Source organism: Oncorhynchus nerka, linkage group LG11, assembly GCF_034236695.1.
Source record: "Oncorhynchus nerka isolate Pitt River linkage group LG11, Oner_Uvic_2.0, whole genome shotgun sequence".
NCBI lineage: Eukaryota > Metazoa > Chordata > Actinopteri > Salmoniformes > Salmonidae > Oncorhynchus > Oncorhynchus nerka.
The window spans coordinates 46,382,215-46,443,162 of NC_088406.1; the positions used below are offsets into that span (position 1 = coordinate 46,382,215).

Genomic DNA, 60,948 nt, shown 5'->3' on the forward strand with positions numbered 1-60,948 from the left:
ATATTCATCTGAAAAATGGTGCCGGAGAAGAAGGCAGACGTTTTACGTTTCCCCAACCGATTGTGTTTTTTGTTTTGTTTATTTGCGTTGTTTGTAACTTATTTTTTTACTTATTTCGTACATAATGTTGCCACTACCGTCTCTTATGACCGAAAATAACTTCTGGACATCAGGACTGCGATTACTCACCACGGACTGTCAGATTCCATTTTTTCCCTTTAATGAGTCTGACGAGCCCGACGCAAACGATATACTGCTTTCTCTGGAACAGGCCCAGATCCCTGTGATTTGTGTGAAGAGTTGGCGAAAAAGGGGCCAGAGGGCGGGCTGCCTTTTGATAATTCGAAGGAGAACGAATAAACCTCCACTTCCTTCCATTCTACTAGCAAACGTGCAATCTTTGGAGAAGAAAATGATTGACCTACGCACAAGATTAAACTACCAACAGGACATTCAAAACTGTAATATTTTATGCTTCGCGGAGTCGTGGCTGAACGACGACACTATCAATATACAGCTGGCTGGTTATACACTGTACCGGCAGGATAGAACAGCGGCGTCTGGTAAGACAAGGGGTGGCGGACTATGTATTTTGGTGAATAACAGCTGGTGCACGATATCTAAGGAAGTCTTGAGCTATTGCACGCCTGAGGTAAAGTATCTCATGATAAGCTGTAGACCACACTATCTACCTAGAGAGGAATACAGCTCATCCGTATTTTTCGTACAGCTTTCATCTGTATTTTTCGTAAATATTTACATACCACCACAGTCAGAGCTGGCACTAAGACAGCATAGAATGAGCTGTATTCCGCCATAAGCAAACGGCGGCGCTCCTAGTTGCCGGGGTCTTTAACGCAGGGAAACTTAAATTAGTTTTATCAAATTTCTATCAGCATGTTAAATGTACAACCAGAGGGGGGGGAAAAACTCTGGACCACCTTTACGCCACACACAGAGAAGCATACAAAGCTCTCCCTCGCCCTCCATTGGCAAATCTGACCATAATTATATCCTCCTGATTCCTGCTTACAAACAAAAAAAGCACCAGTGACTAGATCAATAAAAAAGTGGTCAGATGAAGCAGATGCTAAGCTACAGGACTGTTTTGCTAGCACAGACTGGAATATGTTCCTGGATTCCTCTGATGGCATTGAGGAGTACACCACATCAGTCATTGGCTTCATCAATAAGTGCATCGATGACGTCGTTCCCACAGTGACCGTACGTACATACCCAAACCAGAAGCCATAGATAACAGGCAACATCCACACTGAGCTACAGGGTAGAGCTGTCACTTTCAAGGAGCAGGACTCTGACCCGGAAGCTTATAAGAAATCCCACTATGCCCTCCAAAGAACCAACAAACAGGCAAAGCATCAATACAGGACTAAGATCGAATCGTACTACACTGGCTCAGATGCTCGTCGGATGTGGCAGGGCTTGCAAACCATTACAGACTACAAAGTGAAGCACAGCCGGTAGCTGCCCAGTGACACAAGCCTACCAGAAGAGCTAAACTACTGCTCGCTTTGAGGCAAATAACACTGAAACATGCATGAGAGAACCAACTGTTTCGGATGACTGTGTGATCACGCTCTCCGCAGCCGATGTTAATAAGACCTTTAAACAGGTCAACATTCACAAGGACGCTGGACCAGATGGATTACCAGGACGTGTACTCCGAGCATGCGCTGACCAACTGGCAACTGTCTTCACTGACATTTTCAACCTCTCCCTGTCCGAGTCTGTAATACCTGATTATACCCTGATGAAGACAGCTTGGCTGTCGAAACGTTGTTAATTACATTTTTGCATCTGAGCTCCTAGAGTGTGCGGCTCTCTTTTATTTTCGAGTCTGTAATACCAACATGTTTTAAGCAGACCACCTGCCTAAATGACTCTTGACCTGTAGCACTCACATCTGTAGCCATGAAGTGCTTTGAAAAGCTGGTCATGGCACACATCAATACCATTATCTCAGAAACTCTAGACCCACTCCAATTTGCGTACCACACCAACAGATCCACGGATGATGCAATCTCTATTGCACTCCACACTGCCCTTTCCCAGCTGGACAAAAGGATAAACTATGTGAGAATGCTATTCATTGACTACAGCTCAGCGTTCAACCCCATAGTTCCCTCAAAGCTCATCAATAAGCTAAGGACCCTGGGACTATATACCTCCCTCTGCAACTGGATCCTGGACTTCCTGATGGCCCACCCCCAGGTGGTAAGGGTAGGTAACAACATATCTGCCATGCTGATCCTCAACACAGGGGCCCCTCAGGGGTGCGTGCTCAGTCCCCTCCCGTACTCCCTGTTCACCCATGACTGCATGGCCAGGCACGACTCCAACACCATCATTAAGTTTGCCGATGACACAACAGTGGTAGGCCATACCACCGACAACGACGAGACAGCCTATAGGGAGGAGGTCAGAGACCTGGCCGTGTGGTTCCAGGACAACAACCTCTCCCTCAACGTGATCAAGACAAAGGAGATGATTGTGGACTACAGGAAAAAGAGAACCGAGCACGCCCCCGTTCTCATCAACGGGGCTGCAGTGGAGCAGGTCGAGAGATTAAAGTTCCTTGGTGTCCACATCGCCAACAAACTATCATGGTCCAAACACACCAAGACAGTCGTGAAGAGGGCACGACAAAACCTATTCCCCCTCAGTAGACTGAAAAGATTTGGCATGGGTCCTTAGATCGTCAAAGGGTTCTACAGCTGGCTGCAATATCGAGAGCATCCTGACTGGTTGCATCACCGCCTGGTATGGCAACTGCTCGGCCTCTGACCGCAAGGCACTACAGAGGGTAGTATGAACGGCCCAGTGCATCCCTTTGGCCAAGCTTCCTGCCATCCAGGACCTCTACACTAGGCGGTGTCAGAGGAAGGACCTAAAAATTGTCAAATACTCCAGCCACTGTAGTCACCGCACGGCAAGCGGTACCAGAGCGCCATGTCTAGGTCCAAATAGCTTCTACCCCCAAGCCATAAGACTACTGAATACCTAATCAAATAGCTACCCAGACTATTTGCATTGCCCCCTCCCCCTGTCTTACACCTCTGCTACTCTTTGTTGTTATCATCTATGCATAGTCACTTTAATAACTCCACCTACTTATTACCTCAACTAACCGGTGCCCCCGCACATTGACTCTGTACCCGTACCCCCCTAATAAAGTCTAGCTATTGTTATTTTACTGCTGCTCTTTAATTACTTGTTACTTTTATTTCTTATTCTTATCCGTATTTTTTTTTAACTGCATTGTTGGTTAGGGGCTTGTAAGTAAGTATTTCACTGTAAGGTCTACCTGTTCTATTCGGCACAAGTGACTAATACAGTTTGATTTTAAAATTTGATTTGATTTGATCATCAGCAACAAGGACTCTAAAAGGAAAAGGATATCAAAAGGTCAATGATCAGACCCCGACTTGGGACACAGCCAAGAAAATATTGAGAACACGGGATACAAGTAATCTGCCGAGACTGGTGACGAGGAGCCCACAATACCAGTCAGACTGACTGATTACATTTGCCTTAATCAGAGGTTAACATTAATTACAGGATGAGATCAGAACATGAGGGAGCCTTGGGCTTTAAATCCCTTGGCTGTACACACACACACACACACACACACACACACACAAGCACGCGCACACAACCGTACGCACTACGCATGTGCACACACACACACTCACAAACACACACACTCACACACAGACACAGGAGATGAAGCTTAAAGAGGTAACCCACAGGGTGGTGTTTGCTGCATGATTATGCACTGTGCCTGCTGGCTCTCCTATGTCTCTGGGTTTCAGCACCATCTTCACCCTCTATCTCTTGTGTGCTAGATCTGCAGTTAATATAAAATGATTCGACACAATTTTCAATTATACATGAAGCCCACCCGCTTGCTCCCTAAGTGTACGGAACCCACAATTTTTCTGCCGCATTAAAGCTACAAGATATTTTGAAGTAAATCTGCCTGGTATCATGGACATAACCGAACATATCCAGGTACTTTGAAGAAATACTTAGGCCTACTCTGTATGCCTTGCATGCAAGATAGACGGTCTTCATCACTATCTAACCTGGCTATACCATGGTAGACAGACATGTGTAACGTTTCAATCTGCTACAAATCCACAGCCTCAAGTATAGAACAGTGCTATGGAGGCTGGGAATGCACACAGTACCCAGGGGCCCCTTTGCGGTTTGTCTAATGTATAGGAGAACTAGTCACTGTCGGCACGATCAGGGCCAGCTCTAGCCTTTTGGGGCCCCCACCCACAATTTTATAACACATTTTATGCAATTCTACTCATTTTGCCATGGGGCAGAGAGACATTTTTGCCGTTTTAAAGCCAATTTCCTGCATTATATCCATTTTGCCATTGGGTGGTGAAAATTATTTTGCCGTTTTAAAGCAAATTTTAAAAGTGAGAGTGACTAACAAAATCAATGGGGGCCCTGGAGGTCAGGGCCCCTGGGCACGTGCCCTGCATGCCTGGTTGTTATACAGCCATTATTACTACAAGTTTAGATAACTGACGAGACTAACTTACCAATTTAAAAATTGTTAGCTGACATGACTAATGGAGTGATTGTTAGTGACTGACACAAGAGAAAAACTGCTACTGCACGACCACATTTCTAACTTACATTTTGCTCATTCTACTATTCAGCATGAAGTTGAAACCCCGACTGAGTTCCTAAAAAAAGACAGTGTTCGCTTTGGGCCTGGGAACCTTATTCCTGGAGCCGCCCCCGGGCAGGTTCAGTTAATCAGGCTAAAGTTAAGGTTGTGTAGTATTTTAGCACTTACACTATCACTTTGGCAGAGAAACACCACCGGGCCAGGTTAAAAGGATAGTTCCCTTCAGGAAAGTCGAAAAAGCTGAAACTTCAAAACAGCAAACCATCCCTTTAATATTGTGCCCCAGATCTACAGGTTGGACTAATGGAGGAGACGGGATACAGCAGCAGCTCAGAAACGTCTGGTGAAAAGTGCCAAGCAGCCAAGAAACCAACCAACCACACTGGGTCCAGGCTTCACCCAGGCTCTGTCCAGCGGAACAGGGGGCCTCTTGTTCCTGTGCCATGGTGGCAGGAAACGTGATGTATTCAGATGATAATGAGCCATGCAGCAGTACAATCGAAAACCCCAGTGTCCTGGCACCAGCTAGCCCTCTCTCAAAGACCCATCGCCAAGGAGACCAGTTGGAACGGGACCCTGACAGTGCCAAGGGACAGCGAGGGTATTAAGGATTTCACAAAGCTCTAACGAACTGAGGCTTTCCAGAGGACTGTCTTTCAGCAAAGAAAAACACACAGCTACCCTTGGTATATTTTCTACTGTAAAAGGCTGTATTGGAATGCTGTTTTGAATATCATCTGTGGCATGTGTGATTTTCTCCAAACACGTCACGGCTGTTCGTTTCTATTTTTATACGCACAGTCCACCTGAGTCCTCGGTACTGTAGGCAGGGTGGATACAAAGAAGCCTTTTCATTATTTACCACAGCTCCCCAGGCCCCCAAAAATAATCAAGCATTTGGATTGGAACCCTCTGCCCAAAATTACAGAGGCGGCTGACAGCATGCAAACGAGAGGTAATGGTCTTAGAGCAGAGGATTTAACACATGGTGGTATGCTCCAGATGTTTACTTAGAGTTGTTTTTCCAATACCACGGCAGACCTGGGTTCAAACACCATTTGAAATCATTCAAATACGTTTCGAGTTTGCTTTAGCCTGCCCGGAGTACCAGAAGCTATTATATTGGTTCCTTTGCAAAAAAAAAGGCAAGCTCAATGACACCCAGCTAAAGTATTTGAAGTTATTTCAGGTAGTATTTCAACCCAAGTCTGATACCACAAAGGAGGAAAGTAGAGTGGGTAGAGGAAGCTCAAGCAAAGTGTTGTAGTTCCTTCCTTTGTAATCCTGCTGCACTGTGCCAGTACACTGACTGACTGACTCTCCTCAAGATAGAGGCAGAGAGGCAGTATAGCCCTTACCATGCTGTGCAGTCGTGTGTGAAATGTGCTTCGGTGGGTGAGTCGACCATGTATGCATTTCTAAAAGATTCACTTTGACCTCTATCTACAATCAACTGGTCTCTCCTGAGGAGTGTCTGTCAGACAACAAAAAAGGGAAGTATGCAGTTTATTCCTGAGCTAAAACCAACTCCCCTTTAACGGTTTATTAACTATGACTATAACACAGTATCACACGAGCTCATCTGCATACCAATGTGTAATGCATTTGTCATCCGACTGTTAAACAAGGATTCATTAAAATTGCAGTAATTTCGCCACGCATAGCCATATAATCAGTTATAGCTGGGTTGAACGAGCGTATACCCTTTTATCCTGGCGCCATTTTTAACAATTGAAAATAGCATCTCTTGTGGCTGTGGGAGTAAAATGACGGTTGGCTCAATGGGGTTCTCTGCCGTTTTCAACTCAACTCAATTTTCTATTATGTTCCCTCTAATAGCGAAGCCATAGCTTTCTGCACCCACCACCCACCACTCTCCTAAGGCTTTAGTCACAGCTAAAAGTCAATAGGCAATTGCAATAGGACAGCTGAAGCAAACTTCCAATGTATTGAAAACCCTGCTCAGAAAAACCTCAGACTCAACAATGTTGTTTTTTCTACATCAGGAGAGTGTAATGAAATACCCATGTTATTTTTAAAGGGAAAAGGTCAGCCTTGTACACACATGGGAGGTTGATTGATCACTTGTTATTCACTCACTGATTATGGGCCACAAACCTGAACAGGTCCTAAATGAGGATGTTGGTTGTGTTCCAATAATCTGTCCTTTCTTGTGCACTTAAAGGGACCTTTCAAAATGGTTCAACTTCATATTCAACATCTCCAGCACTACCCCAACATCTACATATGTGAAAATGGTGCGTTTCTATGTTTTGTGGTAAATAAAAGATAGAGGAAGATACATGTCCAATGACATCATCAACCAATTAGTAGACAATTAGTAGGCAATTCCAACTCATAATTGGTTAACGTCACACAATGCACACCGATGATGTCATTGGAAACAATTGTCTTTTTTTCCTACAAAACAAAACATTTTCACATTGGGGTGGTGCTGGAGATGATGAATATGGAGTAGAATAATTGCTAAATTCCCTTTGTAGATTTGAAAGGAAATGACAGGTCTATGAACACTCCTTCCAACACCAATCCAATGCTTTTACGTTTGTGAGCAGTAGTGAATGAGTGCACGCTTTAGGAAGGAGGAGAGATTACTGGGGCACACCTCTTTTAAAAAGAGGGGACATCTCAGTTGTGATGCATGATGGGATACACACACTCCCTCCGATATCTAGCGGAATTACTCTCCGTGTTGACATTGAAAGATGGGACAACAATGTCATTATATGGTTATTGTTGGTTTGGGATAATTACAGTTGTGATAACATGCAGGGATCGTCTTAATTACGCATGGCTAATTACCCAAATTGACTAGATTGATGTTAATTGCATTGTTCACACTGTGTATTGCATGTTGGACAACTGAAAAAAATAACCCCAGAGGACCTATGCAGACAGCACGCAGGACCAGGGATTCAAACCAAAGACCTTTTCAACTCTAGTCATTAGCTCATTCCCACAGCCATAACATTGTGATGCATTTTTTGCTCTGGATCCACAGAAGAGGAGTGAAGTGTGGCTCAGAGGGAAGAGGGGAGGAGCAGGGAAGGGTGACAATAGAGGGAGGAAAAAGGAAAGGATGGCGGTGGGATGAGGGCAGAGCAGACCGAGGGATGATACGAGGCTGGATAGAAAAGATGAGAGATGGAGGGAAAGAGGAGAACAAGGAGGGAGGTAGAGAGAGGTGGTAATTAGTTCACGTGAGGTAGGGCCAAAGAGGCTTGCTGTCCACTGAGTCTCGTGAATACATAAACCCAAAGCTATCTATAATCTATAAATCACTGCATGGGGAACTGAGGGTTGTAATCTGCCGAAAAGCCTGTCTTAGCGAACGATTTGGGGCAAATAAACAGAGGAGCACTTTAATATTTTACACATTGTCTTGCGCCCATGTGTTAGTTGCGCACCACGGCTGTTCCATTACGCCCCATGTTAGCTTAAAGCCCCTCAAATAGCCTGAATATAAATCCTTTCTGCTGTGGGATAACACACGCTAATAGGTAACACACCGCTGGACCCGGGATTTGTGACACAACTAATATTACAGTTGATAGGCACACTACATGGACAAAAGTATGTGGACACCTCATACCAAACTCATGGGTGTTAATATGGAGGGTGTCCCCCATTTGCTGCTATAACAGCCTACACTCTGGGAAGGCTTGCCACTAGATGTTGGAACATTGCTGCGGGGAATTGCTTCCATTCAGCCACAAGAGCATTAGCGAGGTCGAGCACGGATGTTGGGTGATTAGGCCTGCCTCGCAGTCGGTGTTACAATTCATGTCAAAGGTGCTTGATGAGTGTCATGGAAAATTGCAAGATTATGATAAAATGCTTGTAAGATTGTTATAATGCTTGTATTACATTATAATAGTTGTTAACTTCGACAGAATAGAGTATTGTGTGTGTGTTCCACTGAGGATGGGCCTCTATGAGATAGCACTGACAGAGGAGATTTACGAAGTCTTTGGGTAATAAAGCCTAAAGAGCATTCCAGATAACATGAGTTAATGGTTGTGTTCTATGCCTTATCAGGGAGAGGCGGTTCCCTTTTGGAGTGGGGGCCCAGACACTGGTCTTTACAGTGAGAACTGTTGACACAGCAGTAACTGTCTGCTATGTTTCATAGATATCTTTCATACAAATCTTAACCTTTGTGAACTGTTCTTAAGATCTGTGATCCGTCATGTAAGTTGAGAGGGGTGTATCTTGGCTATAAAATATCTTTGTACTTTTCTGTTGGTACTTTTCAATGGTTCATTAGAGATAGCGCATCATTGAAACTCAAAAAGGCTATTGCAAAGCTCTTATTAAAATATATGTAGTTTAAGTATAACTCTGACTGGTGTGTGAAGTTTGTAACTCTCTCCTCATTTGGTAAAGCAGAAATATGCCACCACATGAGGTTGAGGTCAGGGCTCTGTGCAGGTCAGTCAAATTCTTCCACACCGATCTCGACAAACTATTTCTGTATGGATCTTGCCTTGTGCACGGGGGCATTGTCATGCTGAAACAGGAAAGGTACTTTCCCAAACTGTTGCCAGAAAGTTGGAAGGACAGAATCGTCTAGAATGTCATTGTATGCTGTAGCGTTAAGATTTCCCTTCAAAGGAACTAAGCAGCCTAGCCAGAACCATGAAAAACAGCCTCAGAACATTATTCCTCCTCCACCAAACTTTACAGTTGGCACTATACATTGGGGCAGGTGGCGTTCTCCTGGCAACAGCCAAACCCAGATTCGTCCATCGAACTGCCAGATGGTGAAGAGTGATTCGTCATTCCAGAGAACGTTACACCACTCCAACCGACGCTTGGCATTGCGTATTGTGATCTTAGGCTTGTGTGCGGCTGCTCGGACATGGAAACCCATTTCATGAAGCTCCCAATGAACAGTTCTTGTGCTGACGTTGCTTCCTGAGGCAGTTTGGAACTCGGTAATGAGTGTAGCAACTGAGGACAGATTATTTTGTACACACTACGTGCTTCAGCACTCTGCGGTCCTGTTCTGTGAGCTTTTGTGGCCTACCACTTCACAATAACAGCACTTACAGTTGACCGGGGCAGCTGTAGCAGGGCAGAAATTTGACGAACAAGCATCACTCCTCTGTTCTAACACGTATCAGACCTAACGTGCTCATTCCTCCTCTAGTAATGTTGCTCAGCCTAGGAAAGCCATTTTGGCTCATGTTTAAGTGGTGAGGAAAGGGAACTTGTGAAAACTTTGTGTAGACAACACACCATTAGCGATCAATTCAGACACTCGGCACACATTAACCTGGCTGTCCTCTGGTGGAGAAGTAAAATATCATGTAATAAACTTCTACCACATGCTAAATATACCGTTGCTAGTCGCTGTCTAGCTACAACCAAATTCATGTTTAGCTTGAATTTGAAGAACTAGACCGAACCTGTGCTGTATACATATTCTGAGATCTTTTGAAGATATATTCTTCAGTTCTAGGTTCGGAAACATACATCTTCTTAGGTGGAAGCCTGCGAATCGATGGCTTTATGAGGCACTACATCAAAGCTACACCATGTATTTTGACAAATGCAATGATTCATAAGGCTTATCATAAGATATGGGGCCAAGCAGAGAGAGAGAGAGAGAGAGAGAGGCATAACACCCAGTCAGGTTATGAATTACCTATGGCTGTGAAAAGCTGGTGGCATGTTTAATGCAGTAGAGTGTCTCTATATTCTGCTGCTTCTCTGAAGATCTCTCTGGATGATTCCTTTACAGATTTCCTTCAAACTAAGCATCAGAAAATCACAGCACACATAAAACAAAAATTGTGTTATGTTTAATCTAATCTAATACGAATTTGAACAGTATAAATATATATTAATTGTATTTAATATCAGAGGAACATCATGAAATTGCAATACAACGATCGGTTCCAGGGGTTTAAAAGTGATATTTATCTTGACAAACAAGGCATTTTGTAGTGCAGTGGCACTTGACTGACGTTGACCTACAGTGTCCCGGGTTGGGTTTTCTGGAGCAAAAAGAAAACATACACTAGCTGCTGGCTGCGTCACATACAGCCAAACAGCCATCAGTGAGAGCACACCACCTCCATTAACATTTAAAAGCTTCTAACATTGAAATGCCAATAAAAAGAAAAACCTTCTTTTTGCACACCTCACGCTGGCACACTGAATATATTAAAGTGCCAGGCACATGAAAGCTATTGACGGAGGTCCGTAACCGTACCTCGAGGGATGAAACGCGGACGTCACCAATACAGAGCGCTAGACGACACGCTGGGTGCAACTATGTGCAATTTTTCTAAATTACATTCCGAAGAATATGAATTATCCTCCATGTATTGAGAATGGCAATTATCTGGTCAAGACACTTTCCTGGTCTTCCTGTTTTCACTCGAGCCGTGTAATATTGAGTGGTTTCATCACAGACATAATAGTCTTCAACCACACAAAATCACTCGCGGAATTGGAATCCATTACTATGGTCAGGGGCAAAACCACCGATCGTCAGCTCTACCAGGTTCAAGAGGTCATGTCTCATGGTAGCAATGTGTACTCGAATAAACTCACATGTTTGAGTTTGAATGAATCCCTGTACCTGAGAAAAAAGCTCACATGCAGAGACACTATGCATTTAGAAAGTGATGCTGGTTGGTGTGTGAGGTGAGGTGGATTACAGCAGCTATGTGGTCATACCAGGGCAGGAGAGCATTAAACCTCTGGGATGCTCACTCACTGCCATGCCAAAGGGAATTAGAGCACACTACACACTACTCTACCTTCTGACCCATTGATTCCCCTGACTCCTCGGTCTCTAAACAAACAATCCTTGCTAATGCCCTGATACATAACAATCCTCTATCAGACACTATCGGAGGATTATGTTAGGCTAACGCACAAGGAGGCAAGGTGTTTTATGGGTGCTGTAGGTTTAAATGTTCTGAATAAGAAATGCACCTGGGAAGTTTCATGATAGCCTTTAAATGCTTACCATGTAAGCTTTAGATTTTACGTTGGTGTTAAAAATGATGAACCAAGGCACAGCACTAAAATAGCAATCTACACAAAGCACGGCGCAAGACTGTCTCTGTACTACAGATGGATAGAAACGGGACATTTCTCAAACACTCAACCTGCAATGCCATCCAATTTCAAGCCAATGAAGCTGAAAATCTAAAACGGCAAGTTGAGGGCATTCTCTGGATGCTACTACAGGACGACAGCATCCGCCTAAAAGATGTATAACCCCTGGGAGCAACGCACGGGGACAGGGAATCCACATTAAAAGACAGGTTAGTGTGTGAACCACAAACGTGTCCCTCACCTCACTCCCAAAACAGTGTCCAAACAGGAAGTTGTGGACGGACGCTCATACCGTACGCGTGCAGCCTAGTGGTTAGAGTCGCAACCTTCAGAACACACATGCCGTCTGGGGCAAGGGTTCGAATCCACTGCCTTTCTGACTCAAACTATCTCCTATCTATATCTGGCCAATACAAGTGTGTGTATTCTTAATCCCAGCTCGGTTTGATGACATTAATGAGATTTTCATTTTGGTTATTTAGCAGACGCTCTTATCCAGAAGAGCGTCAGGAGCATTTCGAGATACAGGAGCAATTTGAGTTAAGTGCCTTGCTCAAGGGCACATCGGTAGATTTTTCACCTTGTCAGCTTGGGGATTCAAACCAGCGACCTATCGGTTACTTGCCCAATGCTCTTAACAGCTAGGCTACCAAACCACCGAATCCCAAACAGCCATGACCACACATTGGACCGAGGTGTTTGGGCATGAACTCAGCTCAACCGCCGCAAGCTTCTCTTTTGGGTACTGTTAGTAAAGTCCTAAACAGGCAACTGTCGGCCAGTGCTTTCTCTCTCTCTCAAATATCTCCATCATTAATTCATACATTTCCCCAGAACCAGCTATCACAGCATTCTTTTGAAGGCTCGTCCTCCTAGCTCGTCTCTGTCACTCATGCACATGAACTTTTCAAGCAGTCCCAAAGGTCTTTTCAATTTTTTGAGAAGCTATTTTTAGCTTTAAAATAATCGAGGTGGAAACTTCCATCTGTCCTACACACATTCCAGCTGCTCCTTTTTAGTGGGAAAAAAGGGAAAACAAATGATTTGAGCACACATTTTCAAGTATAAATCGTACTTGATTATTGAAATCACATATTCAATATAATTTAGAAGGGAGACTCATCATGAAGGATCACAGATGATTACAGAGACAGTTTGTTTTGCATCACTGAGCACTGCTTTCCCAGCTCTCTCCCCTGAGTGCTTTTCTTTTCAGGGATACCTCTGCCGTGTAAGTCGTATTTCTCTGCTCAGGTCTGTTCTATTTGTTTACCTTGATTCTGGCAGGTAAGTTGATTGAACTTATTCTAAATGACCACAATGACTTGGGTAAGAGTCACAGTGTAGAGGAAACTGGCCATGGCAGCGTAGGGAATTCAGCCAAGACACCCGGTTAACACCCCTACTTTTGCTTGGGCTATGGTATTTTAGAAAGCCTGTTGATATCACGAGGGTTAAAGCATACAGTACCTGCAGAGAAACTCTTTTTGACAAGAAATCTGGGTTAAATTGATGCAAATGAAGTACTTTACTGCTATTATGATTTTTTTTCATTGCATGTTTCGCCAAGGCCGACTCCTCATCTTCCCAACACAGCATTTAACTCATGGGGTGCGGAGAACTTCAAACGAGAAGCCACTACATTGGGGCACTGGTGGAACCAGGCAATTTAAAAGGCATTATATTCAACAACAACTAGTTGAAAAGTTCAGGGACACAACTTCAGATACATTTAATTTGCAGAGTTGATCAGCATGCCGGATTGGTTCTCCAGCCCTCCAGCTATCTGGTGAAATCTTTAGAGCCGGCCACGGAGAGACACACTGTGGGTACTGCCCTGGGCATCATTTCACAAGCAGAACCAATCCGCCATTTATTCTGTCCTTTTAAAAGTCCCTTGAACCAGCTCTTGGGAAAGTATTTTTTAACATCAAACTTGTTCTGCATCACTTTATGCTTTGCATGTATCTGAATGTCTGTACTTGGTCTGCCTGGCCTTAGCTAATTGACAGGAATGCAACATTATGTATGAAGGCTTTGCTTGAAGACCGGCTTTTTTTTCCCCAACTAAGGCTGACAGTTTGAAGGGACCTTCAGTGAACTCGACACTGTAAAGGGGACTGTCCGGCATCACTTGTGTGGAGAGAGTTCCCTTGTGACACGCTTTCTTCCAGACACCGGGGAGTTCTAGCGAAAACTAAAACGGCCACAGTCAGCTAAAGAGAGACCCCAGCACAGCACAGGGAGACGACCCACTGGACACAGACGTCAATTCAATGTCTATTCCACATTGGTTCAACACTGAAATGACATGGAAACAATATTGATTCAACCAGTTTGTGCCCAATGGAAATTGACGCTGAAGTAACACGGGCCAATAGAGTGCACTGTATCGCTCCTCTTCACCCGAACACTTTACCAGTAGTACCATATCAACAGACCTAGCTTTACCATACTAGAGATGTAACTCAGGAAGTTGATCGGATCAATTCACATCCATGAGTGATGATTCTTGAGATGCACATTGCACCCAGGGAAGGTCAATATCAATATACAGCAGAAACAAGAAGACGTCAGGGAAGAAATCTATTGCCAGTTTACAGTATTTATAGAGACAAACACCTAGATAGATGGAGAACATATTTCAAAAGAAAATCGACAATTTATGTTCAGTTATGCGTCTTCTTTGGATACATTGTACAGTATGAACCACTGGCAGACAACTCTTTGGAGTACAAGGGAGAACTGCGGCACCTCATCCTTTGAACTCTTGCATTTTCCACTGGATCACAGAGCAGATAAAGTGAGACACTGGTTACACGAGTAGACTTAGAAGGGATGGGGAGAAGGATGCTCTGTCTCAGTCCACTATTGAATAAGGATGACAGCAGACATCACACACAACATCACACAGACATCAAAGTACAGTAGTTATGTTCAATAACTAGCACTCAATTGGATCAAACAAGAATTCACAGTGACACTTCTCTGTGATACACAAACATGTGAGACAGAATCCAGAGGGTGCAGGTTCATGTTGGGAATATATTCCACAAACATTGGCCATTTCAACTTGCTCTGTACATACTTTGTTGTAATATAAAGTTGACTTAAATTTGAATCATTAGCTTTGTATATTATTCTCGTCTACCCTCACCTAGTTCCCATCTATATTCTGAAAACTTCTTATGAGGTTGTACTTGAACAGCTACAACGAGAAGGCGGCCAAGGTGCGTCGTCACAGGGAATCGAGTGCTCTTCTTAATCGCGCGGATTATCGGCTGCACCCCTTTGCCGTCTGGATGGACCTTCGTTTCTATCTCAGACCAACACTGAATGTTCCACTACATGTTTCAGTCCGTATCCACTGCATTGACTATAAAAGAGAATACAGATTTGGGCTCCCTGTCCGATGTTCCAAAAACGCCAATCGTGTGCATATGAAAGCAATCAAAAGTGATTTTCATGCGATATGGGAATACATATTTAAACAAAGTGATTCTAAATCATTGCTTTAGATTGTGCTGGAATGGAGGGGGTTTACAGAGAGATTCAAATATTAAGGGAAGGATCAAGCATGGCATGCGCTCTTGGCGAGGTTGCTTCCATGGCACAATTGTAATTCCAAATTCTCCTATATTACAATCATAGATTACACAAATGAAATATTGTATCCCAATCATTTCCTCATGATCACAATGATGTAATAAAACAGCTCATGTAGACATGGTTGGGTAGGCCAATCTTATTTGTTTAAAAATTCAATTATGGTCAATTATTTTTTTCCATAATATTTTTTCTTCTTCATGGTGTTACGATGGGAAGGACAGTTTAATGTCACACAAGTAGCTAGTTCTACAAACTTTTTAAAGTAATGAATCTCTTACCTTCCATGCAAAATAAAACCAGCCAAGCAATCCATAGGTCCGAATTATGGAATTTAATCATGGTTCGTAAGTACTTGGCAAGTCGTTTTGTGTGGCTTCTTGACTGAATAAATCGTTATTTCACAGTTTATTTGATGGAAAGTAACGGTCTCTCGAAACAACATACATGAATACAGTCCCAGTGGTTTACGCGATAATCAGATGCGTTTTATGTAGCAAGACAAAATGTTACATTTTCTAACAGTAGAAAGAGCAACAAAAGGTTGCATCTCATCATATAGTCTAACACCACACTAAACCGTTGCTTCTTCTTGGACGTCCTTTCTTTTCGTTTCAATGTTGTTGTTTTTGTTGGTCGCACACTCGCACTATGTTGTCAGCTGACAGCACTTGGTATTTTCCATTTAATCAATTACGCACGTTCGGAAAATTGTCGGCAGACTTGCTGTAGTAGATACAAATTCACAGAAGACATGAAACATTATCATTTCTTAGAGGGTAATTGTTTCTTCTTGTACAAGGCAGGCCCATGGTTCTCAATGCTAAACATGCACTCCTTTTCTGTACAGCATTCTATTTGGAACCTTCATCGAGAACTCGCCCGTACTGTTGCCAGGAGACCAGTGACGCCAGTCTAGACTAGAGGTAGTAATGCCCCCCTCTGGTGACAAAAAAAGCCACTGTATGTGCTTGGTAGGCAACTGCATCCCGCAATGCACGGTTGAAGCCAGCTCCAATGTATACGGATGTACTGCATTATGCATGTAATGCACGTGCTGAGTAAAAGCTGATATCAAGTAGATAAAGACTATGGGCAGATGACCATTTATCCGGTTTATTGAACGTTTTGGTTGATTGATTGCTCCAGCTTTCATGCACATCTTAATTCGGCAGAAGTGACAAGCTTTTCAGAAAGTACAAGCCCAATTCAATTTCAAAACATGTGTTATCTTCATGCCTGTAACAGCAAACCAACACAGTTTAGTTTTTCAAGCTGACAGTTTTCTGTCACCACCGCCCATATTAGAAAGCCAGCAACACACAACAGCAGCTCTCAAAAGGGAAGCGACTGTCAATGTGTTCTCTTGAACAAAATGTGATCTTACCACAGCTCAGCACAAAATACTCCCTGTGTTTCACTAAAAACACTGCAGGCATAAAGCCTGAACACTCCTGGGCCAAATCTAGATATAAAAACAGCTTTTTTTTTTTTATCTGTCAAGGTTTTGTAGACAAACATTTGATGAAAACTTTTTCCCTTATTCAACTTTTCTGACTGTTGAGTAATTAAAAATGTATGAGAGGAGATGAGAAAGCGTGACAAGGGCCAGCGCTTCAACAAGCTCTTCCGTACTGCCTGGGGTTGTTGGCAGGGGTTTCCAAAGAATATGTCTGTCACTCCTGACTTGAGCAACGTAAGGAATACCTACTTTTACCGGAGGCCATTCAGATTGTTTGATTTCTGACATACTGGCGCCATTTTATAGAACCCCGGTGTATGTTATCAGATATTATGAATACTGGATCTTAAAGCACCACTGGTCACTACCTTCTGGTTTGAGAAAGCAGTAACACTCAAGTTATTCTTAAATACAAGTGTGACAATGTATACAGTAGCCGACACCGTACATATGAGTGTACCACTTTTTGTTTTTACTAGAAGCTACTGTCCTGTTCATTTCATAAACCATGAATGCATACATGAAAAGTGACCCAACAGTTCTGCTGACAAGTTCACTAGAAAGATATACAGCCCATCTGTTCATCTCCCCTCCTATGCATCCCAACAGGGATACAGCCAAGTGTGATCGAGGAGTTACCGTACAGAAATGGCAGCATCCAAAGACACTGATTTATTATTGATACATTTTGCAATCACTCCATTTTTCTTTCCGCCCGATATAAAAGATTAAGAATGTGAGCAAGATATGTACGTTAAATGTTTTAATTCTTCTTTCCTGACAACCCCTGTTAAGAGTTCACGTCCACTTGAATATTGATGCCATGTTAAGGAAACACGGCCTGGCTTTTGCTGCGTCATGCATTTTGTGCAGCTTTGCTTTTCCTAGTTTGTTCTTGTGGAATTAATTTATTCCAGGCCAGTGCACCTGCTCACTAGGTCAATTCAGGTTAGGAGTCCATTCCTTGTTTAATCTTCACACTGCATAGTCGGAGTACAATATGTTCGTACTGAACATGCACTGTACCTATGTCCCACTTTGAACACTATCCCCTGTTGAGAAAACCTTTGGGTGGGTGGGTGTATATATATGATTTTTTTCACCTTTATGTAACCAGGTAGGCTAGTTGAGAACAAGTTCAACTGCAACCTGGCCAAGATAAATCAAAGCAGTGCAACACAAACACAGTGACAGACAGAATAAACAAAAATGGTCAATAATACAATAGAAAAAGTCTATATACAGTGTGTGGAAATGAGGTAGGATAAGAACGTAAGGTAATAAATAGGCTATAGTGTTGAAATAATTACAATATAGCAATTAAACACCGGAGTGATAGATTTCCAGAAGATGAGTGTGCAAGTTGAGATACTGGGGTGCAAAGGAGCAAAATAAATCAAATAAATAACAGTATGGGGGATGAGGTAGTTGGGTGGGCTATTTACAGATCGGCTATGTACAGGTGCAGTGATCTGTGAGCTGCTCTGACAGCTGGTGCTTAAAGTTAGTGAGGGAGATAGGAGTCTCCAGCTTCAGTGATTTTCGCAATTCATGCCAATCATTGGCAGCAGAGAACTGGAAGGAAAAGCATCCAAAGGAGGAATTGGCTTTGGGAGTGACCAGGGAGATAAACCTGCTGGAGCGCATGCTACGGGTGGGTGCTGCTATGGTGAGCTGAGATTGGGCAGGGCTTTACCTAGCAAAGACTTATAGATGACTTGGAGCCAGTGGATTTGGCAACGAATATGTAGCGAGGGTCGGCCAACAAGAGAGTACATGTTGCAGTGGTGGATAGTGTATGGGGCTTTGGTGGAAAAATGGATGGCACTGTGACAGACTGCATCCAATTTGCTGAGTAGAGTGTTGGGGGCTATTTTGTAAATGACATCGCCGAAGTCAAGGATCGGTAGGATAGTCAGTTTTACGAGGGGATGCTTTGTTTGCGAAATAGGAAACCGATTCTAGATTTAATTTTGGATTGGAGATGCTTAATGTGAGTGTGGAAGGAGAGTTTACAGTCTAACCAGACACCTAGGCATTTGTAGTTGTCCTCCCTTATGCTTTCCATTTCAAACTAAGAACATTGAGTGTTCCCATAAATTGTGCTAAAATAAACAAAAGAATGAAGTTCCATCTTTTGAACTGGAGAATTTATCAAAAAACCTGAACATAATGTTTGCCAATCAATTGTATTCAATCTGTTAAACAAATATTCAATGAAAAACACCTCCCTCTTCTGGTGGACATTAGACTTTTCACTGGGGAGGAAAGATGGAGAAAAGTCTGACAGTCACCATATATCCTGGTTGTTGTGTTATTTAATGTTCGGTTGTAAAACACACTACTTTACAGTCTGGCACATCAAAATATAAATTAGGAACAACAAGGAAACAGTAAATATCATGCATCAACACTGCAGTAGAAAACATTGAGATCAGAGTTAACTGGCGGTAGCACCTCCTCACAGCACCAGAATCAGTGATGAGTCTTCTTGCCTTCATCCTAAAATGACAAGAGACATACATTTAATAGAAGATAAGCCATAAAACCCTGGCGATTATGACAATATCAAGGTGCCAGTATGAGCCATTACATGTACTAATAATAACACTTGTTTTGGGGCGAACTATGCAGTCAGGCCCTGATATGTGGCTGTAGGGCAGGTAACACCTTTTTATTGCTCTCCTATATCTGATCTGTTTTCACAGACACACCCAGTAACTCAGAGCACTCATGTCCATTTCCTCTTTGACGTCAGCCTAGTTTGCATAAGAAGTAAGACATGGCCCAGGTTATAAAAGGTTGTGATGAGCCTTACTGTCTTGTCCATGTACCCATCAACAGACAGCTATGCAGCCGGGAATAAAGACTGCAAAAGGGGATTACTGCTTCTAAAGTTGTGTTTTACTAGCTGATAAAGTGCATGGAACCGCATTTGATGGTAAAAGGTCAGAGTCTCAAGTGTTGTAAATGACAACACCAACCACTCGTACATAACTAGGGCATTTAGCCTGATAAAATTGCCACACATAAAATGTCCTGCACAGCCTCTATGGCCTAACCCATGTTTATAGTAAGGAACCCTTGAACTAATGGTGTGGTTGTCAACACGGCTTGTTGGACCACATTCTATAGCAGCCATACATGAACATTCTTTGGAAGAATAACAAAATGTTATGAAAAAAAATGTTTTTTTTTAAAACACTCAACAAATCAAGGCTAAATGTACACTACCTCATCGCTGCTGGACGAGGAAGAGGAAGAAGAAGAGGACCCATGCCCATCGTCTTTGTCCTTATGCTCTTTGGGCTTCTTGTCTTTCTTCTTCTTATGACCTTTGTCCTTCTTGTCACCATGTTTCTTGTCCTTATGTTCGTTAGACTTGTCTTTGTCCACCCTATGGTCCTTCGATTTGTCACTGTCCTTGCGGTCCTTTGATTTGTCTTTGTCCTTGGATGCACTCTGAAAGTTGGTAGACAGTCAGGATACTTTGTATGCCGTGTGTGTATCAGCATTAATTGCACACAAATTGCCATTGATGGATGAAATACAATTGACAATCTTATCAAGCAACTGGTTTAGGTAATGGTAACAGTATGTTTCTTACCTTGTCCTTATCCCCATCTTTGTCCTTCTTCTTCCCCCATCCAAAGAGGGCGTTCTGTTCCTGGCCAGAGGCATCATCCTTTTTCACCTGATCATCTTTACCTACAGCTGTGGGAAATAAGAGACATGACATGTTAGATTGCTCATCAGTATGTCCTTTTGATGCACATTTGCCTTCTGCTATTAATAACATAAATATATTGTCTCAACTAAGGCAGTCTTTGGAATAATTCAAATCAACGTTTGACAGGTGTGAAATGCACATTCAAATGAGCTCAAATAATAGGAAAAGATCTGGCTTGCATCCGACTAATAACCATCAAATCAATAGAGAAATGGTTACACCGTAGTTACTGTAGTTCAGACAATATTTTAGAGTTGAATGCAATTATGATTCATGAAATCAAGAATTACCTGAAGCCAAATCGAAATCCATGTTGTCTTGGGAGCACACAATAGCAGTGACAACCTGCAGGAACAACTTTGCCCTTTAAACGGAAAACTCACGCTACGCACCTACCTGTTGACCCCACCCCGCAACCACGTGACCAAAACACGTTCGTGTTGTTCAGAAGGCACAAAACTGCACAGGGGTTTTAAAATGGATGCAGGACTATCTGATTTTGTCCAATAAGAATGTTAATGTTTCTTCCCCGTTTTTTACGGGTTTGAAAGTGCCCCTGGTTGGGCCAGTGTGAAATAGACCTTGTGGAGTCTTAGTCCTTTAGCCTGACGGTTCAAACCAAATGATTCCGCTGGGGGTCGTTTATCTGGCCCGCGTTACACCGGGTGAAAAGTGATTGCATTCGTTTTTGGAACGGGCCTGCCTCTCGGGCATGAACCAGCTTTTTTATGGAAAAGAGATGTTGTATGTTTGTGGACGATGGACCCTGCTGCCATATTGGCAGCATGACCGAGTGGCGCAGATCATTGTTTGATGAGAAGGGCGCTCTTCCCTTCCGGCTTTTGCCCAACGATGTGACGTCAGTGGGCCAAGGTAGGGTAGCGTTTGGCTGCAACATGCAGAAGAGGAAAAAAATTGCCCACGCTGAAGATGTCTATATTGGTCTGCTAAAACAAGACCCGTAAAGATCCGGTGCACTACTTTGGTGAAAACATTTCAACTAAATGTATTTGAGTGTTTACCAGCATTTGTAACTTGAGTCTGATAATTCTGTACAAAAGTTAATCTGATAATACTTGTGGAATAAAAAAATACTTTATATGTTTTCCAGTTTCTTGAAATACTTAGCAAACGCAACTTATTTCTGTGTGTAAACTGAAATGGTCTATTTACTCCTTTTACATTTTAGTAGATGTTCTTATCCAGAGCGACTTACAGTAGTGAGTGCATACATTTTACGTACTGGTCCCCCATGGGAATCAAACCCACAACCCTAGTGTTGCATGCGCCATGCTGTACCAACTGAGCCACATCATCACAAACCACTTGATGTCTCAATTACTGTATTGTGCATTGTATTTCTTCATAGTGATGGAAAGTATACAGGCACCAAACCTAGATGACCAGCCTATGTACAATACAGTACTGCACATTATTCCGGTGTCCTATGTGAATTGAATTCCCTCTCTCTCTCTCTCTGAGGACCTGAGCCCTAGGACCATGCCTCAGGACTACCTGGCCTGATGACTCCTTGCTGTCCCCCAGTCCACCTGGTCGTGCTGCTGCTCCAGCTTCAACGGTTCTGCCTGTGGCTATGAAACCCTGACCTGTTCACCGGACGTGCTACCTTGTCCCGGACCTGCTGTTTTCGACTCTCCCTCTCTACCGCACCTGCTGTCTCTAACTCTAAATGATTGGCTATGAAAAGCCAACTGACATTTACTCCTGAGGTGCTGACCTTTTGCACCCTCTACAATCACTGTGATTATTATTATTTGACCCTGCTGGTCATCTATGAACGTTTGAACATCTTGGCCATGTACTGTTATAATGTCCACCCGGCACAGCCAGAAGAGGACTGGCCACCCCTCAGAGCTTAGTTCCTCTCTAGATTTCTTCCTAGGTTTTGGCCTTTCTGGGGAGTTTTTCCTAGCCACCGTGCTTCTACATCTGCATTGCTTGCTGTTTGTGGTTTTAGGCTGGGTTTCTGTACATCACTTTGTGACATTGACTGATGTAAAAAAAAAGGGCTTTATAAATACATTTAATTGATTGATTGAAATTTGATTGAAATTAAGTGGTTTGTAAGGATAGTCAATTAATACTGCACAAAAAGTTGTTATCCATGTTATTTGATCAAGAAAAGTATTTAATTTGATGTGGATGTTTTGTGTCTTTGCCTTTAACTTTTCAACTTTCAATGTAAATGTTCAAGGACAGGGTTTTGTTCTTTCTGGATCCTATTAGAATGACAATAGCAGAGAAAGGGACAGGGACAACAACTCTTACAATTCCAATTATTGAATCCTGCAAAGTACTGTTCTTAATTATACAGCTACCTTTTTTCCCCCACACAACAGATGTCCAGATTGTCCAGCTAATACTAATAAAGCCACATTGCTGTGGCAATTTACCGGACAGGTCGGCCTATGAATTAAAAATTTATGTTGGTGTAGCTCTTATTATAAAATGAACATCAGTTGTTTTGATAGTTTTTTCTTTAACTGGTATTTTTGGAATTATCCACTACTTTTGCTGCAGGTAGAAAATCATAGGAAATTTTACTTAATTGACACAAGCAGTCTCCAATCAAATCACATTTTATTTGTCACATGCATCGAATACAATTGGTGTAGACTTTACCGTGAAATGCTTACTTACTAACTCTTTGGCAACAATGCAGTGTTAAAAAGTGAGAAAAAATAAACAATTTGCAAAGTTAAAAAAAGGAAAATAGTAACATAATAAAATAACAATAACGAAGAAGTCTGTTTATACAAGGAGCACCAGTACTGAGTCAATGTGCAGGGGTACGAGATAGTTGAGGTAACGGAGGTAATATGTACAGGTAGGGGTAAAAGTGACTAGGCAATCAGGATAGATAATGAACAGAGTAGCAGCAGCGAGTGTGTCTGTGTGTGAGTGTATGTGTGTGTGTTTTGTGTCTGTGAGCGTATGTAGTGTGTGTTGGGAATGTCAGCATAGTATGTGTGAATGTGTGGGTAGATTCTAATGTGTGTGCATAGAGCCAGTGCAAGAGAGTCAGTGCAAAAAACCCACCCAAAAAGTGGGTCAATGTAAATAGTCCGGGTAGCCATTTGATTAACTGTTTAGCAGTCTTATGGCTTTCAGGAGCCTTTTGGTCCCAGACTAGGCACTCTGGTACTGCTTGCTGTGCGGTAGCAGAGAACAGTCTATGACTTGGGAGGCTGGAGTCTGACAATTTGAAGGTCTTCCTCTGACACCACCTGGTATAGAGTTCCTGAGTGACAGGGAGTTAGGCCCCAGTGATGTACTGAGCTGCAAGCACTTCCCTCTGTAGCGCCTTAGAGCAGTTGCCATACCAAGCGGTGATGTAGCCAGTCAAGATGCTCTTAATGTTGCAGCTGTAAAAACCTTTTGAGGATCTGAGGGCCCAAAGTCCTGACAATAAATGTTGGTGGGGAGATTGCCTAAGCCAGGGGAAGCATAGCTCTATGAATCTTAATTGCACAAAGCCTATTATTTGGCAGGGAATACTTTTCGTAGATCAGTGATTCTACACATCCCTTTGCTCAAGCTGATCCTCTCTAACCGACATGGAAGGAGGGCGCGCAATTCAAATAATCATAAATATTATGGATTTTAAACATTTATATACATTTAAGTCTTATATCAGATGAAAGCTTAAATTCTTGTTAATCCAACTGCACTGTCTGATTTACAGTAGCTATTATAGCGAAAACATGCCATGCGATTGTTTGAGGACGACACCCCACATCGAAATATTTTTCCACCGGCACAGGTTTCATACATTTACAAATAACGATTAAATAATCACTTACTTTAAAAAACTCTTCCCCTGAGTTGTCATCCAAAGGGTCCCAGCTATGAAATGTAGTGTCGTTCTGTTAGATAAAATAGTTCTTTGTATCCCCAAAAAATCTGTTTAGTTGGCGCCATCGATTTGAGTAATCCACTCATTCAACATGCAGAGAAAGGAATCCGAAAATCTAACCCTAAACTTTGTTTCAACAAGTCAAAAGACGTTTCTATTTACTCCTCAGATACCCTGAAATGTAATCAAACTATAATATTTCTTACGGAAAGAAGTATGTTCAATAGGAAACCGATTTTAACAGGTGCGTAATGTCTTCATCCGCGCACACAAATTTCCAAGACTGTCCTTCTGCTAAAACTGATATTTCTTATTTGTTAAGGTTTCAAGCCTGAAACCTTGGAAAAAAAGACTGCTGACACCCTGTGGAAGCCATAAGAATTGCATCCAGGGAGCTCATTTTCAATATGACCTTTCTCTTGCCTTTCTAAGAGGATGGTCTCTCAACAACAAAATAATCTGGTTGGTTTTTCTTTGGAATTTTTCCTACCATATCTATTATGTTATATTCTCCTACAGTATTTGAACATTTCTACAAACTTCAAAGTGTTTTCTTTCCAATGGTACCAATTAAATGCATATCCTGGCTTCAGGGCCTGAGCTACAGGCAGTTTACTTTGGGCACGTTATTCAGACAGGAAGTGGAGAAAAATGGTGCCTAGCCCTAAGAGGTGGAGTCAGTAAAACCAATCATGGAAGTATTTTGTAGCGAACCTAGATATAACATTTGCTTCCAACTCACACCCTCAAACACGTAGATCCCCTGAACACAGCTCACTTTCCAGTCCACTTTCCAACTCACAATCTCAAACACCTAGATCCCCTGAATGCAGCTCACTCTCCAGATGCCAATCACCTGAATTCGAATCACCTGTTCACACACCTGTAGGTCATTATCACACACTATTTAGTTTAGTTCTTTGCACCCCATCACTATGAGGTATTGTTTGTTTTGTGACACTTCTTTTGGAGCAATTTTTAAATGTATTTTTTTTTGCCTGTGATTTACTCCTCCCGTGTATGATAGTTTTTGCCTGCCTCATTAACGACGCCTTTAGCCTATTCCCTGCCTTTACTTTAACCTATTGTGTTTCCTGTTACCTACCTATTGCCTGATCTCCCGGACTACGTTACTAGCCTTTTCCCTGCCTGTACTATTGCCCTTCTGGACCCCCTGTGTATGACCTTCTGCCTGCCCCTGGACCCAGCTACCTGCCTCCTCCTGTGTATGACCTTCTGCCTGCCCCTGGACCCAGCTACCTGCCTCCTCCTGTGTATGACCTTCTGCCTGCCCCTGGACCCAGCTACCTGCCTCCTCCTGTGTATGACCTGCTGCCTTCCCCTGGACCCAGCTACCTGCCTCCTCCTGTGGTCCTCTGCAATAAACACTTGCTGCGCTTGAAACCAGCTCTCGATCTCCCTTCGTGTTCATTACAATAGATCAATAAGAAAGCATTTCAAACCTCTTTGCCAATAACAGCTAATTTTCGGTTTTCCCCTCCCCACTCAGACCAACCACTCCCAGACGGTCATAGCACAATTCTTGCTAGGAGAAATTGCTCTTTGCTGAAAAATATATTTTTGTTTGTTTTCTGACCATTCTAATTGAAAATAATCACAGTAAGGTGCTTCATTTGTTACCAAGAAATGATTTGATATTGAGATAAAAATGGCTGCACTGGACCTTAAATGACAGGGTTGGTTAAAAAACTATTTGACCAGAGTGGTATACAATGAAACATCAATTAGCTTCACATCACAGCTCAGACTTTATCCATACTACGATGGTGGATATTGCTCGTCCGCCTGCCGCTAATTCTAGCAGGCGTGTTCCTGCAGGGTTGCCAAGTCAGCGACTTGGTCGCTACATTTAGCGAGTATTCAGACACCTCTAGCGACAAACTCGTGGGCCCAGTCCCAGGGCACTCACAGACGGCCCAGTCCTCACGCAGCACTGCCTCCCAGCTGCAGTCAGAGCAGGAGATGTTCACCCCTCTGTGTCCAGACTGCAAATGCATTGCGCATGTGGAAAGCCGCTGCTTGCTGATCCCGCCCTGGCTTACATTCAGGGCGGGATGTAAATGTAAAATGTTTTTTGTCTAAAATAAATCACTGCATTTGACTCACACAGCCTCAGTCACTTACTCACCTTGTCCACTGTGTGTGTGACTCTCTGTGACATAAGCAAAACATCTAGCTGGCTAACTCATGTCTCAGTCTAAACTGTACACTCAAAAATACAGAAAGGAGTGGGAATCAAACCCTGAATTCAAAGTCTGGTTGAAGCCGTGTATTGGAGATGATACATGGGCATTCTGCATGTATTGTAAGGCTGATTTCTACGCCAAACTTAGTGATGTAAACAAACACATGACATCTCAGAAACATACTCAAAAGGCAAAGCCTTATAACAGTTCCACCCAAAACAAGCTGCCATTTCTGGTTAAAAAAATTGACTGCAAAAAAGGCTGAGGCACCATGGCATTAGCTATCACTGAACACTGTTCCATGCTGGCATGTGATCATATTGGAGAACCATGTAGAGCTGCTTTCTCAGACTCCACTGCTGTTACCCACTTCAACATGTACAGGACAAAGTGCACAGAAATGAATAATGGTGTTCTAGCACCATACTTTCTGAAAAAGTTGGTCGCAGATGTGGGTGACCAGCGTTTCAGCCTCCTCGATGAGTCCACGGATGTACGTGTTTCTAAGTACCTGGGGGTTGTGATAAGGTACTTTAGTGACACCAAGCAGACAACTGTATCAACATTTCTGGGGCTTGTTGAGTTGGAGGGAGAAGATGCCAAATCTATAGCCCGTGCTGTTGTGGCTTTCCTCGATAAGTGTTGTCTTAAAAAAGAGAAACTCCTGGGGATGGGTAGGGACTGACAATGCCTCTGTTATGACGGGGATTAACAATGGGGTTCATAAAGTGCTGAAGGAGGAGTATGGCCTCAAATATCTGGTTCTTATTCGCTATGTGTGCCACTCTCTGCAGCTTGCTCATTTGTAGTTCTAAACATATTTAGGGTGTTTTTTACTCACTTTTTGTCTCTCCTACAGCGTCCATAACAATTACATGCACATGGTCAATTATGCAAATTAGGTGATGATGCTATTTAGCTACTTTTAGGACAGCCAATAGCTACTTTCCTTACTGTGAGGAGTTGGCAACACCGTGTTCATGTCGCATGTGGCTAGTCGAAAGCCGAACTCTTAATTGAGACAATACTGAAACATCAATCCACGTGCCACATTTTCATTTGTGGCAAAATCAAAATGAAAGAAAGGTTATCTTGCAATTTCAGCAGGTTATGGTGTGAAATAGGCTTGTTGAAGTGTCATCTTTATTTTATTACTCATCGTTAATGCCGCCTTTGGTGCCGCCTGTGGTGTGCATATCAATGCACAGCACCTTTTTTCCCACTCTTAAAAAATAAAACAATTGTATTGTCATACAAATGTTTTACCGTGCGTGAAGTATCAAATGCATTTGCCATTACTAAATGTGGAATTTTTTAACACACAAAAACACATTTGATTCATATTTAAGCAGTTTTCTTCCTCAAATGAATTGGATGATGATATTATATAATATTTGCGAGAGGGAGATAATCTGATTTCATTGGTCCTCAACTCACACATCAGACACTTCATTCAATATAATTGTAGTTAGCCCTGGGTTAGCCTGCGCCCTGAAGCAGATTTACCAAATTGGCTTAAAGGTGAGCCACTTTCATGGTACCGGTTATCCCAAACTGAACTCAGAGTTGACCAAAGTTACCTCACTAACTCCTCAAACTACATTCATAGTATAGTGCATCTGATCAGCTAAGCCTGCATGAATACTGTTGGAAATCCCTGAATGTGTACACAGACACATACATGTAAATGATGTTCAAACTTCCCACTTTACTTTAGATAAACAAATTGCATGTCACTCACGTGTGAGGTTCCCAAAGAGACAAAAGTGTATTATTTGCAAAAGTTGACCAGCTTCAGTTGGAAAAGAGATTCACAAAAATGTACCTATTGAAATGATTTATTTATTTCTGACAGAATTCCTTTTTGATCATGTTTCAGCCTGATTGTAATGAGCATGAATCATCTTGGCCTATCTTTTCCAATCTCCATGTTAATTAAGGCTGATAAGGCTTAGGACCCCTGAGCAGATCACTGGATTTGAGCAGTGTGGTTCTGCTGCTGGCTGGTCCTCTCCCGGTCATTGGGTCACGGTCGCTGGTCCAGGTTGGGTTCCGCATCAGGGCCTCCAAGGGACTGAGTGGCGGGCGGGAGGGGCTGCTCTCCCTGGGACTGAGAGAGTGTGAGGAGCTATAAAGGGACTCATAGCGAGTGTTGGGTCTGGCGTCTGCCGACGGCCCCCAAGACTCCAACTTCAGGGTGGGTTTCGGGCGAATAGCTGATCCCTCGTCAGATGGTTTGCTATCCATGCACCCTCCTCCCATCACCAAGCCACCTACATATTTCCCCTCCTTTTTCATCTCTCCACACTTTTCATTCTCAGGTCCATCCTAAAAGGGAATAAATGAGATATTATTAGAATGGAACTGATATATTTAAATTAAACTATTCTCGCAGACACGTACCTATGAGTGGCTTTTACTTCAAAACTGTCCTACATACCTGCGTTAGTGTTGAGACATTGAGAGGATTGGACTACCTCAGGGAAAACCTTGAGGGTTTGGCTTTCTCTTTGCATACAATTCCAATATTCACTACCTTGTACCTACCTCTTTCTTGTTGCCATCTTTCTTTGTTTTTTTCTTAGATGCTCCCTCAACATCGGAACAGGAGTCCTGTGACCCCAAAAAATACCAATGTAAATTTAAGGAGAATGAGTCAATAAGCTATTTTGGTATCACATGTTTGTGTACATAACAAAACTCTACCAGGAATTTGTCTCCCTTATTTGTATCTTCTTCTTGTCTTTCTCACTTCCGGAGGAAAGACAGTGTTCCAAACAGTATCAAATGCATCTCCAAATAACATTTACCTTCTTGTCTTTCTCACTTCCGGAGGAAAGACAGTGTTCCAAACAGTATCATATGCATCTCCAAATAACATTTACCTTCTTGTCTTTCTCACTTCCGGAGGAAAGACAGTGTTCCAAACAGTATCATATGCATCTCCAAATAACATTTACCTTCTTGTCTTTCTTCTTTTTCTTCTCATCATCATCACTTCCAGAAGAGGAACCCTACAGGGCAAACAGAGGACGTGGTCCATCAGATTCCAGTGTTCACCTCACTGGTGTGCATCTCCAAATAACATTTACCTTTATGGAGACTTACCTTTTCTTTCTTCTTCTCCTTCTTCTTCTTCTTCTTTTTTCTTCTTCTTCTTATCATCATCACTTCCAGATGAGGAGTCATCCTAGACACACATAAATACAGTAAATGGGGATGAAATACTATCCTATTTCATTAGCCTCCACTATGCGCATTGGGCTCATAACTCATAGAGGGGCTCATGAATAACTCCCAAATAGATTTGTGTTACTTACCTTTTTCTTCTTCTTGTCTTTCTTCTTCTTCTTCTTATCCTTCTTCTTGCCTTTCTTCTTCTTATCTTCCTCGCTGTCAGAACCAGAATCCTGGGTACACAGGAGAAGCGATCCACAGTCACATTCTGATTGTTACTGTCGTTAGTTTGAGGATCACTCTCTAAGACAGTCAATTAAAAAAGGTACCTTCTTCTTTTTCTTCTTCTTTTTCTTCTTGTCTTCCTCGCTGTCGGAGTCCTGGACACAAATAGAAATATGCTGGTCATTCAGATATGACTAGATATCTCAAATGAACTGTTCTTTAAAACATGGACCCTCCCCAATACAGGACAGTTGAGACACACCTTATCCTTCTTCTTCTTTTTCTTCTTGTCCTTCTTCTTCTTTTTCTTGTCTTCCTCGCAGTCAGAGTCCTGGACTCACAAGATACATATTCTGGTCACTCAGGAGACATTAGATATCTCAAATGAACTGTTCTTTAAAAAAATGGACCCTCCCCAATCCAGGACAATTGAAAACGTACCTTATCCTTCTTTTTCTTCTTGTCCTTCTTCTTCTTTTTCTTCTTGTCTTCCTCGCTGTCAGAATCGTCCTGGACACACAATAAAAGTTTAATTTGACATCTCCAATATGTTTCAAAATTGAAAAGACAAACAATAGAACAACATACCTTCTTATCCTTCTTCTTCTTCTTCTTCTTCTTCTTCTTCTTATCGTCTTCGCTGTCTGATGAGCAGGAACCCTGTCAAAGAAAAATGAAGAGAGTGGAATTCATTCACTTACCAGTGGGCTTCTAACCATAACCCTGCCCACTGGGTTTCTCAAAATAACATCTGTATGCATCGGCACTCACCTTCGTCTTCTTTTTCTTCTTCTTCTTCTTCTTCTTCTTCTTATCGTCTTCGCTGTCTGATGAGCAGGTACCCTGTCAAAGAAAAATTAAGAGAGTGGAATTCATTCACTTACCAGTGGGCTTCTAACCATAACCCTGCCCACTGGGTTTATCAAAATAACATCTGTATGCATTGGCACTCACCTTCGTCTTCTTCTTCTTCCTCTTCTTCTTCTTCTTCTTCTTCCTGTCTTTCTCGCTATCTGAATCATCAGAGTTGGAATCCTGAAACAGACTTTAATCAGACATCTATCCTGTATTTTCCCAAAGAAGAAGATGCTTTGTGACATGTCTGCCTTGGCTTCCATGCTGTAATGCTGAGGAGATGGAGCCAAAGGGGATGCAATAGCCAATGGAGTAACTCGAGCAATATGGACATGCAACATTTCATTGCTAAATTGTTACACTTACCTTTTTCTTCTTCATCTTCTTCTTCTTTTTCTTTTTGTCATCATCGCTGTCAGAGGAGGAGGAGCTGTCAGAGGATGAAGAACTAGAATCCTGAGGGACAACAACCAAAAAAAGGTCACTATGAAGTATTTAACAACTTTCCAGGGTCTGTCATTGGGCTGTAGATAGCCATAGGTTTAGTACGGTTTTACACAGTTTTAATGTGATACAGAAATGACCAGGGTCAACAGTGAGTCAACAAAAACAATGTGCTTCTTTTTATGTTAAATCACATAACACGTCGCTTTCTCACCTTTTTATGTTAAATCACACAACACGTCGCTTTCTCACCTTTTTTTATGTTAAATCACACAACACATCACTTTCTCACCTTCTTTTTATGTTAAATCACACAACACATCGCTTTCTCACCTTCTTTTTATGTTAAATCACACAACACATCGCTTTCTCGCCTTCTTTTTATGTTAAATCACACAACACGTCGCTTTATCACCTTTTTATGTTAAATCACACAACACGTCGCTTTCTCACCTTCTTTTTATGTTAAATCACACAACACATCGCTTTCTCACCTTCTTTTTATGTTAAATCACACAACACATCGCTTTCTCACCTTCTTTTTATGTTAAATCACACAACACATCGCTTTCTCACCTTCTATGTTAAATCACACAACACGGCGCTTTCTCACTTTCTGTTTATGTTAAATCACACAACACGTCGCTTTCTCACTTTCTGTTTATGTTAAATCACACAACACGTCGCTTTCTCACTTTCTGTTTATGTTAAATCACACAACACGTCGCTTTCTCACTTTCTGTTTATGTTAAATCACACAACACGTCGCTTTCTCACCTTTTTATGTTAAATCACACAACACGTCGCTTTCTCACCTTTTTATGTTACAGTTTTTCTCAGTCGCTTTGGTGCATTTCTTAGATCAAAAGTACAATTCTTGAAACTAATTGTACAAATTCCAAATCATCTAGTCACTTGTGCACATCATTAAAGCAATTTCTTATTCCTTTTGAACAAATTGCAATTGATAATGTACAAGTGTCAGCTTTTTTCCACATTATCAATTGCTCATGTCATGTTGATCAAAATATAGTAGATGGTTCTCTGTTGAATAGTCTTACCCCTCAAAACATCTAGGCATTAGTTCCTTGCATAAGCCATTACATGCAAAATTGTTGAACTATTTGTCATAAACTGTCAAGCATAGTTTTACACATTTCTATTAGACCTTTTGTACAAAAACGTGAATTGATGAATCGTGCAGGTGAAATTGACCCTCACTCGTGAAGGAATGTAAAGTGTTAGTTCAACCAACAATCAACCAGTTGTCTAAATTGCTCAAATGTGCATCTCATGAAGAATCAATTGGCAAGCATATCTAGACAGACCACAACACAGAGTTGCAATTTTCCAATAATGGATGGACCAGGAAACGAACAGGGTCAACAGCCAAGAGGAGGAAGAAGAGGAGCAAGGATGCGTGGTGGAAGGCAAAACAGAGGAAGAGGCAGAAGAGGACATAGGCGCATATCTGATGACATGTTGTCAATCATGGTCTTACAATGGCTGAGGCGGGTCGAAGGGTGCAGCCGAATATTGGGAGATAGTTCAAACGTTTCGAAGAGAGAACAGGTATGTCCACCAATGTACAGTGCACTGTTACTGTATATAAGCAGTATACTGTATACTTCCTACAATGCTTCATATTACAGTAGTCCACTTGTATTTCACAGCATACAGAAATATACTCTATACAGATACATACTGCACCTTACATGCACCCACCTGTATGTTTTACAGTAAAATGTGTGTTTGCATAGTTTTTGTCTATGTGAAAGTGTGCCATGCATCACTGCATTTTTCCCCACATAGGACTGAAAGATTAGGAGGAGGCTATTTGCACCATGGACCGAGCAAACAATGCCATGAGACTCAGGGAAATACAAAGGACCATTATAGAAGACAACGATGTCTTTGAAAACATCCATACGGTTAGCATCTCAACCATCGACAGGGTGCTGCATAGAAACCAGATGAGTATGAAACAGCTGTACCGTGTACCATTCCAAAGGAATGAGGACAGAGTTAAGGTGCTACGGTACCAGTATGTACAGGTAAAACATATATCTATGTAACTACTTTACAGCAACGTTTTATAGTGATACATAGTACAGTAAGCATAAACTGCACACATTTCCATTGCTGTGGAAGGAACATGCAATATATGTACATTTTATGTCACTCTTCCTTACCAAAACAAATTCAACTGTGTGTTCTGGGATATAGCGTATAATGGAGTTGGAATCAAGTGAACCATCTCACAACTTTGTATACGTGGATGAGGCTGGCTTCAAACCTGACCAAATGCATAAGGCGGGGTCGGAATATCATCGGTCACAGAGCTACTGTGGATTTGCCAGGCCAACGGGGAGGAAATATCACCAAGTGTGCTGCTATTTCGGAGCATGGTGTCCTAACCCATACCCCCCTTATAGGGCCATACAACACCCAGCATCTACTCAACTTTTGAGAGACTCTCTACAGGGCTCTCATCCCTGATGATGAGAGGGGTTTGTTTAGAGAGGATTTGCCAAAGAATGTGGTCATTTGTGATAATGTGAGTTTCCATCAATCAAAAATCATAAGGCAATGGTTTGTGACCCACCCGAGGATGCTCATAGAATTCCTCCCACCTTATTCACCATTCCTTAACCCAATTGAGGAGTTATTTTCAGCATGGAGGTGGAAGGTGTACGATCATCAGCCACACACACAGATGACCCTGCTGGCTGCAATGGATGCAGCATGTGAGGACATCACTGTAGACACCTGCAGAGGATGGATAAGGCATTCCAAAAGATTCTTTCCACCGTTGCATTGGAAGGGAAAATATCCGGTGTGATGTGGATGAGAATATGTGGGCCGACAGACAGGAACGTCTGGATGTGTAGAGACAGCACAACAGTGCTGCGGGCAAAGTTGTGCCTTAGGGGTGGTTTCCTGTGTTTCTTTCTAATTTAGTTTTTTTTACTTTGTGCCCCTTGGGTTGTCCAGTCTCTTTCAATCAATAACCCACATACAGCCATATGTAAATAGTACTGTTGAAATGTATATATGCCATAGAAGTGCAGCCTTGTGCATTTTCAATACAGTAACTGTCATCCAAACTGTAGCCTAAGTTTACATCAGGTAATACTGTCAAAGTACACAGTTACATTGACAACATGCCTAAACATTTTGACGACCTTGTTCGTGAACAATGACTCAATGACTTATCATTCTGATGACACTGACATGATCATTGGCATGAATATTTACTTTTGAGAGATGTACTAAGGATTTTTAGTGACTGACTAGCTTTAGAAACATATCTATTGTATATTGCAGTTTGTACAAATTGTTCTGAGAAATGCACTTATTATTTTGCACAATGTTAGGGATGATGTGAAAAATGCACCAAAGCGACTGAGAAAAACTGTAAATCACACAACACGTCGCTTTCTCACTTTCTGTTTATGTTAAATCACACAACACGTCGCTTTCTCACCTTCTTTTTATGTTAAATCACACAACACGTCGCTTTCTCACCTTCTTTTTATGTTAAATCACACAACACGTCGCTTTCTCACCTTCTTTTTATGTTAAATCACACAACACGTCGCTTTCTCACCTTCTTTTTCTTCTTCTTCTTATTTTCCTCCTCGCTATCAGAGGAGGATGAAGACGAGGAGGAGGAAGATGAAGAACTGGAATCCTGTGGCAAAAACGGTGTCCAATATGTCAGTCATATGGGGACAGTGTGGAGCATTGCACCATCCAACATTACCATAGAATACAATGTGGCTGATAGTTTGGAACCACCAACCTCAGCTTTCTTCTTCTTCTTCTTCTTCTTCTTCTTTTTGTCATCCTCGCTGTCTGAAGAGGAACAGCTTTCCGAGGATGAAGAGGATGATGAACAGCCAGAGTCCTTCAATTAAAAAAAACACTCATTAGGGTATTGTAGCTGTATTACATAATTCATTACATGAGCTCAATTACATGACACTTTTGGAGAGGAGCTCAAGTCCAATGGCAGAATAACACAGCTCAACTAAATACTTGTGGGAAAGGTTGTCTGTACTGTACCACAGGGAGCCAATGGGAACTGAGATGAGTACCTTCTTCTTCTTCTTCAACTTCTTCTTCTTCTCTTTCTCCTTGCCTCCTTCTCTCTCGTCATCACTCAGGTTTCCAGCTTCCATTCCTCCAGGAAAATCTCTGCCACCTTTCGTCGCGGGAAAGAAGACTATCACCCTCAAGATTTCCCCTTCATAATCTCCATATCTCTTCTGAGACTATTTTAAAAAAAAAATTTTTTACTTACAAATCCATTCAGCTGATGCACCACCCTCCTTTGCTTTGTCTTTCTTGCACTGTGATTGGGGAGAGGGTATTACGACAGAGAAAGTCATTCGGGGGATACAGAGAGAGTTTCAATTCAAAGTGAGGAGAGGAGTGTCCGTTTGTAGATCTGTTTGCGTTTTACCTTGTCATCGTCATCACTCTCAGACGCAGAGCCCTGAGAAAAAGCGTGAGAGGTTGAATTCCTTTGTAACTTTAACCCTTTTCATCTCTGACGCCCTCTGCTGACACTTTCTAAGCGACACATTTTCGACCTTACAAAACTGTAAGTCTAACAAACACACGCTTAATACTGTTAGAAGGTAATAACCGTGGGATTCGGATACACCATGGGATTCTATACATGGGATTCTATACGTTAACAATTATTGCAGAGCCAGAGATACAGGACTATTGCAGAGCCAGAGATACAGGACTATTGCAGAGCCAGAGATACAGGACTGTTGCAGAGCCAGAGATACAGGACTATTGCAGAGCCAGAGATACAGGACTATTGCAGAGCCAGAGATACAGGACTATTGCAGAGCCAGAGATACAGGACTGTTGCAGAGCCAGAGATACAGGACTGTTGCAGAGCCAGAGATACAGGACTATTGCAGAGCCAGAGATACAGGACTGTTGCAGAGCCAGAGATACAGGACTGTTGCAGAGCCAGAGATACAGGACTATTGCAGAGCCAGAGATACAGGACTATTGCAGAGCCAGAGATACAGGACTATTGCAGAGCCAGAGATACAGGACTGTTGCAGAGCCAGAGATACAGGACTATTGCAGAGCCAGAGATACAGGACTATTGCAGAGCCAGAGATACAGGACTATTGCAGAGCCAGAGATACAGGACTATTGCAGAGCCAGAGATACAGGACTATTGCAGAGCCAGAGATACAGGACTATTGCAGAGCCAGAGATACAGGACTATTGCAGAGCCAGAGATACAGGACTATTGCAGAGCCAGAGATACAGGACTATTGCAGAGCCAGAGATACAGCAGGCAAGGAAAAGCTAAATAAATATGCTAAGTAAATATACACGGACTGTACGAAACATTAGGAACACCGGCTCTTCCCACGGAGTGGGTACCACTTAGGCTAAGCGGACTCGGTACCGCTTAAGTTTCAAGGTTAAAACTCTCGAAAGGCCTGTTGTTATACGCCTCGATGACCTCACCTTGTCCGTTCTCTTGTCTTTCTTCTTCTTCTTGTCTTTCTTTTTTTCCCCTTTGCCCAATTTCTGTCCCAGGGTACCCTCCAGTCCAGCACCCTCCTCACCTGCGGATATGCATATTTTGGGTCACCATTTCTTGTTGTCTACTGTGAACATGTTTAATGACCTTATATGAATGAACATGAAGACCTGATGTGATGCTGTGTTTACAATGCCCATGTTTCCAAAGAAAGCATCCAGAATGAGAATAGCTTTGCATGCAGAACAACGTTGTGAAAACACGTTGTGACATTTTAAAAGAAGAAATGACATACCAGCTGTTGAAACGCCAGCAGCACAGCTGTACTCATCCTTGCCCTGTCCGTCTGCCTCTTCTCCCTGCTCCCAAACACAACAAAACAGAACACATGTGACTACAGTATGTTCTTGCAGGGTTTTCTGGGTAAGCGCATGCAAGTAGGCCAAGTTAGGCTTCCCCAAAAGCTAATGCATTGAGGAAAATAATTGTTCTTGCTGGTGTGTCTGGTTTGGTAATAGTGCTGGCCCGCTGTTTAAGAGCTTGCTGTTCATTGCACTAACTTCTGTGTAGTCTGCAAACAAATGAGGTGTGGATAGCAATTGAACTGTTAATTATGTAGGGGGAATAACATGGCAAAATAAGGCGGTTTTATTATTGAAAAAAAAAAGAATTAAAGTTGTACACTACAGTGATTGCAAAGCAGAAATAGCTTCAGACTCAGTTTGAAAACATCTTTCAATGTTTTTGACATGGTACCAACACGCTAGAACTCCTAATCTGGTACTGTATATTACCTTTTTTTTGTCTGCCTCGCTGTCAGAAGAACATCTAGAATCCTAGAAGAGAAATGTCCATGAGTCAGGACGTCAGGTAAATGTTTCACAATTACTGTCAGGTCATATTGTAAGGGTTTCAGTCAGATTTGTTGATTTGGAAGAGGTATCCTGTTTATAACACTTTGACATTGTTTAGCCACGTTGGTGTAATGAGAAATGTTCTTACCTTTTTCTTTTGCTTCTTCTTCTTTTTTCTTCTTCTTCTTCTTCTTCTTCTTCTTGTCACTGTCCGAGGATGAGGAGGATGAAGAGCTATCAGAGGATGAAGATGAGGAGCTGGAATCCTGAAAAAGAATTCAAACAAATCGTTAGTGTGCTGTGTCGACAAAATGGGCACCACACGTTTATCTGATCTCATGTTGAATCAAACCTTTTTCTTCTTCCTCTTCTTCTTCTTCTTCTTATTTTTCTTCTCCTCCTCCTCACTGTCTGAGGAGGAGGATGAGCTGGAAGATGAAGAAGAGGAGCTGGAATCCTGAGAGCCGGAAAACAGGAACATAGAAAAGGACCTCTTTCATGAGACTGAGATTTCACACTTTACCACATGTATGTATACAGGGGAGCTACAATACATACCTTCTTCTTCTTCTTTTTCTTTCTTCTTCTTCTTCTTCTTATCCTCCTCCTCACTGTCTGAGGAGGAGGATGAGCTGGAAGATGAAGAAGAGGAGCTGGAATCCTGAGAGCCGGAAAACAGGAACATAGAAAAGGACCTCTTTCATGAGACTGAGATTTGACACGTTACCACCTGTATGTATACAGGGGAGCTACAATACATACCTTCTTCTTCTTCTTCTTCTTCTTCTTCTTCTTCTTCTTGTCCTCTTCACTGTCCGAGCCTGAGTTCTAAGAGGAAGGGACAAAAATGCATGTTCTAAATCCTGCCACGGTAACATTGAAGTAAACGCTGACTTCCTCTGCGATGTAGAGTATTGATGTGGCTTCTTGTTACTGTGCACACTCTGGCTTGTAACTTCTGGAAAAGGAAATTGGCCATGGTGATGATACGAAATGACATAATATATTTGATGAAAACCCACTCACATCCTCTTTCTTCTTTGTTTCCTCGTCGTTTAGATCAGTGACGCCTTCAAGCCCTGCGACGACAACAAAAACAGTCAATATGTTTTAGTGAACGACAATATAATATTTATAAGATAATCGTTGTTCCGTGTGTTTGTTTTGGTGGTGTTTCTGTATAGAGATGATTGATTGAACATAAACAGTGCACATGGTCAGATAAAACGCCCTCCATTTCATTCTTGCAACTTGATCTTAAAACAAATAGGGCCAACCCCTCTAGGGATCAAATCTGTGATGTGGTGCAAAGTCAACAAAATTACAATCAAATGTTTGACTCAATACATGCCCTTTGGACTGAGATTACACACCTATCCACCCACCCCACCCTCGCCTCATATACCCACATTCCTCTCATTATTGCTTTATTATTTAAAAAATGGTGCCATTAACATGGTATCTATACATATAATGTGAATTGAGGTGAATGTGTCACTTGAGCAGTAGGCAGGTACAGTCGGTGTAATATTTGGTTACAAGGCGGGGTCATTTGTGTTTAAACACAGTAGGTCATTTAGAACAGTTCGTAGCCTTCAGTACACACGCCCGAACACAGAAAACAAAGCTGTCACTCACCAGGCTCACATATGGAGGCTGCATCATGTACTATAGTATCCACAGAACCTTCTTTCTTTGCCTTCTTCTTCTTCCTCTTCTTCTTATTCTCATCCTACAGAAGGACAGACAGAAGTTAGTCTCACTGCGAGTTTGACTTATTCATCTAATGTTAACATAGCAGAACAAAACATACACTGACAGGTAGGACGAAAGTACACTTTAGATCTCTGTACTTTTTGCCACGCTCTGATCTGTTTCACCTGTCCTTGTGATTGTTTCCACCCCCTCCAGGTGTCGCTGATTTCCCCCAGTGTATTTATCCCTGTGTTTCCTGTCTCTCTGTGCCAGTTCGTGTTGTATGTTTCCAGGTCAACCAGCGTTTTTCCCGTTCTCCTGCTTTTTGCATTCTCCTTTTTCTAGTCCTCCCGGTTTTTGATCCTTGCCTGTTTTCTGGACTTTGTACCCGCCTGCCTGACCATTCTGCCTGCCTTGACCACGAGCCTGTCTGCCACTCTGTACCTCCTGGACTCTGATCTGGTTTTGACCTTTTTGCCTGTCCTCGACCATTCTCTTGCCTACCCTTTTGGATTAATAAACATTGTAAGACTCCAACCATCTGTCTCCTGTGTCTGCATCTGGGTCTCGCCTTGTGCCTTGATGCTTTTAGACACATGGGTAGTAAACATAGATTTAATCTATGACATTCAACCGAAATAAATAAGCACGATGACTCAACATCTACAAGGATGGGTTCTCTGTGTGTGTATAAGTCATTCTATTCCACCTGTGAGAGGTGTATCCATCCTTGTTTTATTATTCATGACTAATAAAATGACTTATATGCACACACACACACCCACACACAATTCACATATACAGTACCAGTCAAAAGTTAGGACACACAAACTTATTCAAGGGTTTTTCTTATTTTTTAAACTATTTTCTTGTAGAACAAAAGCGAAGACATCAAAACTGTGAAATAACACAAATGGAATCATGTAGTAACCAAAAAAGTGTTAAACAAATCAAAACATTTTACATTTGAGATTCTTCAAAGTAGCCACTATTATTCCACAAATTAACTTAACAAGGCACACCTGTTAATTTAAATGCATTCCAGGTGACTACCTCATGAAGCTAGTTGAGAGAATGCCAAAGGTATGCAACGCTGTTATCAAGGCAAAGGGTGGCTACTTTGAAGAATCTCAAAAATAAAATACATGTTGATATGTTTAACACTTTTTTGGTTACTACATGATTCCATGTGTGTTATTTCATAGTTTTGATGTCTTCACTATTATTCTACAATGTAGAAAATAGTACCACTAAAGAAAAAACCCTTGAATGAGTAGGTGTGTCCAAACTTTTCAGTGGTACTGTGTGTACATCCACCTTATGCATATGTGTTTGTTTGCTGCTATTGCAGAGTGTTTTCACAGATCATATCGGTGCATATTCCAGATAGAAAGCAAGTCCCTACCACCTCTTCACTTCCTGATCTTGCAGGCACCAGCTCAACAGGTTATGACTGGGTGTGTTTCCTATGCCTATCTTAGATCTGGGTCCCGAAGGTCACAGCATGCCTACCATACGGGTTTCATTGTGTCATTTAGACTTTCAGCTAGTCTTTCAAACCCACATATCTCAAGCATGCAAACCTGAGTCTCCAGCTTACTAACGCTGACAGAACATAGTGCTGTTGTTCCAGTTTCTATCGTGGAATCAAAGTACCTGCTATCGATAATCACAGCATATCTTAACAAACATTACTTCAAACGGATTATATATTCAAATAAACCGCTGCATTCATTTTCAGAGCATAATTTCCCCAAAAATGTGATGGCACGTTTTTTTCTGAGTGAAAGATAAATCTAAATGATTGCACATCTAAAAGTGAGAAGAGTAAGACTAAATAAAGCTCACATCAGCAATTACAGTAGTCACTTTTTATCAAATAAAAACTGCACAGCCCAATGTGACATAGTAAGACAATACTACATCCACTTTATAAAGCTGTGTGTCATGGCAAGGGACCTAATTTGGATACGGTTGGAAAGAGAGTATTCCCAGGATTAAAACAACAATGGATTGGTTTCAGGATAGATACCAGCGTTGCCAAGACACGCTCCAGAAACCAATTAGACTTCATTTCACTTTAATTGTTTCATTGGGGGATTCAAGTCTCCTTTTGGCTTCGCATGACCAAGATATTTGTCTAAAACTAAACACATGGCCCAATCCAACCAAAATGTCATCTCTCTCTCTCTGTTTGTTCATTGACTCATTCCAAACAGGCAGCTTTAGCCAGGAGTGCCAGATGGGCAGGGTTCACTCTTTTGTGACTGTTCGTGTATTGGTTCCAATGCACAAGACACGCTCAATCAAATTCAGATCTGATATAATGATGATGAACATTAGGTCAAATGTTAAGAGATTTGCGCAGCTTACTTCACTGTCTGAAGAGCTGCTGTCAGAGGAGGAGGAGGAGGAAGAGGATGAACTGGAATCCTGTGTACAAGAAGAAAAGGTTATTGCATAATTGACACCAGTAAAGTACATGTCAGTAGATACCTCACTTATTTGGTTGTTTCATACTTTACCTTTCATGAGTGAATGTAATGAATGTGCTTCTCTATTGCATTTTAAAAGGGTCTTACAGAATGGCCCACTATTAAAGACCAATATTCCTAGATAACTGTCACATTGTATAAATGATTGGAGGCCGGCACAGGAATACGTAACAGGGGTTCTTAAGGCTTGTGATCTACAGTACTCTGCAATATCTTAATGCCACTCCCCTCTCCTTATCGGTATTCCTGACTGTAGTAAGCCCTGCTGACCCATTTGAGAACCACACCATTGCAAAATACACCTACGTTTTGGAGATCAGCCCTCAGCTGTGGAGTGACTACACCTTAAACGACTAGTGTAGAGCGCACAGTTCTGAAACTGCACACTGAAATGACACTGCATTTATGTCCGGGTCACATTTGCGAGCCTCCAGTGAGCAGTGCATTCCAAGTAGGGGATGTTCACATTGGAAGCGCTTAGGCGACTCACCTTCTTCTTCCTCTTCTTCTTCTTCAGCTTCTTCTTTTTCTTTTCCTTCTTGCCTTTCTCCTCCTCCTCGCTGTCTGAAGATGGGCAGCTGTGGAATGAGTACAAGTCAACCTGAAGGAGAGAGAAACTGCAATTGTTACAACTTGACAGATGGATATGACGGAGTAAAATTAGATGGTAAATGTATTATTGTTTTCATAGTGCAGACATGCACAGGCATTTATTTAAGTACAGGGTTAGGTTTCAGGTTATTATCTGGTTACTATTTGACCTATCGTTACTTTTCTTGGGAAGTCTTTGAAGATACCCTCAATATAGACGTGCACTACACCCCCCCCCCCCCCCCCCCGATCACAACATTTTTGGCCTACTTTCAATATCTCCGCAGTCCTTCCACTGAACCTGATCCTCCGTTACATACCTTTCCAGATCGTCCTGCAGGGGCTCTGGGGTCCGTCTTGGCTGCGTTAGTGGTGTCGGTTGAAGACAGCCCTCCCAGCCCTCCATGCTCTTCAAGCTTCTGTTCACTCCTCCCAGTCTGGAGTACATCCAGCGTGCTCAGGACAACTTGTCCTCCCTCTCCATCTCCAGGCCCTCCCCCTGGAGCTACACAAACGAGCGTAGATGACTACACAGTTATATGTTCCAATCACAAATCAATATGTTAATTGTATTGTATGGTTGTACTATATTTTCAGTCATCTTAGCCTTGTACAAATCACCTACACACTGAGGCTTTTGCGGTGCGAACAACATTAAATACAATACAAAAAAACAATAACCAGAGTATCAAAAATGCATAGGTACTGATCATGTATGAACGGCATAAAAGTGTTTTAATACTATGGATAAAACACTATCTGATGCCTTTCCTTATTCCTCACTCTGTACTCCATCCCATGTAATGATGCATTCGCCCTCAGAGTACATTTGTAGCCATAATGCACAAACCAAATAGACTACATCTACATATTGTCTGTTCTAAGTAGAAGAAGTAGCAGATACATTACTTTTGCATGTTGACTGACAACAACAGTGGAGAATTGCATGATTTGTTTGATTTCAGATGTTTTTGGACCCCTGCATGACTGCAAAGAAATACTAATAATTATACAGCTTTAAACTACAGCTCACCCCTTCAAATGTCATGTATCTACATTTTCCAATTACGCCTTAAGTAGAATGGGGTGGAATATACAGTTGGTGATAATGAGAAATGATTGTTACTTTTACCGGGGAACATACTTAAAGAACGAGACCCATTACATTTTTAGACCACATCAAGCTTTAAACATACAGTATGCCGGTCATCTATAAAGGCATGTGCGCTAATGTCACCAAAGGTGCGCTAAAGTCACCAACGGTGCACAAAAGTCACCAAAGGTGCGCTAAAGTCACCAAAGGTGCACAAAAGTCACTAAAAGTGCATAGATCACCATACCTTTGGGTCGATTGAACTCCATTCAACTCAACAGCCGCTCCAGTTACACCTTGCAGTTGGCTGTGAATGGATGATATGACTGAGTTACACTGATAGGAAGTCCTTTATTCTGGCCATTGGCCAAGGTGTGGGTATTGTGTGAATTCGTTGGCCTGTGCAGAACAGGTAAATCCGGTTTCACAGTAATGGGCTGACCTTTCACATTTTATGTTGAATATTAGCCTAATATCTTAAAAATACACTATATTGCTTGTATCTGATCTATATGATGTGTTTTTCTAAGTTTGCCCAAACATATCTCTTCTCACAGTACATGGAGGTAAAAAAAAAAAGTGTATTTCCTATAAACAAACATGTGTCTTAACATCACACACGGCAGTATGGTTAGTGCTCCTTGCGCAAAGCAAGGGTGCATTATGACACAGTGTTGCACTGAATACATTTTGAGATCTTGGAGTGCTCGAATTGATCTCTCAACTACAGCCACAGGGCAAATTATGGACATTGTTTGGTTAGAATTGAAAGGATTATGCTCAAATGCCATTATTTTTCAGTAATACTTTAAACCATTGGTTTAACTCTAACAGTTCAGAAGGTCACCATCTGTCACGATCGTCGTAAGAAGCGGACCAAAGCGCAGCGTGGTGGGAATGCATCATTTAATAGATGACAAAAAACACGAAGTAAACTGTACAAAAACAATAAACGACCGTGAAGCTATCATAAGAACTGTGCTGACACAAACAACTAACATAGACAATCACCCACAAACAAACAGTGAAACCCAGGCTACCTAAGTATGATTCTCAATCAGAGACAACTAATGACACCTGCCTCTGATTGAGAACCATACTAGGCCGAAACATAGAAATTCCAAAATCATAGAAAAACAAACATAGACTGCCCACCCCAACTCACGCCCTGACCACAATAAATAACGACAAAACAAAGGAAATAAAGGTCAGAACGTGACACCATCCCTTCTTTATTTAAATTTCAAAACATATTATTCTATTTGTGTAGTCTACCCTTCACAACACTTAGCTAGTAGGCTACATGGTTTTTAAATGACTAATACCCAATTAACTTGTGAGAGACGTAAACTCGGTCTCAACCTTTAAGTCTTTACTGAAAACTCATCTCTTCAGTGGGTCATTTGATTGAGTGTAGTCTCAAGGAAAGGCTCTGGAGCAACAAACAGCCCTTGCTGTCTCTGCCTGGCTCTATCCACTGGGATTCTCTGCCTCTAACCCTATTACAGGGGCTGAGTCACTGGCTTACTGGTGCTCTTTCATGACGTCCCTAGGAGGGGTGCGTCACTTGAGTGGGTTGAGTCACTGATGTGATCTTCCTGTCTGGGTTGCCCCCCCCCCCCCTCCCCGGGTTGTGCCGTGGGGGAGATCTTTGTGGGCTATACTCGGCCTTGTCTCAGGATGGTAAGTTGGTGGTTGAAAATATCCCTCTAGTGGTGTGGGGGCTGTGCTTTGGCAAAGTGGGTGGGGTTATATCCTTCCTGTTTGACCCTGTCCGGGTGTATCATCGGAAGGGGCCACAGTGTCTCCTGACCCCTCCTGTCTCAGCCTCCAGCATTTATGCTGCAGTAGTTTGTGTCGGGGGGCTAGGGTCAGTTTGTTATATCTGGAGTACTTCTCCTGTCTTATCCGGTCTCCTGTGTGAATTTAAGTATGCTCTCTCTAATTCTCTCTTTCTCTCTTTCTTTCTCTCTCTCAGAGGACCTGAGCCCTAGGACCATGCCTCAGGACTACCTGGCATGATGACTCCTTGCTGTCCCCAGTCCACCTGGCCGTGCTGCTGCTCCAGTTTCAACTGTTCTGCCTGTGACTATTATTATTTGACCATGCTGGTCATTTATGAACATTGGAACATCTTGGCCATGTTCTGTTATAATCTCCATCCGGCACAGCCAGAAGAGGACTGGCCACCCCCCATAGCCTGGTTCCTCTCTAGGTTTCTTCCTAGGTTTTTGCCTTTCTAGGGAGATTTTCATAGCCACCGTGCTTCTACACCTGCATTGCTTGCTGTTTGGGGTTTTAGGCTGGGTTTCTGTACATCACTTTGAGATATCAACTGATGTACGAAGGGCTATATAAATACATTTGATTTGATTTGATTTGATTTAGACAGCACTTCTAAAAACCTATTTCACACCATAGCCTGCTTAATTTGCAAGATCACTTTTCTTTCATTTTGATTTCGGTTACAAATTAAAATGTGGCACTGACACGCCCATGGATTGATGTTTCAGCATTGTCTCAATGAAGAGTTCCTCGTTCGATTAGCCACGTGCGACATTTGAGTTAGTGGCAGGCAGAAGAGGAATATCCATGAAGCCTGAGCTGGAATGTGAAGCTAATTAAAGCTGGCTAGCTTTAGAAAATCCCACATAGATCTAGCTTGCTTCTTAGTATACCCCTCTGACACATTTTTAAAATACTAAACATTCCCCAGTAACAAAATTGAAAAAGCATGACCCTCCCCAAAATTCCTTCATGTAGAGCTAGGAACACAAGCGTTTCACTACACCCGCAATAACATCTGCTAAATATGTGCATGTGACCAATAAAATATGATTTGAAGGACCCTATTCCCTTAATTCTGAAAGATCCCTGGGCTTATTTTAAGGAGTTGAGAAATACATTTAGTGTAAAGAAAAGCTGGGTGCTTCCTCACGAAACCAGGACAAAGAAAAGCCATCGTTTTTCTGATTTTCACAACATTTAATCAATAGAATGGTCCTTTGGAGGAAGGATTGTTGACATATACTTGACATTTGTATCTAATAGCATAATTAAGAATTAATACAATTTGGCATATTTATTAGTGTCATATGAAGCTGTACTGCTTTCTCTAAAATATGAATTTTGATTTCAATAACAATTTTCTTACATTAATTTATGAATATTGACAAATATTAATATTAATATTGAAAATATACCATTTTTGATTTGGCGATTTGTTTGTACACATATATTGTTGAACATAATATACTCTATGGGCATATCAAAGTTACAGAGTGGGATCTCTGCTAGTTTTAAGGTTAAGGCCCATTTTACACAGAGAAATTGGCATAGCAGGCTATGTAACCAATCACAAACCTCCTTTTACTTGTAGCATTGCAGATCTCACAAAACACCAGCAGAGGGCGACCATTTTGAATCCTACAAATTGCCGACAAATTGGACCATTACTCTAAAAGTACCAGAGATCCCACTCTGGAACTTTGATATGTCCATAAAGCAGGGTTGGCCACCCTTTTGTAGGCCTGAGGATCAATTTCCAAAAATGGTGCCCCTTACCAAAAATATCAAATATACAGTACCAGTCAAAAGTTTGGACACACCTACTCATTCAAGGAATTTTCTTTATTTTTACTACTTTCTACATTTTAGAATAATAGTGGAAACATCAAAACCATGAAATAACACATTTGGAATCATGTAGTAACCAAAAAAATGATAACAACACAAAATATATTTTATATTTGAGATTCTTCAAAGTACCCCCCTTTGCCTTGATGACAGCTTTGCACACTCTTGACATTCTCTCAACCAGCTTCATGAGGAATGCTTTCCAATAGTCTTGAAGGAGTTCCCACATATGCTGAGCTCTTGTTGGCTGCTTTTCCTTCCCTCTGCAGTCCAACTCATCCCAAACCATCTGAAATGGGTTGAGGTCTGGTGATGTGGAGGCCAAGTCATCTGATGCAACACTCCATCACTCTAGTTCTTGGTCAAATAGAGCTTACACAGCTTGAAGGTGTGTTTTGGGGTATTGTCCTGTTGAAAAACAGATGATAGTCCCGTTAAGCACAAACCAGATGAGATGGCGTATCGCCGCAGAATGCTGTGGTAGCTATGCTGGTTAAGTGTGCCTTGAATTCTATATAAATCACTGACAGTGTCACCAGCAAAGCACACCCACACCATCACACCTCCTCCTCCATGCTTCATGGTGGGAACCACACATGCGGAGATCATCCGTTCACCTACACTGTGTCTCATAAATAAACGACGGTTGGATCAACAATCTCAAATTTGGACTCATCAGACGAAAGCATATATTTCCACCAGTCTAATGTCCATCGTATTTCTTGGCCCAAGCAAGTCTCTTCTTCTTATTGGTGTCCTTTAGTAGTGGTTTCATTGAAGCAATTTGACCATGAAGGCCTGATTCGCAGTCTCCTCTGAACAGTTGATGTTGAGATGTGTCTGTTACTTGAACCCTGTGAAGCGTTTATTTGGGAAGAAATGTCTGAGGTGCAGCAACTCTAATGAACTTATCCTCTACAGCAGAGGTAACTCTGGGTCTTCCTTTCCTGTGGCGGTCCTCATGAGAGCCAGTTTCATCATAGCACTTGTTGGTTTTTGTGACTGCACAGATTGACTGACCTTCATGTCTTAAAGTAATGATGGACTGTCGTTTCTCTGCTTATTTGAGCTGTTATTGCCATAATATGGACTTGGTCTTATACCAAATAGGGCTATCACCCTACCTTGTCACAACATAACTGATTGGCTCAAACGCATTAAGAAGGAAAGAAATTCCACAAATCAACTTTTAAGAAGGCATAGCTGTTAATTGAAATGCATTCCAGGTGACCACCTAATGAAGCTGGTTGAGAGAATGCCAACAATGTGCAAAGCTGTCATCAATGCAAAGGGTGGCTATTTCTAAAATCTCAAATATATTTGTCTAACACTTTTTGGTTACTACATGATTGTATATGTGTTATTTCATAGTTTGGTGTCTTCACTATTATTCTACAATGTAGTAAATAGTAAAAATAAAGAACAACTCAGGAATGAGTAGGTGTTCTAAAACTTTTGACCGTTTATTTATTTATTTTTATTTCACCTTTATTCAACCAGGTAGGCAAGTTGAGAACAAGTTCTCATTTACAATTGCGACCTGGCCAAGATAAAGCAAAGCAGTTCGAAACATACAACGACACAGAGTTACACATGGAGTAAAACAAACATATAGTCAATAATACAGTATAAACAAGTCTATATACGATGTGAGCAAATGACGTGAGATAAGGGAGGTAAAGGCAAAAAAAGGCCATGGTGACAAAGTAAATACAATATAGCAAGTAAAACACTGGAATGGTAGATTTGCAGTGGAAGAATGTGCAAAGTAGAAATAAAAATAATGGGGTGCAAAGGAGCTAAATAAATAAATAAAATAAATACAGTAGGGAAAGAGGTAGTTGTTTGGGCTAAATTATAGGTGGGCTATGTACAGGTGCTGCTCTGGCAGTTGGTGCTTAAAGCTAGTGAGGGAGATAAGTGTTTCCAGTTTCAGAGATTTTTGTAGTTCGTTCCAGTCATTGGCAGCAGAGAACTGGAAGGAGAGGCGGCCAAAGAAAGAATTGGTTTTGGGGGTGACCAGAGAGATATACTTGCTGGAGCGCGTGCTACAGGTGGGTGATGCTATGGTGACCAGCGAGCTGGGTAGTGTATGTACAGGTCAAACAGGTGGGGCTCTGCCCTGAATGACGGGTCGCCACTAGGCCTGGGTGAGGCCAAAATGTCATAAATATGCCATCTTTGATCAATTATTTCTCAATTATTCTTTTAGATACAAATGTCTAATATATGTCAACAATCCTTCCTCCAAATGGCCATTCTATGGATTAAATGTCAAGAAAAAAAAAAAAATCATGGTATATTTTTGTTCTGATTTCATGAGGAATAACCCAACTGATATTCAAAAGTGGCTTTGTATGTATTACTTTAAAGAGCAACAACTGAAGGCAGAAATCAACATCTGATTGAAAACAGACTGTGTGGCATTGATAGTAGTCAGAAACATTCCTTCCAGTGCCAAAATTGACAAAAAAAAAGTGTAAGTAGGATCCTTTCAGTGAGTTTTGTGAGATTTGTGTAACTGAGATCGTCACGATTTACATGAGGGTTGGGTTTGGATTTCAATCATGCTCACACGAGACCACTGCCTGGAGCAGTCTAATCAACGCTGGCAGTAATCAAATTATCCCAAGTCTGCAGTGCATGCTATCCAATCGCTCACTAGAATCAATCTGAAACTCCTTCATTTATTGACAGACAGCCGAACTAACCATTAGCACGCAGCGCCTCGAACTTGTTACTCCAAAATGAACAGGACTAAAAAATGATGCTAACACCATTGAAAATAAAATGTCCCCCTCTAGAATTGAGCCCAATATCATATTGGCCCATATTATCAGGCAGGTGTGCTATTTAAGCAATAAGGCACGAGGGGGTGTGGTATGCAGTGCATTCGGAAATGATTCAGACCCTTTGACTTTTTCTACATTATGATAGATTACAGCCTTATTTTCAAATTGATATAAAAAAAATTCCTCATCAATCTACACACAATACCCCATAATGACAAAGCAAAAACGTTTTATTTTTTATTTTTGCAAATGTATAAAAAAATAAAAACAGAAATACCTTATTTACATAATTAGTCAGTACTTTGTTAAAGCACTTTTGGCAGCGTTTACACACTTGAGTCTTCTTGGGTACAGTATGTTGCTACAAGCTCGGCACACCTGTATTTGTGGAGTTTTTCCCCATTCTTCTCTGCAGATCCTCTCAAGCTCTGTCAGGTTGGATGGGGATTAAGGCTGTAATATAACAAAATGTGTAAAAAGTCAAGGGGTCTGAATGATTTACGAATGCACTTTATCGCTAATATACCACGGCTAAGGGATGTTCTTCCGCATGACACAACGTGGAGTGCCTGGATACAGCCCTTAGCCATGGTATATTAGTCATATACCACAAACCCCAGAGGTGGCTTATTGCTATTATAAACTGGTTACCAACGTAATTAGAGCAGTAAAAATACCTGTTCTGTCATACCTGTGGTACGGGTATGTCAGCCAATCAGCATTCAGGGCTCGAATGCCGGGTGGTTAGAGCCCTGAATGCTAATTGGCTGACAGCCATGGTTTATCAGACCGTATACCACGGGTATGACAAAACATGTATTTTTACTGCTTTAATTATGTTGATAACCAGTTTATAATAGCAATAAGGCACCTCAGGGATTTGTGGTATATGACCAATATACCACGGCCGTGGTGTATTGGCCATCTCCCATACCCCATCGTGCCTTATTGCTTAAATAAGCATTATCACCTGAAGCCCAACTGATGCGGCATAGTGGCTATAAAAAAAATATGTATGGGCATAAATATGAAATGATAAGATTTAACAATGAATGTATGAGGATGCCGGACCAAATGACTGCATTGAACAAAGTTATGAATGACCATGAATAAAGTACACTAAATGCCCAAAATATGTGAACACCTTTTCAAATGAGTGGTTTCGACTATTTCAACCACACCCGTTGGTGACAGGTGTATATAATCGAACACACGGCCATGTAATCTCCAGAGATAAACATTGGCAGTAGAATGGCCCATACTGAAGAGCTCAGGGACTTTCAGCGTTGAACTGTCATAGGATACCACCTTTCCAACAAGTCAGTTCATCAAATTTCTTCCCTGCTAGAGCTGCCCAGTCAACTGTAAGTGCTGTTATTGTGAAGTGGAAACATCTATGAGCAACAACGACTCAGATGTGAAGTTGTAGGCCACACAAACTCACAGAACCGGACAGCCGAGTGCTGAAGCGCGCCTGTCCTCGGTTTCCAGCGTTCAGACGGTTAAGTGATAATTTGGCGCCACCGTGTGGAAGAAATGAGTAGGAACCATGAAAAAATAACCTACATTTTCTGTCCCATTTGCTTTGCCGTAGCCAGTTCTAACGTTAACCGTATGGTAAAGAAAAAAGAGAGCTTCGAATACTGTATTTTTGTCGGATAGCCCTTTGCTGTAACAGCATCAATGCCTCGCCTTGCACTGGATGTTTGCGCTCAGTGCCAGCAGAGAGGGCTTTTGCAGTAGTTCGCACCGATGGTTCTCGACGTGGGAGCTACAGGAATGGGATGATCCAAATGTTGACCAATGGTTGTTTTGAAAAAATGCTGTATTTATTTTAAGAGATTACTTCAAACGATACTATCGCCGTGATTCGCGCTCTGTCCATTGTGTGAAGAAGAATGTCTCCACCGGTGTCGACTCTGCTGTCCGGATTGTGGCTGTGCTTGGTTCTGTCCCGTGCTGCTAGGCCGATGTGGAAAGCTTGTGACAATGGCAAGGTACAATATGAATCATTATGGACTATTTTATACGGCCATATGCAGTGGTGGAAAAAAAGTACCCAATTGTCATATTTGAGTAAAAGTAAAGATACCCTAATAGAAAACGACTCAGGTAAAAGTGAAAGTCACCCAGTAACCAGACTGAACCATTTTCTTGTTTTTTTTATTACTCCCAAAAACTCCGAACTAATTTACAAACGAAGCATGTGTGTTTACAAACGAAGCGTGTATGTCAAGTGACTCTTCCATATCAGAGGCTGTAGGGATGACCAGGGATGTTCTCTTGATAAGTGTGTGAATTGGACCAATTTCCGGTCCAGCTAAGCTTTCAAAAAGTAACGAGTACTTTTGTGTGGCAGGGAAAATGTATGGAGTAAAAAGTACATCCATTTTCTTTCGGAATGTAGTGAAGTAAAAGTAAAAGTTGTCGCGACATGTCACTTCACTTGACTTTTGTATTGCCTGCTTCAATTATAATAGCTAGACAATCTGCATAACGACCGTGAAGAAAAACCATAGCTATCACATCAATGCAATGACATGGCGAATATATGTGCCGTCGATTGTATGTTACCGTTCAAAACAGCACGTAAACTGTGACCGTTTTGTATCTGTATGATGGTGTTTCTGTGACTGGCAGCTCTTGCTGGGGAGAGACCTGCCCCCGTCAGTTGTGTGGAGCTGTCCTGTGATTTCCTGGCCAGAGTCCACTACCCAGGTAACTATGGAGCTAACCACTTGACCCATTGAACCGCTGTTCCACATAACATACATAAAGACTGGTAGTAAACTACTGTAAGCACGAATTACATGTTAACGCAAGCTTGAGCATTGACGATTATGTAACCTATTTATTGTGTTCACCTGGCGTAATATTGTGCATTTGTTGTGTGCATTTTCCCAAGCAAATCCATTGCTGAAACACAGTGTAAACCAGGTCTCTCTCTGTTTGCAGAAGATTGCTAGCATTGACACAAAGTATCCCCCACAGGTAAATCACTCAACTTGTCAAACAGAAAGTACAATGAGCTAGCGTTTATCTTTCCTTATGAGCACGTTCTTTCCAAACCCTTAGCTATTACTGATAAGTCTTTGGAGCGACTGATTCTTTACACAAATATACTATAAAAGAGCATTTTATTGTATTTATTTTTCTGCTAGAGAGGATGCATGACCTGTTCAATTTAATTCAATACAAATTCAAACAAAATTGTCAACAAGACAACATACCGCAGTGTTTCTGTCTGGAAGGATAGGATGCAAACGTTGCCTAATCCTGAGCCCCGTTCAGCAGGGCACAGCGTTGCAGAACGCTCACGTAGAAATGTATGATCTAGAACTAAACATGCCTCTCTGAAATATAGAATGAGAAATCACACCTGGCGCTGATACATAAGTCTGCCCTCTTTTCCTGTCTGACCTCAGCGGATCGAGCACTTCTGCATGGACACACCCATCACATACAATCACACTATCCCCAACAGGTAAGATGCTGTGGGCGGACACGCACACACACACACACACACACACACACACACACACACACACACACACACACACACACACACACACACACACACACACACACACACACACACAGGGAGTGTTACATCACCAAGAACACACAATACATACACACCTGGGAACCTGTGTCAAATCCAGTTAAATATGACAGGCTGTTAAATGTGCACTCCATTTCTCATGCAAATATTCATGTATATTACTTTGCAATAACTCTTTAATGTGACAATGTAATCTGTGTGTAAACAGCCAAATACATTTTCTGGGCAAGTGACCAAAACCAGAAATAAAAACTGCTCCTGACCTGCCTGATGGGCAAGTGCCTCTGAGAGCTTCATGTCAATTCCTGTGTTGCGTGCCTTTTACTAAACTGTCTTTATGTGGGTGGTTTGTGTAGTGGTGCTCACCGGACTGTAGGAGCAGAGAGTGGAGAGTACCTGTACTGCCCCCCTCAGCGCTGGCTCAACAACCTGCAGGTAACCACTAAAACCCTGACACCACACACACAACCTCACATAACCTCACATATTAGATAGCCAATATGTTTTCATTAGTCCAGTATTACCACAACAGATTGTCCAACTCTAATCGGTCTCTACTGTTGGTGTGTGTGTGTGTGTGTGTGTGTGCAGCATGGAGCAACAGTGTTGCTGTACCATCCGTGTGCTCCTGTTCGTCAGCGTGACCTGCTGTCTGTCCTGGGCCACTGCTGTCTGTCTGACTACATCATAACGCCACACCCTGACCTCAGCAAACACAGAGTGAGTGAGTCACACACACAAGAAAGACAGTATCAAAGGAAACATTGCCTTTACTTAGACTTAGATATCAGTAGAAGTGATTTACCATCTACTCTGTACTAGCTTGTGAAATGGCTGATATCCCAGATTATAGATTACGCTGAAAACGGACACCTCCTCGCAAAATATGTCTACTATGACAGCAGGGCGTTCAATTGACAACCCAACAGATGCATAGACAAAGTCACGACGGTGAAACAAGACACCAGAATGTTCCCTCTATCAATGGGGAACACATCTTCAGAGTGACCTGTCATTGAAATGAGGGTTGTGTTCATTAGGGCACACAGTTACAAAACAAAGGAGAAAACAAGTGTTTCTTATTGGATAAATGGAGATAGCACTTACCCGTTGTCTTCCTTTTGGTTCCTACTGAACATGACCCTGTGGTGACTGAATCTCTATCCTGTTGAAGCCGTTAGCGCTGGTGTCCTGGGGTCGCACGCTGGAGCTGTCCCATGTGACCACGTCGGAGGTCTGTGATTGGCTGCAGTCGACAGCGGCACACGGGAACCGTGGCGACGTGGATCAAAGCAGACAGTATAACTTGCTGTTGACCCATCCTGCAGATCACAAACATGCATACCCAAAGCAAAAGGTGAGCCAGAAGACAGAGAGAGGAGAGGGCACTGCATGTCTGAAAGTTTAAAAGACAGCATAAGGCAGTGGTATTTCTGGGGACCCCATTCCACCCCAAATCTAATGACACTACCATCAAATCTGTGCATTTAGATTTTCACATCAACAAATAACCTGAAAGTCATTACATTTTCAGCACTCTTATCCAAATTTAAAGAACCAATATACATAAAATAATCTGTACTCTGACATTTGTGGTATTTGGCGAACCTACTGCAATTCCCCGCAAACAGGTTGTCTTGAAGCTGTCATAGAATTGTTTTACTGTTTGTATGATTTACTGAGTGTGCCTTTTTGTTGATCCTAACCAGTCTCTGAGGCAGTGCTGTGAGGAGACCCTCTCTCTTCTGGATGGATGGTTGGAGGTGACAGACTGGGGGAGAGGGAGGGTCCGCAAGAGCCGAGCTGCACTCAGGAAGGAGGGGGAGAAAGAGAGACGGACCACCCTGGACAGAACCGAGCCGAACAGAGTCCAGAAACATGGAACCACACTCCAACCTGAAGCACAGGGCCAAGCCACAGTGAGGGATACACAGGGAGGCACGGACCGAGAACTCAAAGTGACTCAACCTCACCGCAGAGAAAATGACACCAATGAAAAAGATCCCAGAGGCAAAGTGAGAGAAACAGACTGGGTGAACCAGAACGAAGCAGAGGACAAGAGGCAGAGCGGGAAAACGGGAGACATCCAGGGGAGAGAGGAGAAGAGCAGCAGACACGAGGGAGAGACACAGCCCGTGGACTCTCTAAACAAGAGGAAAAAGCCTCTGTCTCAGAGTCAGCCCAAACAGCTGGCTGTCACTCAGGCAAACAGCCAGGACAGGAGAGCAGACTGTGATGGTAGGGTGGGCCACTGCGAGTGCACTGAGACCATAGCTCCGCTAGGGGCCGCTGTGGCTGGACCCGGTGACAGGATGCTGCCCACTCCGCGGACAGACGAGGCGGTGTGGGCGGCGGCGGCGTTGGGCTTCCTCCTGGTGCTGCTGGTGCTGTCCGTGCTGCACACGCGCCTCTACCGCCACTGGCGCACAACGCCCAGCATGTACTGGCACGACTCCAAGCAGGACTACGACAGGGTGGCAGGTGGGTTCATTGGGGCTCACCCCCCCAACACACACTCCTTACGGGCCCTATAAAATCTGCGTTACGGAATGCAGACATGAAAATGGAATTCAACGATGTAAACATTTATTAATTTGCCTAAAATGATCATAATATATTAACAAAATGCATCGGTGATTTGTATTTACCTTTCTGAAACGGTACAGCCATGCCCCGTGTGTGTGTGTGTGGTGCGCACATACAATATGTCTACACCAGGGATGGACAACTTCGATGGGGGTGGTGGCCACAACAAAAATCTGAACTCATCATGAGGGGCTGCAGTTGCTCGCGGGTCTGCATACCCACATCTAAACCCCCCCCCTTCCCACCCACACTGTGAGCAAAACATTTTAATGGCGCCCCTCTTGACAGCGGAGATAGTTTTAGAGTTCATTTCGAGTAAATAATTTTGCCATGGGGTGTAGCTAATTTCCTGCAATTCTACCCATTTTGCCATAGGGTGAAGAGAAATGTTTGCAGTTTTGAATATGATATCTGTGTGAGACTGACTAACAAAATCAATGGGGGGCCCCCCAGCCTGTAATTCGAACATGATTACAAGTTTAGATAGCTGCCCGCTAAACTAACTTAGCATTCTAAAAAAAAAGCTGACATGGGCTAATTGACTGACTATCAGTGACTGAGGAAAACTGCTGATGCACAACTACATTTCGAAATTGCACCTTGTGTTATTCTACTATTTTAACAGTAAGTTGAGACCCTGACAGAGTTCCTAAAGAAATGTAACATTTTGGGGGAAATTGACCAGAGGACCTTTTGCAAACTCTGCATTTACGTGCGTGCTACAGAAACATCACTAACCAAACAACGGTCAACATCTCTTAGATTTATACCAGACCTAAAAAGTAGTCTCCAGATGTGGTTTAAGAATTGTTGTGGACTTGGAACATATGATTTTGTTGTTTTACTATTAAATAAGTGTTCATTTTGAAGGCGAAAACCTGATAACAGGGAAAAAACGGAAACCTAAAAGAAAAATGTTTATAAAGAAAATCTGCCAAAAAAGGATCAGATTTTATAGGACCCTAACTTTTACAACTGAGCGTTATCATTACTGTTAAGCCTCTTTTTCAGTTGTTCTAATAAGGGGTGCGTGTTGTGTGTCTTAGATGTGATCCACAGGAGGCTGAAGATGCCAGGGAGGAGGAAGAGGAGGACATCCAAGAGCCGAAGACAGGAGTGTGTCCTCCTACCGCCCAGCTCCAGCACAGAGGAGGACGAGTAGAAACAGGTCTCTCTCATCCCTCTCTCCCTCCATATGTTTATTACATCCGTCTTGTCTTTACCCTGTGAGAAGAGAAGAAAGAGGAGAGGACATTGGGACCTAAAAGCAGGGTACCCTGTACTGGCCTAATAACGTTGCTATGCTGAAGAAACATTTTATGGATTTTGTTTTTGTAACGAGACCTCAAACAGGTACATCTTCTATTGCCGGTACTTAAGAAGGAATATTTGAGTATTTTAACTGTCCTACAACACTCCATAGTACAAAACCCTATTCAATCAGATCGCATTACAGTAGATCATTCACAATCACCACCAATGACATCGTTTTACTACACACTCAAACCTTTTCTCATAGGGACAGAGTCGGACGTAGGAAATGTACACCTTTCCTACGCACGTCTAAGTAGTCGATATTCAGATTTGCCATATGAAGGTGCGCAACAAGATATGCGGGTGTGGCTCCCACAATAAATTGAATTCAACCCCAGAAAACCCACCCACTAGGTGGCCGACAGAATTGACCAGGGAGTTTTCGTTCAATTCCTTTTTTTTCCCCCTGTTCATTTATTTTAAACAATCCTTTTAAATATGTATTTGGACAGTGAGGATAACTGTCACGTTCGTTGAATGGAGGAGACCCCAGGGCGCAGCGGGATGTGAATACATTCTTCTTTTTAATGAAACGAAGAACACTGAACAAACTTTACAAAACAACAAAAGGAACGTGAAGGTATATATAAACGAGTGCAGACACAGGCAACTAACCATAGACATACAAAACCCCTAGACAGGACAAACCACCCCTTGTCACACCCTGACCTAACCAAAATAATCAAGAAAACAAAGAATACTAAGGTCAGGGCGTGACAATAACTTCTTTCCCATTAGATCCCATGTTTCTTATGAGGCGAGAGTACAGGATGTCACCTTTAACTTGAGGGTATTTTCATACACATCTGTTTTACCGTTTAGAAATGAAGGGACTCTGTATCTATTCCAGCCATTTGAAGAAGTATTTGGACGAATTCACTTAGTCTATTAAAGTTATTGAAAGTTGAGTATTTGGTCCCATATTCCTTGCACTCAATGGCTACATCAAGCTTGTGACCCTACAAGCGTCTATTGTAAGTAAGAACAGAATGTTTCAGAACACCTCTACATTAATGTGGATGCTACCATGATTATCAGTAATCATGAATGAATCGTGAGTGATGATGAGTGAAGGTTAGAGGCACAAAGATCCACCCCCCCCCCCCTCCCCTCCAAGAAATACTAATCTCTCCTGTTGTTGGTAACAAGTGAGAGGTTAGCATGTTTTGTTGTAGCTATCAGGATTCATTTGGAAGTGTTCAGAAACATCTGCTCCCATAGAAAGATATTTACTCCAGTCATCGTTAATTTCCTATTGGGCCAAATATAATGTGAAACACAACCAAAAACAAACTGCAAATGCATCCAACAAGTTTGTAGAGCCAAAAGCTTGATGTAGTCTTTAGGGTCAAGGGATATGGAACCAAATGCTCAACTTTTGATTTCTTTACGCTACGTGAATGTGTCCAAATACTAACGACTTCTTCAAATGGGGGCCTAAACATTAAAACATATGTATGAAAATACCCTCGTGCTGACAGTCTGTACTGTCTCATGATGTGAATAATTTGATCTAAAAGCCAAAATGCTGAAGTCCATTTTCTGCTTCGCTGTCCAAATACTTATGGAGGGGAGTACAGTTGCTGTTGTAAGCAACCGGCTGTCGGGTGCAGTAGTGGGTACGAGTCCATCGATTGCTGTTGTGTGATAGTAATAAATAGTTGTTTTTTTTAATCATGTATCGTGAGTTACAGTTTTAATGAAATATATAAATGTATTTTTGCCACACACCAGATGGCTGCAGTGAATCAAGACATGGAAAGAGCAGTGTTGTATGTGGGTTATTGCTTGTCTCCTACAACACTACGGCCAGTGTACTCCTATGAAGCTGTAGGTTGGAAGCTAACCGTTTCAACCACAGAACTAGAGAGATTCTATTTCTATGCTTTGAACAACCACAGGATATGAATTCCCTCGTGCGAGAAAATGATTGAACATGGTTGCTATGCAGGTAATGAAACCACTTTGGAGCAGAAATACCCTGTGCAGGCTTTTATTTTTCTGATCTACGATGTTGGTGGGGGGGTATGTTATTAGGATCCCCATTAGCTGTTGCAAAAGCAGCAGCTCCTCTTCCTGGGGTCCACACACAACATGAAATCATAAAGAACATTATTAGACAAGAACAGCTAAAATATGTAGATGTATATATTCTTATTTACAATACTAATGTATACATAATAGGATGACTGAAGATCAATATTCTAAGTAATGAAATTACAACCAAGAAACACAAAATCCCCACAGATGTGGCTCCCATGATGTAGCAGCTGCAGCCATTTACAGTGTACAAAACATTAGGAACACTTTCCTAATATTGAGTTGCACCCCCTTTGCTCTCAGAACAGCCTCAATTCGTAGGAGCATGGACTCTACAAGGTGCTGAAAGCATTCCCACAGTTGTGTCAAGTTGTCTGGATGTCCTTTGGGTGGTGGACCATTCTTGATACACACGGGAAACTGCCGAGCGTGAAAAACCCAGCAGCGTTGCAGTTCTTGACACAAACCGGTGCGCCTGGCATCTACTACCATACCCGGTTGAAAGGCACTTAAATCTTTTGTCTTACCCATTCACCCTCTGAATGACACACACATAATCCATGTCTCAATTGTCTCAAGGCTTAAAAATCCTTCTTTAACCGGTCAATCATCTACGTCGATTGAAGTGGATTTAACATGTGACATCAATTAGGGATCATAGTTTTCACCTGGATTCACCTGGTCCGTCTGTCATGGAAAGAGCAGGTGTTCTTAATGTTTTGTACACTGTGTATCAATGATTGGCTGTCAACAGAAACTGTAGGGCTCCCTTGGGCCCTGGCTAAAAGTAGTGCACTACGTATGGAATAGGGTGCCATTTGGAACGCAGTTCCAGCGTATCCAACATCATATCCTCGAACCATTAGTGTGTATGCGTACCAAGTAGTGGACTACTTTTTACTATGGCCCATATAATCTCTCGTGGAAAGATTCTGCGTGTTAACCGAGAGAATCTGTCGGGACTGAATGAGATGCGTAGGATAACGAGCAGTAGTTCTGGTGTTTGGTTATTTGTACAAATCACGATTTTGCAGGTGTTAGCATTATTCATATATTGGAATGAGAGGGGATGTTCGTAACATGCAAAGAGAGAGGGTTCCACTCCTCTTTCTAGCGTCTCTTCTCTTAATACGTATGGACCCAGAACCTAAATTGAGCGTCTGACCAATGACGTGACATTTTAGTTCCTGTGAAATCATTCACACCAAGAGGACAGTTAAAGTGTGGCTACATGAACCAGAGAGAGAAAGTGAAAGAGACTGTAGTTTGTACAGTGTACCCCGAGACGGTTGTATGATACGGCCTTTGGCTTATCTCCTTATGTACAGTACCAAGTTTGGACACACCTACTCATGCAAGGGTTTTTCTTTATTTTTACTATTTTCTACATTGTAGAATAATAGTGAAGAC

At 42.1% G+C, this 60,948-nt stretch overlaps 4 protein-coding genes across 5 annotated transcripts; 1 reads left to right on the top strand and 3 right to left on the bottom strand.

Annotated features, from left to right (window-relative positions):
- Nucleotides 1-19,138: 19,138 nt before the first annotated feature.
- Nucleotides 19,139-20,965, bottom strand: LOC115137641 (putative uncharacterized protein DDB_G0292636). Its single transcript, XM_029673965.2, has 4 exons — nucleotides 20,859-20,965; nucleotides 20,446-20,552; nucleotides 20,073-20,300; nucleotides 19,139-19,340 (listed from the first exon to the last, which is right to left on the bottom strand). The coding sequence occupies exons 1-4, from the start codon at nucleotides 20,878-20,880 to the stop codon at nucleotides 19,314-19,316; spliced, it is 384 nt and encodes a 127-aa protein (XP_029529825.1). The 5' UTR covers nucleotides 20,881-20,965; the 3' UTR covers nucleotides 19,139-19,313.
- Nucleotides 20,966-29,199: 8,234 nt separating this feature from the next.
- On the bottom strand, nucleotides 29,200-38,228 carry LOC115136982 (cylicin-2-like). Its single transcript, XM_065024586.1, has 21 exons — nucleotides 38,087-38,228; nucleotides 37,883-38,000; nucleotides 37,675-37,716; nucleotides 37,176-37,239; nucleotides 36,865-36,965; nucleotides 35,822-35,854; nucleotides 35,660-35,708; nucleotides 35,454-35,560; nucleotides 35,159-35,263; nucleotides 34,964-35,047; nucleotides 31,276-31,365; nucleotides 31,009-31,089; nucleotides 30,826-30,897; nucleotides 30,643-30,714; nucleotides 30,496-30,564; nucleotides 30,317-30,385; nucleotides 30,159-30,209; nucleotides 29,973-30,062; nucleotides 29,761-29,842; nucleotides 29,613-29,666; nucleotides 29,200-29,265 (listed from the first exon to the last, which is right to left on the bottom strand). The coding sequence occupies exons 8-20, from the start codon at nucleotides 35,535-35,537 to the stop codon at nucleotides 29,647-29,649; spliced, it is 969 nt and encodes a 322-aa protein (XP_064880658.1). The 5' UTR covers nucleotides 35,538-35,560; nucleotides 35,660-35,708; nucleotides 35,822-35,854; nucleotides 36,865-36,965; nucleotides 37,176-37,239; nucleotides 37,675-37,716; nucleotides 37,883-38,000; nucleotides 38,087-38,228; the 3' UTR covers nucleotides 29,200-29,265; nucleotides 29,613-29,646.
- A 2-nt stretch (nucleotides 38,229-38,230) lies between these two features.
- On the bottom strand, nucleotides 38,231-53,365 carry LOC115137811 (protein FAM133-like). The gene is made up of 10 exons (XM_065024079.1): nucleotides 53,267-53,365; nucleotides 43,856-43,915; nucleotides 42,836-43,020; nucleotides 42,415-42,525; nucleotides 41,803-41,862; nucleotides 39,373-39,466; nucleotides 38,761-38,813; nucleotides 38,488-38,562; nucleotides 38,293-38,395; nucleotides 38,231-38,238 (listed from the first exon to the last, which is right to left on the bottom strand). The coding sequence occupies exons 2-10, from the start codon at nucleotides 43,875-43,877 to the stop codon at nucleotides 38,231-38,233; spliced, it is 711 nt and encodes a 236-aa protein (XP_064880151.1). The 5' UTR covers nucleotides 43,878-43,915; nucleotides 53,267-53,365.
- LOC115136984 (uncharacterized) lies at nucleotides 51,585-59,172 on the top strand. Of its 2 annotated transcripts, none has more exons than XM_065024585.1 (9): nucleotides 51,585-52,033; nucleotides 52,677-52,754; nucleotides 52,992-53,027; nucleotides 53,462-53,520; nucleotides 53,955-54,033; nucleotides 54,190-54,318; nucleotides 54,773-54,955; nucleotides 55,308-56,079; nucleotides 56,265-57,224. In XM_065024585.1, exons 1-9 carry the CDS (start codon nucleotides 51,935-51,937, stop codon nucleotides 56,438-56,440), a joined length of 1,611 nt encoding a protein of 536 aa, XP_064880657.1. In that variant the 5' UTR covers nucleotides 51,585-51,934; the 3' UTR covers nucleotides 56,441-57,224. The 2 variants fall into 2 exon arrangements, with proteins under 2 accessions (XP_064880657.1, XP_029528795.1); XM_029672935.2 differs by lacking the exon at nucleotides 56,265-57,224 and adding an exon at nucleotides 57,231-59,172 and having other exon boundaries at nucleotides 51,589-52,033.
- Nucleotides 59,173-60,948: the final 1,776 nt, after the last annotated feature.

Coding starts and splice junctions, on each gene's coding strand:
- LOC115137641 (XM_029673965.2), bottom strand. CDS start 20,880: ATGGATTTCGATTTGGCTTCAG. Junction 20,553..20,858: donor GGATTTCGATTTGGCTTCAG/GTAATTCTTGAT, acceptor TATTTCCCACAG/CTGTAGGTAAAGATGATCAG. Junction 20,301..20,445: donor AAGATGGGGATAAGGACAAG/GTAAGAAACATA, acceptor ACCAACTTTCAG/AGTGCATCCAAGGACAAAGA.
- LOC115136982 (XM_065024586.1), bottom strand. CDS start 35,537: ATGGAAGCTGGAAACCTGAGTGATGACGAGAGAGAAGGAGGCAAGGAG. Junction 30,565..30,642: donor AGAAGAAGAAGGATAAGAAG/GTATGTTGTTCT, acceptor TTGTGTGTCCAG/GACGATTCTGACAGCGAGGA. Junction 30,210..30,316: donor AAAAGAAGAAGAAGGATAAG/GTGTGTCTCAAC, acceptor ATTTGTGTCCAG/GACTCCGACAGCGAGGAAGA.
- LOC115137811 (XM_065024079.1), bottom strand. CDS start 43,877: ATGGAGTTCAATCGACCCAAAG. Junction 38,563..38,760: donor AAACAAAGAAGAAAGAGGAT/GTGAGTGGGTTT, acceptor CCTTCCTCTTAG/AACTCAGGCTCGGACAGTGA. Junction 38,396..38,487: donor AGAAGAAGAAGGTATGTATT/GTAGCTCCCCTG, acceptor TCCGGCTCTCAG/GATTCCAGCTCCTCTTCTTC.
- LOC115136984 (XM_065024585.1), top strand. CDS start 51,935: ATGTCTCCACCGGTGTCGACTCTGCTGTCCGGATTGTGGCTGTGCTTG. Junction 54,034..54,189: donor GCTGGCTCAACAACCTGCAG/GTAACCACTAAA, acceptor GTGTGTGTGCAG/CATGGAGCAACAGTGTTGCT. Junction 54,956..55,307: donor ATGCATACCCAAAGCAAAAG/GTGAGCCAGAAG, acceptor GATCCTAACCAG/TCTCTGAGGCAGTGCTGTGA.